The sequence below is a fragment of the Leiobunum rupestre genome, chromosome 1 (assembly GCF_980474605.1).
Source record: "Leiobunum rupestre chromosome 1, qqLeiRupe1.1.hap1, whole genome shotgun sequence".
NCBI lineage: Eukaryota > Metazoa > Arthropoda > Arachnida > Opiliones > Sclerosomatidae > Leiobunum > Leiobunum rupestre.
The window spans coordinates 23,774,691-23,835,638 of record NC_143384.1 but is presented as its reverse complement, the minus strand read 5'-3'; the positions used below and the strand labels follow the sequence as shown (position 1 = coordinate 23,835,638).

Genomic DNA, 60,948 nt, shown 5'->3' with positions numbered 1-60,948 from the left:
CGACACTTAAACACTTGTTTACATAACATTTAACTCCAAGTTTAACACTTATTTTAAAGGGAATATAACCTCAGGTATTTGGTGTGGAACACCAACGTTTGAAGCTCTGGCCGCTCTTGCCTTTGGCTTTAAAAATGTTTGGCGCCACTGTACAGGGAAACTTGAATTAAAGGGGTCTTCCATAAAGATTGCTTTGCAGGTTATATTCCCTTTAATGAACAACTATTCTAACTAATAACTATACTAGTTTACAAAATGTTCCAAACTTTGTTTAGTCTTAGCAGACGAAAGGAAAACACAAATATTGATAATTGGTTCCTAAAAACGATGTAGATGGCAGCAGCACCAAGAATGTATTGAAGTTACTAAGAATATTGGACTACAGGATTCTGATTCCCATCCTCGCAGCCTTTGTAGCTTAAATTCGTCTGCTTTCCCATTCAAGTTTGCTATGTGGTATGACTTTGAATGCCCCTTAAATGCAGACGAACTTTCTCCACAAAAGCTGTGGGGATCATTGAGTTGGGAATATTAATCAAAACGTCGGATTTCAGTATTTCGCGAAACAAGTTTTAAAAAATAAGAATACTGCCGTCTGCTCCCAAATGACGAGAAAACGTTATCATTCTACCCGTGGCGTCGTCTATCTCTCAATGGTTCGTTCAAATAAGACGCATTTTCCGGCAAAAATATTTTTTTCTCCAAAAATAATCGATGGCGCCTTCCTCGGTGTCTGCTAGGTATCAATTCCGTATTTTATGTTAGGCTTAGACGCCCCGAAATTTATCTAGACCTTTATATACATTTCTTATATCTATGGTGCCAACAACTTGCAGACGAAAATATTTTCTTAAGTTCAAAACTATTTCCGTTACCGTTAGATGTCTAGGGCCGCGTTCAGTAACAGCAAACGGTTGAACCGTTGAATGCGCATTCGCTACGAAATAAGCGACTGGAAGAGCCGGTTATTTTGTTGATAAACGCAAACGTTACGTCACAGCACGTGGGAAGGCTAGTTGCAGACGACACGATAGACGATATTTTATAAAATTTACAACAAACGTAAAAAAGCGTTCAACAGACGTGGCGTCACGATTGCAAACGGAGATCAACGGTTAAATAACGATTTCCCCTCCGTTTGGCGGCGTCACTGAACGCGGCCTATATTGTATCAAGACTGTATTTATTTATACTCAGGGAGAAGGAATATGTCGAGACTATCGACTTACACGTTGAGGCCCTAACCCCGTCACGCTAAGGGGGGGGGGGAGGGAAAAAGGAGGTGGTCTTATTTTTTGCGTCCTCGCAGCAGCGTTAATCGCGTCGAAAAACGTAATTTTTAAGAACCAATGAGATTGCAATATTATTTGATTTTATTAAAGCGGGGGAGCATACCGGGGGGCCCCAACGGGTGGAATTGGAGAAACGCTAAAAATAATCTCGACATATTCATTATCCCTGAGTATAAATAACTACATTCTTAAGTTCAATGGTTTAACGTTGCCAAGCCTACCTACACAGTCCACCCCATAATTTCCTCTCTATAATTTCCATAAGGTTTTGGGAGTAAGGTAGCGAAACGCGAACACTTTAACCAGTTAGATAGCCCTATAGCCCATTAAAAACTAAAATTTATGGCGAAAACCGCATCAAAAAATATTGAGCGGTTAATTTTTAATAAAATAAAGAAATTTCGGGAAATCGAAAAGCGCGCGTCCGCCGCGACACCTGGTGAGAAGTCGGTGAGACAGAAAAACAACGTAAAAGCGCGAGCTGCTGAAGACGCGAAAAAATTTTTTCACGCGCGGCGCGTTCCAGTTATAACAGACCTAAGCCTAAATTGCGCCATTTTAAAAGTTAGGATAGTTCGCAAATCGCTCATACGGGGTTAGGGGCGCTGGCGGCAGCCCCTAAGATGGCGGCGAAAATTCAAACCCAAACACCTGGCGTTATTTTGCGGTTCAACTTTTTGTGCCAAAAGCTATTTTTTCAAGACAAAAAAAGGTACGTGTTAGTATATTGTTAATCTTTTGATACGGAAATAAGGCCTTATTTGGAAAAGCTTGGCCGTTCCCCTTTAAATTAATTTTTAGACAAACCGAATTTTTCGAGTTACCTGGTTTTGGAAAAAACGTAGCGAAACGCGAACGACATTTTCTTGGAGGTAGATGGCGCCTGTATCAATTAGTACTAAATTCAAATATCACAATATAGCGCGTACGCGGCTTGTGGGGTCCCGCGAATTGGCCAGTAATCTCATATAAAATGCACCTGATTTCTGATTTTCGTAAAATATTCGGTGATTACCAGTGTTTTTCCATAATGTTTCGGTGATTTCCAGTGATTACTCGCAATTTCTCAGTGATTTCCCATGATTACCTATGATTTGTACACCTGATTACTTAAGTGACTACCCCTTCGGTTTTTGGGTTATTCTTCGCTGGGACTAAGTTCGTTACAATCCTAGGGGATTTGTGTGTATTAGTTTCCCGTACTGTGTCCACCGCCGCCGGTGTTTGCACGATTTCACGTGGTACGTTAGAGCATATGTAACATAATCACTCATAAGTATGCCATAAAAGCATTTTCGTTAATGAAACCTTGTTCACGGGATATGACGTAAATTACGTCACTACAACTCCGTGACGAAATACGCGTCATCAACTTTACTGATGGGAAACGGAAGTTAGTGAGAATTCCTCGCGCGTTTCTGGCTTTGCCCATGTCAAGTTTAGCTCGTGCCTCGCCACCACGTGATTTCATTTCTATGGTAACCTTTTCAATAGCGCAAGGATTATAAGCATTTTTGCATTTTTGGGTCCGCTCAATGTATGTTCCGCGTGAAACAAGGTCTCATTGAATTTTTTTCAATGGAAATATTATACAGAGGCATACCTATGAGTAATTATGTTACATATGGTTAGAGGTACAAAGACACATGATACGTCAATCAATTGCAAATATCGTGCCCTCGCCGCCATTGTTAATATTTGTGAGATCGGGGCCCCGGAAGTGGGACATTTGCCCGTTTTAGTGATTTTTAGTAATTTAATTTCTTACTAGAGTCGGTTGTATTTCTGGGTATGACATCCCGAAGTGTAACCCACCGATTTTGTTCAAACTCGGGGGATTGGTAGACCTTCATGTATCATTAAAAATCCTAAAGGGAATTTATTTAATGGGCAACCGTTTTGACATGGCAACGAAAAATGTTTTTGACCACACAAAATATTAAATTTTCCCATTGAAAATAACATGGGATTCTGACAGATTCCTAGGACCCCCCTGTGAAAAATGGGATTTTGACCTCAAATTGATCAAAAGTTGATCAATTTTGATGTTTTTTTTTGTCAATTTTTCTTTTTTTTTGGCATTTTCAAAATTTTGAAATTTTGAAATTTGTTAAAATTTTTCACAGGGGGGTCCTAGGAATCGGTCAGAATTCAATGTTATTTTCAATGGGAAAATTTCTATTTGTTGTTGTCAAAAACATTTTTCGTTGCCATGGCAAAACGGTTGCCCATTGTACAAATTCCCTTTAGGATTTTTCAAGTTACATGAAGGTCTACCAATCACCCGAGTTTGAACAAAATCGGTGGGTTACACTTCGGGATGTCTCCTTGTTAGGGTAATAGTTATAGATTTGTGAATATAATCATAAAGCGCCATTTCACACATTGAATAAGTCATGTTTGGTTTATTACATTTCAGGTAGATGTACAATTAGATTGCGGTTATTAAAATGACTTAGAAGAGCTGTCCTGCTTTCTCCCTGATGTGCGACTCGAGGAGGACCCGGTTGAAAACCCTGGTCAGGGGCTCATCTAGGTTGTACTTGAGAGTGCGCTCGAAGTACTTGGACATGTACGAGGTAATTTTAGACAGCAACCATCCAATGTGGGCTAATCCGGAAAGTTCGACTTCGGTTTCCTTCAACTGGACAATGGTCATCTCTTCGATCACCGATGGTTCCTGAAGAGATAAAATGAAACGTTAAGTACTGGTAATTTTGAGATTAGTTTTAGCACAAGTACCTCTCCGGTTTTGTCCTTGATAACGACCAACTGGGCTTCGAAAACGTTGGATTTCAAGTAGGCGACGCCCTTGAGGGTGGTCAAGGTTAAGGCGTGAGACCATTCCCAACGCGCTTTGATTGGTTCTTGGGCTTCCACGTTGATCTCGATTCTGATCTTGTCACCGTCGCACGACACGACCGCGGGACCCTTGCGCACCAAAGTGTTGAGACCCCACATTTGACCTTCCTTCAAGTCGGCGATCTTGCTGGAGTGGTCGTCCAAACGCATTGGGTTTTCCACGTTGTTCTCGACCGTGGACAATAGTTCATCCACTTGGGCGTCCACATCGGCGACACCGCAGTCCTCGTAGGCACCTACGCCCGAATTGGGAAGGATGATTATGGGCCTCTTTTCAAAATCACCGAAACGTAAATTTTAAGGTGACCGTGTAAATATTGGAACGTGTCATTCGCGACCAAAGACTATCGCTACGTCCCCTTTGGTTCGCCATGGAAACCTAGATAGCTATTAGTTTTTCCTCATCGTTAATCGTAAATTTGGCTTCATAAATAATGATACTTGCATCGTTTGCTTATATTTTGATAAGTTAATTTAAGAAAAAACGTTCTTATGACTTTTTAATTTGTCTGCAGCAAACGCTAGATCATAGTCGCAATCTCGGAGAAGCTAGCGCCGTTACCAGTAGAATAGTTGATTTTGCCGAACTTGTTCAAATGTTGCCCTGGAATAGTTCAGCCAATGCCTAAGAATGAGTTCATAAACTCTTTAGTGGGAGAGAACACGGATCCACAGCTGAAGCGGGGAGGCAACATTTCAACAAGATGGCCAAGGTTATTTTATAAAAAGAACTATACGGGATTTGAATAATTATAAATATCATATTGATTTTCAACCTCCAGGTGGCACTAACAAGGAGAGTACCCGAGGTGTTTATTGCCGATTTTGTTCAAAGTCGGACGTAATGTAGACCTATATGAAATATGAAATTTCCCAAAAGAAGACGTTGCACTACCCATTCGATTTGCTATGGCAACAGAAAATGTTTTTGATCACTTAAAACAATAAAATCTCCATTTAAAAAAGCATGGGATTTTCTCGGTTTCACAGGGTCCTAGCTACGAAAATTTTGAAAATCACGAAATGTGTAATTTGGACCACATTTGGGTAAATTTCATAAAGTTTGGGTAAATTGAAACATTTTTAGGGTAAATTTGTAACAAATTTTGGGTAAAATAAGGAAAAAATCTTATTTTCGTTGTAAGTGGTCAAAAACATTTTCAGTTGCCATGGCAAATCGAATAGGTAGTGCAACCGAGTGCAACGTCTCCTTTTGGGAAATTTCATATCTCATATAGGTCTACATTACGGCCGACTTTGAACTAAATCGGCAATAAACACCTCTGGTACTCTCCTTGTTAGCGTAAAAAATGTACACCTTTTGTTCCAGAACAAGCGAAAAGTATCCAGCTTCCATGCAACAGAATAACAAGAACTAAAGCATATAGGTTAAACCTTCTGATATCATCTTGGAAGATATCTTTACTCTCTTAGCGCTACAATAAATGCCCCGGAAAAGCATCTAGTGTTCTTGGTAACAAAATCTAATGAGGGAAAACTTACCATTGACGAAAACTCCTTGTCCGACCAGAGCCAAAACGAATGCTAGAGCGAGGGCCATGTTTCCTGCTTACCTTGCACTTTCCAAATGAATGACTGAAACTGTGGCTGGCTTCTTCGCGTAGTCTGCAAAAGACACCGAGGTTGGGAATGCTTAAATATGTTTTGGGATTTTGACGATAAGATAGAGGAAACATATTGCTTCATTATAATCTGACTAAGTCATTTTCCGGGAGATTAGCTCGTTCTTCTCGCGAATTTTTACACATGCGAATAAAAAATTAAAACGTCTACCGTAAAGAAATTTTAATGGGTTTGATTTTATGTATGTTTGACCAATAAGACATTTTTAGCTATTGCTTGGAGAGACGCAAATTGTTTCGGTGAGAGTTTTTTTTTCGTAATTGCGATTTCAAAAGACGTATTTATGACAAAACAATTTCATTGCCCGCGTAACGTGATAACCTGCAGTAGCGGCTACTGCCTATCTCGAATATCCTGGAAGGTCACAGATTTGATGCAATGGAGCCGCATTTTCATAAAATATACATAGGTACACCACGGACTGTACATTACAGTCCGTGGGTACAGCAAAACAAATTTTAAGAAAATCAAAATTTTAGGTTAATCTTTAAGTCAATTAAGATTTTTGAAAGATTGAAGACTACTGTGACTATAGCATTTGAAGCCTACCTTTAAGAACTTCCTAGTGCCACGATAATTTTCGTAGTTTTACACAGAAGGTTTTGAGAATATCAACGTAATATCCTTTAAAGTATATAGTCATACCTTCTGTACAGAATAATTGTGGAGGATTGTTAGTAGGAAGTGTTCGGACCTATTGTCAGTTGGCGGAAAGATACTGGCACTAATTTCCTGTAAATGGGTGGCGGGAAATTCGAATTTCAACTATTTTTTGTTGAATTCCTAAAGGTTCCTACGCGTGTTATATTAATCAATTTTAGAAATGTCTATTGCGTAAATAATAATAATAATCAGCTAGGCTAATACCCAAGGCACCACCTTAGGCCCAAGTCAAAGTGAACAAAAAATATTTAATGTAGATTATTTTTTAAGCTTCATTATAGCGTATTTTTAGTATTACGCTCCTAAACAATCATCAAATCGGGCGTTTATGTACAGTCCTGATCAAAAGTTTCTGGCCGTTTTTGTTTGGCAGTCCATTTGTTTCTATTTTAGGTAGAGAGCCGAGTGAGGGCTTCACGGAAAGAATACCCTCACGAAAATATTATGCCGGTTACGATAATGCGCTACCAGTAGTAGGGCACAACCCATACCGGAAATAGTAAAACCCCTCCGAAATGGCATCACGAAAAAATTAGTATAATTTGTCGTGTTTACGCTCGTTCGACGCGTTATCCTATTTAAAAACCAAATCTGGGTTCACTTTTCTAATCGGAATTGTGGTTGAAAAGTTATTGAAGAAATAGTGACGACGTAAAACACGAAAATTAACCCTAATTTGGTTTTCAAGTGAAACAAAAGCAAACGTGAAAGTAGTAATATTTGAAATAATATCGCGCGAGACCATTTATTAAAATTTATAATTATAATTTATTAAATAAATGGTCTCGCGCGATATTATTTCAATATAGAAACAAATTGACTGCCAAACAAAAACGGCCAGAAACGTTTGATCAGGACTGTACGTCAACGTGGTAATCTCGACATTACCCGTTCTATATTTACCCTGGAATCGCCAAATGTATTTTTTTTAGATATTACCCACTTTTAACACTAAACAGAAATTTTTACAACTGTTTTTAAATCTTACCTACGTTAATTTGATTAATGATAACTTTGAAATATAACTCAATATACTGTATTTTCAAATATTATATAACGCGCGCAGGTATACTTAGAAATTCAACCGTAAACAGGCCAAATTCTAAATTCCCGCTACCAATTTACAGGAAATTAATGCTAGTATCTTTCCGCTAAATGTACTAGATATTTTGCCTTTCTTAACCTGCAACTGAGTATAGTCATTTTTTAATGCTAAAGAAAATGAGTTATCGTGTTTATTTATTGTGCTCGTAAAAATGTAAACAATCGTATGTTTTTTAATTGTATTGTCAATGTTAATTGTAGTGTAATTGGTCTTGTACTCCTGAGATGTCTAATAAGAAATAAATTATAAGTAGATTTTTAAAATCTTCCCTTATTGACCACCTCTGCTACACAGGAAAAAGATAAAGTTCCTTTTTGACACGTTTGAACATTTGTTCTAGTGTTGTTAATTTTCCGGAAAAATAAAATGCGGAAAAATTTCCAGAAAATTTCCCGGAATATTTTCCGCAAATCGGAAAAATAAAAAATTGAAACATAAATTACTTTTTAAGGGTTTTTAATGTTTTTAACTTTTTATCGATGTAAAATGTCTAATATCAGTAAACATACTAAAAACATTATAGAGTTACATTGTTAATCAGTTTAAACTAGTCTAAAGGTTTAGTTTTACTTTTAGATTAGAAAAAATGAGGCGAAAATGCCGCTTTATTTAAATTTGCAAACAATGTATTAGACTAATCATGGAATGAAAACTTTTTTTTATTTTTTTCGGTCATTTTCCGGAAAATGTTCCGACTTACAACACTAATTTGTTCAGGCGGAATTAGGCCAAATTCTAGAGTTTGAGCTCCCCGATTTCATGGTTTTAAAACGAATGTTTAAAAAACCACTCAAAGGCCCATACATCGGCGGCTCCGACCTCCAGTCTCCAGTCCTCCGACCTCTGAGGCCGGAGACTCAATATTCCTATGGAGGCCGGAGGCCAGGAGACCGGAGACCCCTTAGTCGTTTCGGAGGCCGGAGGCCAGGAGACCGGAGACCCCTTAGTCGCTTCGGAAGCCGGAGGCCAGGAGACCGGAGACCCCTTAGTCGCTTCGGAGATTTTAGAACGGTGACCCTTAGCCGCGGCGTCGTCTGGCGCCTTATTCCTGAAACTACTGGAGTCGCTGCACCTAACTCAACTTCAACATACTTCGATCTAAATAATTTCAGAAATTTTTAAGATACGTCTACGAGAAAAATCACAAGTGTCCAACTCTATTAGCTTAACATATATATACCTGCGCAGGCTCCCGCTATTTTTCTAAGTCACGTTTGGACTGGACTCACTGGAGCGGAACAATAATACGGGGTTCAATAAGTCGTCATAGTTACTTTTTAAATAAATAGATAGGGAAAATATGATTTAACAAGTTGGCAAGCCAAAATATACCTCTCCTCGGTAGAATTGTCCCTAGTGGTATTAATTTCTCGTGATAACCCTTAAAGATATATCTCCGCAATTTAGAGTTATTTGTTAAAAATATTAACCCATTTCTATCCCGCCCGGTATAAAATTTTAATTATAATTAAAATAATTGAGACGAAACGACCAATTTTAATTTATTCAGAATATCATAAGTTAAGTAGTTACAACAGTACGTTAGACGTACTATAACAATGCACAATTGAATTAAACCCTTTTACAGAACAAGTTTATCAGTTAAATATAATACGACGCAAATTTTAATGAAAGAAATATCTACAGAGGCTTTTTGGAATTACTCGCTTACGAAATACTTGCCGCATCTTTAACGCTCATTTTATTTCAACACTCGCCCTTGATGAAGATACCGTAGATATCTGGTAGTGGACAACTCGTTCACTTCCTGTTGACGTTGTGACGCATACCACATGAAAAAGACCAATGCCGTCCAATTTCCAATATCATATAATGACTCGCACACCCAAGAAATCGTAGATATCCAAATATCCACACCAAATGTATTTACAAGAAGCAAAAACCTTACCATCAACAAAGCACAGAGAGCCACTTGACTAACCGCCAGCTTTTAAAGCAATTAACGTTAAATTATCTCCTTTGAATTAACAGAACTATATATAGGTCGTTAAGAAAGTGGACTACCCACAGGGTCTACCCTTTAACCCTCTAATCTCGGCTGACTGCGCTAAAACAAGATTTAACCTTTAAAAAATACCAGATTAGGCCTTCATAAATTCATTAATAAAAAAAGACTTTATTACCTATTATGCTTACGATGCCTGTCTTAATTTCAGTGAATCTAAGCAGCTATCGGTGGTTCTGTGGTAGAGCGCTCGACTGCCAAGCCGAATGGTCTGGGTTCGAAACCTGGGTGGCGCATTTGTTTTTAATCAATAGAGAAACGCTAAATTAGAATTTCTTCGATGCAATAATTTCAATTTCAATTCTATTTCAATTAAACCAAAATTTCGTACTCTATTAAATACGCTTCCGATAAAGCTGAAGGTCTAATTTTCAATAAGGCGTAACAAGTGTCGGTGGTTCTGTGGTAGAACGTCCGCCTGTCAATCAGGAGGTCTCGGGTTCAAATCCCGCCCGATACGATCGCAAATTGATACTAAGACGAATACCGTGTACAACTGGTGGAAACCCTGCCATTGAACGTTGAGAGGTAGCATTACACTCAGCACTCGGTCCGTCCCAAAGTCATTAAGAAGAAGTTGGAGAGAAAACGCCCATATAAACACAACAGACTCAACATGCACATCCATCAGAACACAAACACAACAAATTCAACACTCACAACCTACGCATAAACATTACAAAAACGTAATACACCAAACCGTCACGACGGTGAGTGAAAAAACACCATCCAAACCAAACCGCAAATGAATCCGTTAACGCTCACCGTCACACGGTGGTTTTGCCAACCCTTTGAGAAACTGCGTACGCAGTGATTACACTTTGCACCGAAAATGCGAACGCGTTCGCAGTCCTGACAGACAGACACACCCACAGACCCACCCACAGACCCACCCACAGACCCACAGACAGACACGGTCGTTGTATAACCCCTCCTAGGGGACTTTGTCCCCTCGGAGAGGTAAAAATTGGTACATATTCAAACGTCTTTTCAATTGCTGGGGCTATCGGTCGATCAAGGAGATCCACAGTTACCATAGAAAAACTGGAACATATTCTCTTTTATTTAGATATGCATAAACAGTATATATCTTTTGACTTTTAAATTGTTGTGATTGTACTTTGAAAAATTAAGACAGTAAAATACAGTTTTTTGAGACGATAGTTGAACATGTTAATTTTAGAAATTTAGACCATCATCCTTTAGTTAAGATCGCAAACCACATACTCCAATGGACCCTTAGTGATTAGAAACCAGATTTGGCCGTTAGGAATGGAGGACTGGAGACCGGAGACCAAACTTTCTAGTGGAGGTCTGGAGACCGGAGACCAAATCTTCCAGTGGATTCTGGAGGACTGGAGACCGTAGACCAAATCTTCCAGTGGAGGCTGGAGGACTGGAGACCGGAGACCAAATCTTCCAGTGGAGGCTGGAGGACCGGAGACCGTAGACCAAATCTTCCAGTGGAGGCTGGAGGACTGGAGACCGGAGACCAAATCTTCCAGTGGAGGCTGGAGGACCGGAGACCGGAGACCAAATTTTCCAGTGGAGGCTGGAGGTCTGGAAACCGGAGACCCAAAGTCTTGCCGACCTATGCAGGCCTAATTTGTATCATTTTGAAATAGTGTACCACATTTTATGGTTGACAAAGTTTCTCAAACATTTTTTGGAGGTCCGTTTAAATACTCCTCTGATAATTCTGTTGCCCTGCTCAAAGGGTTCCAATATTGCCTCTACTATGGCTTTTGACATTTTCGACGCTGCTTAGTGGTTTGTTGCGGAGGTCATGAGATCTTTTGTAAAGATTATATTTGATTTAATTTTGATTATAAGTGACCGTAAACGTTGAAATTATTAACCATAGCTAAAATGATAAAATTAGTAAAAAAACATTTAAAAAAATTTGCTGGCTTTCGGGTTCAGGATCCCTTTTCAAGCTACTGTCTTGATTGACTTACAAACAGTAGCGGCGCTAAGGTTTTTTCACAGGTGGGCTAATTATTTTGTGGCCCCTAAGAATTTTGTTTTCCTTACAACCATGGGGTGTAACTACACTCCATTTTACAAATTTAGTGACCCCTTATAAATTTTCCAGGAAGCGAGAAAAGCAAGGTCGTTTTCTTGGTGCGGCTCTCGTCGCGTTTACTGGACCCCCTATGGCCTTGTATCCGACCTGGAGGGGACATGTGCATGCCCGGGTTATTTCACTAAATTCCCTTTCTTTTCTTTCTATTGTCCATTCAACTTTCTCCCAATTTCCGTTCCCTTCCTCCCGAATCTATCTGTTTATGGTCTACTATCTTATTGAGTAAACAAATTGATTTTGAAATTTTTTTCCAGAAAAATTTTCTTGGCAATAAAACCAATTTCTAGAGATAAAGAAAATTCATACATTCAAATATGTGGCCCTTTTAATATAAATATGTGGTCCCTCTCAGAATTGCAGCTGGGCTAAAGCCCACTTCAGCCCACCCTTAGCGCCGCTACTGCTTACAAATTGGTACTGTCTTGATTGAGTTACAAATTTGTAACTCAATCAAGACAGTAGCTTGAAAATTTGTAACACAATCAAGACAGTTTAGGCTTCCCTTTGTTGTAAAAAGGACCATCTTAATAGTAATTTTTAAAGTCGATAGATGGCGGTGCGCTTATTGAAACTCGCTTTTTTGACGTCTTGTAAGAAATATCATTATGATAGTTAACTAATGAGTTTTATTATCGATTAAATAAAATTTTCTATGGATCATTGACAGTATAATTTAAGCAACTTTTTGGTTTCGTAATTCAATTTTGAGGATAGAATAGACAGGTTTCTAACAGGAAGAATATTATCTTTTTCTCGAAGACCCGATATTAAATTTATGGAAATTTACCAAAGGACAAAGTTCATCGTAAAAATTCTATTAATTTTCATCCACTATTTCAAAAATAAAATTGTGTTGCCCCAAAAACGAAGGAATTTTGGCCCAGAAAATGCTCATCATAAATCTATACGTGCAGAAACAAAATCGTAAAAAGCATGAGAAATTGATTACCGAATTCACCTGTTGTTATTCCACAAAAATAACCTTGAAATAGATTCTCGAACATTACAATTCTCACTAATTATTTTTCATACATATTTCGTTCGTACTGCCATAAGTAACATAATAGTTAGAAGTACGATATGCGACTGCGCTCGATTTTGAAAGTTGAGGCCTAGGCCACGTGAAATGTAAAACTCTTTCAATTACAAAATAACGCGAATTTTTTAAATATAATGAATGAATCAGAACGCAAAATTTATTATTTTATATTAATAATTTTTTAACATCAGATGTTTTGTGTAGATTTTATGAATACCAAGTTCATCTACATCTCCCATTGGCTGAATTCCAACTTCACCGACCAATAGAAAAAAACGAAACCTACCAAGACTTCTAGATTTCTGTGCTATTTATAAGTTAATTCTCCATCTAATTGCTATTAGAAAAATAAATGCGGAGTGTTAACTTCTGTTAAAATTAATTGTTAATTTAAATTACAAAAATTATATATTTTTAATAAGAATTCTAAGTACTATAATTTAGTAATTAATTAGTAACTTTTTAAAAAAGTTTTTTTTCATAAACTTTATAGTGTCGCCATCTACCTCAAACATTATTAAATAGGAAGGTGGCTCGGGTGGATTTCGCTCCTTTTTGCATATTTTCCTGTAGGCAATATGTGAATGCGTCTATACTTATGGATTATGAGATTAACACTTAATAATTAGCATAATTATCCACTTAACACTAAAAGCAACCAAGTAACAAAACTGCACAAAATAAAACTTAAAAATTAGTTTATTGAGATTTACGTAAAAAAATTTACAATATGGCGTTCTTTACACTGAATTTTATTCTTATTACGGAGGTTTAGATTGCATTCTCGAAACGCGTACGTGAGCGTTTGGATTTTGGTTTGAAATTAGCTTGATTTAGTTGGTCTAAAAAACCCTGAATGATCACTTAATTTCACATTTCCGCCACCAGGGCTGCGTTCAGTAATGATCAACGAAATATTATAATTATTATTTTCGTTGAGACCGTTGCTAATCGTGACGTCGGATCTCGATGAACGCTTTTTACGTTTGTCACGGCGTCTGCAACTAGCGACGTCACGTGACCGTTGAGCAACTAAAAAAACCTGCTCTTACAGTCAATGACTTCATAGAAACTACCACAGGTATAGAAGGCCCTGCCTTTGTACGTGCTTTACTAAGATGACACGGCCAAAAGGTTCTCCCTTCATTTCCGGTTATTTCTGGTCCAATCAAAAAAAAACTTTGGAAATGACGGCCAATTAGATTCAAGCGGAAATGAACGGAGAGCATTTGCCCGTACCGAGCCCGTAACACTTTTCATCGACTCATTCTATTCTTCTTGTAGTTTCTATGTTGACTTCGTTGCTCAACGGACGAACAACGTGACGTCATAACCGGAAACGCGAAAAAGTGTACAGTACGAATCTGGACTCAACGGTGAGTCTATTGAGAGTTACTGAACGCAGCCCAGGATTAACAGAAGTTAGGTCTAACTTATGCTAAAGGTGCCACACCAGCGTTTGAATGTTTGCCAAGTTCCCGCCCGAGCTCCGGAAATAGGGCTGGAAAAATCCCTGAATACGATTGGCCGGATCTGTTATTATGATGTACGATAAAGGAGGAACTATTTAATTTCCACCCAGACTTTTCAAACACAAAGTATCCCTTTAAAAAGAAGTCGTAGCGCGTGTTAGCAGACGAATTTTCTCCCTTTAAAAGACTGCCAACTTAAGTTACAAGCTATATCGAATTTTTGTTAAAAAAATAAATGAACGGCTGACTATTTCTACACGTACACGTTTATTAAAGAGTTCTAAGCCTCAGTAAAATATCACAAAAATGTTCACGCAAGTTTGGAGATTAAAAGTATGGAGAAAATTGTAGACCAAATAGCCGCTGTGACGGTTGGACTCGAGTTATTAGGGTCTTCCGTCTTGTCGTTGGGGTTGACCTTGGGCTGTTGGGGATATTTGGAACTCGTGTCACCTTCGTCGTCGCAGATCATGCCGTCGCATTTGTCGGTCAGTTCCGGTGGCAAATGCTTCTTTAGCAAGTGCTCCATGGTTTTGGCAGCTGGGTCTCCGCATGTTTGCCGTGTCGGGAATACCACGCAGCTAATAATATTCTCGATCGAGCTGAAATTAAATATTTCATAGTTTTAAAGGTTGAAGAAATTTAAATATAAATATTTTATAAAATAGTCTTAGTCGATAATTCAAAATAACGGTCAAAAACGCCGTCGATCAGTTCAGTAAAATATTTTCGGCGGCGTAATCGTCGGCCATTTTCGGGATGGAGATACAGGCTGAAAGGCAGGCAAGCCTGCCAGATTTCGATAGCCCGAAAACGGCCAACTATCTCAAATGTTTTCGTTTTCAAAACTTAACTTTTGCGGCGTAGCTATCGACTAAGACTATTAATTTAAAACCTATTGAATTATTTTTTTTTAATTAGTGATCTTCGTATCCCGAATTTTATTTGTTTATTATTTATTCTTTAATATTTGTAGTTATATATTAATATTTTAGTGATTATCATTTAAAACAGAAACTGAAATATTTTTATTGTTGTCCAAGTGCAGAGTTTTGTAATAGATAAAGGATAAACGGGAGGAATCCTCTAATAAATACTCAATCGCGACAACATATTCCCAAAACTAGTTTTTTTGAGGCCTGCAGCTTCGGTGATAAGTTTTCGAAGTAGGGCGTTTTGTCGCCCAAAGGGTGTGGTGTGTTTTTGAGGGCAAACCAGTTAACTATGAGCTCTTTTCTCTTTAAATTTCAATTGATAAGATTTAAAAGTAACACTATAACTCGTGGTAGGATGGCCGAGCGGTCTAAGGCGCTGGTTTAAGGCACCAGTCTCTTCGGAGGCGTGGGTTCGAATCCCACTTCTGCCAACAAATTTTTTAATTTCAATTAAAACTTTTAATTTCAAATGAATTTAAGAGGTTCTTATACTATTTATGCCATGGTAGGATGGCCGAGCGGTCTAAGGCGCTGGTTTAAGGCACCAGTCTCTTCGGAGGCGTGGGTTCGAATCCCACTTCTGCCAACAAATTTTTTTATTTCAATTAAAACTTTTAATTTCAAATGAATTTAAGAGGTTCTTATACTATTTATGCCATGATAGGATGGCCGAGCGGTCTAAGGCGCTGGTTTAAGGCACCAGTCTCTTCGGAGGCGTGGGTTCAAATCCCACTTCTGCCAACAAATTTTTTAATTTCAAATGAATTTAAGAGGTTCTTATACTACTTATGCCATGGTAGGATGGCCGAGCGGTCTAAGGCGCTGGTTTAAGGCACCAGTCTCTTCGGAGGCGTGGGTTCGAATCCCACTTCTGCCAACAAATTTTTTAATTTCAATTAAAACTTTTAATTTCAAATGAATTTAAGAGGTTCTTATACTATTTATGCCATGGTAGGATGGCCGAGCGGTCTAAGGCGCTGGTTTAAGGCACCAGTCTCTTCGGAGGCGTGGGTTCGAATCCCACTTCTGCCAACAAATTTTTTTATTTCAATTAAAACTTTTAATTTCAAATGAATTTAAGAGGTTCTTATACTACTTATGCCATGGTAGGATGGCCGAGCGGTCTAAGGCGCTGGTTTAAGGCACCAGTCTCTTCGGAGGCGTGGGTTCGAATCCCACTTCTGCCAACAAATTTTTTAATTTCAATTAAAACTTTTAATTTCAAATGAATTTAAGAGGTTCTTATACTATTAATGCCATGGTAGGATGGCCGAGCGGTCTAAGGCGCTGGTTTAAGGCACCAGTCTCTTCGGAGGCGTGGGTTCGAAGCCCACTTCTGCCAACAAATTTTTTAATTTCAATTAAAACTTTTAATTTCAAATGAATTTAAGAGGTTCTTATACTACTTATGCCATGGTAGGATGGCCGAGCGGTCTAAGGCGCTGGTTTAAGGCACCAGTCTCTTCGGAGGCGTGGGTTCGAATCCCACTTCTGCCAACAAATTTATTTTTACTTTCAATTTAATTATTAATGTGGCTACAGTCAATTTTAAACGAAGAATATGGGTGTTTTTTAAATTAATTTCCTAGATGTTTGTTTAGAAAAAGCCCATAAGTCAATAACTTCCAATCAAAACCTAACGACTAAGGTGAAATTATATCACGAAACTCAATTTTGAGTTCTGATATTTCGTTTTCAGGCTTAGGTATCGCAGTAATTTTCGCGGCCGAAACAGCTCGAGGTGGCGCCGCGGTGGCACTCTCTTTTGAGGTCTAGCGTCTGCTATTGTCAATGTTAGAGCAAAATGCATAAATCTGCGCTTAATAATTTCTGTGTTACCATGGACGAAAGACCATAAAATTATAACTAAATGCATCCAGGGCTGTCTTTAGCTTTGAGGTGCCCTTTCTCATATGGCTGGGTCTTTATTGAATACTTTACAATTAAATTATAAAAAATATAAAGGGCCAAACGGCGCCCATCCGAAGCGCGGTACCCTAGGGCTAACCGAACCCAATGGTTGAGATGGGCCTGAATTCATCTATCATAAACTTAAAATACGAGTACTGGATTTACTGAAGGTGGTGGGGGTCTATGTAAGGAAAGCATAAAAACGCCAAACTCGCGTGTCCCGAAGAAAAATCCATTGATTTCATCAGTGGGGGGGGGGGGGGGCTTCTGTTGGTGGGGGGCTGGGGGCCCATAGGTCAGTGCCTATTAGGCCTAGTCCTTAATCTGGTACTGCGAAACGCTAATAGTATCCGTTAATACGCTACCTAAAAAAGTGTGTAGCGATAGTTTTCTCTTACCCACGTCATTTTGCTCAAATGATTTTATTTCAAATAGTCCTCGAAATAATCTTATTCCAAATGCCATTAGTCCCCATTTCACACTTAGCCAAATCTGCACTCCGTTATAGAACGATAGGAGTTTTTCCAAATTATTACGCCGTGAGGCATTTAGTATAATCTTCTTTGAACGAATCATCTTGCATTATGCTACGAGGAACGCCCGCGGGTAAGGCGCAAGCGTACGAATTTTGTATAATTCAATAAGAGCTACTACAGTCTTTTTAATTAACAGCGCTAAAGCGACAAAACCAAACATGAAGTTCATTGATTCATCATCAAATGCCCTACTTTGTACTACCTTTTAACTTCCGACTTCGCCACAATATAGGAAGTTTTTTCACATTCTTAATTCTCATTGATTTCACAGGTTTGGGCTTTGTTTAGGGTTCAAATATGAACGAAAAATAAAGGGCCACACCCACTTTTGAATTTTACTGGTTTCCCGCGCGAGCTCCGGAAATACGGTTGGTAAGGCATCAGAATATGATTGTCACGAGGTATGGAAGGGAATGAGCTACTTATTTTTAGCCCGATTCCCGGTTGAAGTAGCTGTATTGGCAACTTGCCTTTTCAGTCAAGTTTATATAGAGCACAGAGCACCTACCCCAAGAAAGACTTGCATTAACCTCGAAATATGGTGTCTCAAAAGTAATGCAGTTTTTTTTTACAGGAAACAGAATATAGCGCGTGAAAATTCTTTATTTTACGAAATAAAAATAACCAAGTTGTGCATAGCCAGTTTCTACAATACATTTTTATTATAACGCGTGCTCGTCTTTGTACCTTTAAAACTTTATCAACTTGCCCTGAGATGGCGCAAAACATTCGAGACAAAAGAAAAATTACTACCAGCGATACATGTCCCTCTTGGGGTAGGTGATCCGTGCATAGAGCTATATCTGCTAAAGAACCGACTAAATCAAGTTTCTCACACAGGGCCTTACCAAAGGGGTCGAATTCTGGGAGGGGGGGGGGAGAAGCATCAAGTTTGAATTTTTGACAGCTCTATCCTAATTTTTCCGAGCCACTTGGCGAAATTATTGTTAAATTGTGGATAAAAAAAGATATCCACAAAATATGTACTGTCTATTAATAAATATGCATCTAACTCCATGTTTTATTGTTTTCCCAAAACAATTGAGGTTAAAAAGGAAAAAGCATGGGTGACGACGAGTCGTATTTAACCAAAACTTAGGAAGTCGGGAAACGTGGTAGGATGGCCGAGCGGTCTAAGGCGCTGGTTTAAGGCACCAGTCTCTTCGGAGGCGTGGGTTCGAATCCCACTTCTGCCAACAAAATTTTTAATCATGGATATATTTTATATTTTAAATAACATTTAAATTTTAATTTAACCATAATATTTAATTTGTGTTATTTTTAAGATTATAAGAAAATTAATACAACTGAATTCTTTTATTTGACCTAAAGTTTAATTTTCACGTCAAAAAAAGTTTAATGAAAAAGACAAAATTAAAATAAATAATTTAAATCCGAAGATTTCTTCTAAAGTTAAACCTCAAAATTTAAAAAAATATCCATAAAATTATATTAATAAACTAATCAATTAATAATGATACGTGAAAAACTACTTAAATTAACTTTTAAATTTATTTAGATTTTTTAATAAATTTGATTGTGAATTTAAAACATTTTTTATTTACTATTTGTTTCTCGCTTAATCGATAAACTACTATTTAAATGTTTATTAAGCAAAAAGTTGAAAATACAAATACCCATTGAATAAAAAAAACCTTTAATATGCAAATAGATCAACTTTTTAAGTCGAAATACTAGTACGTTTATAAAATAATTCTTTTATACGGTCATTTTTTTTGGGGCCTCATAAAGCACATTAAATTATTTTAATTGCGGATGCTGACGATAGGTGGCGCGTCTTAATTACTTTTGCTTTTTTTTTCGTCAATCGATATTATGGGAAATAGCCTAAAGGCGGGACTTTGACTTCACCTTTTCGCAGAAATTAAATTCAAATTTTCTCCGCGAAGCGAATTTGCCCCGGGCATTTTTAGTGGAAGACAGTAGATATCAAAATTCCTAAACGTTCTTAACTTAGGATTCCCAAAAATTCGTTTTGTGGTAACTTATGGTTTATTTTTAGGCCGTTAAACTTTGATAGAGTCGTCTACGTTGTCTAAAATGTCCTTAAACGCAATTTTAGTATTTAATAGGCGATATTGTGAAGTAACTTTATACTTTTGTTTTACTGATTAAAATTAATACGAATTAATAATAATTAATAGTTGAGGTGCACCTTTTTAATTTAAATGAACTACAATTACATTCCGATTAAGTGTTAATCAAAAAACTTAAATCTGATTAAATAAAAGTCTTAATTAAATAAATGAAATCTGAATTAATAAGTCTTAATTAAAAAACGTAAATCTGAAATAATAAGTCTTAATTAAAAAAAACTTAAATCTGAATTAATAAAAGTCTTAATTAAAAAAACTTAAATCTGAATTAATAAAAGTCTTAATTAAAAACATCCATGATTCTTCATAAATATTTAATTTTATAACCATGGTGGAAGTTCTATACTAAATTTACAAAATTATTGCACGACGGATACTTCATGAAGTATCCGTCGTGCAATAATTTTGTAAATTTAGTATCCATGATTCTGATTTATAGAATTGGGGAAGCAGACGATATTTTAATAGGGCTTCCATGCTTTTTTTCTCTAATTTATTTATTTAACACCAAACAATTTATGGCAACCGTGTTTTCAGTCATTGAAGAACAAAATTTGCCAAGCATCATTAATTTAGATGTAAAAGAAATATAAGGACATGGAAACCCTGTTAAAATATCGTCTGCTTCCCCAATTCTATTCATCAGCTTCCAAAACCCGCCACTAGGAGGAAATTGGAATATTGTCCATTATCATAAATTATTATCGTTGGAAATAGGTTTTACATATTCTTATATTACTATAACACTAGTATTATTTTATAAATTAATATAGAATTAATTATGGCTCACCAGCAGAATGTCTTGACACTTTCTTGCGTAGAGTTGTTTTCGGTAATCGCCACTAGATCTCCAACAATTTGTGGTATTCCCTTCAAACAATTGTCATATTTTTTCTCAAACTGTCGGTAGCAATCCAGTTTGGGCAAATATTCTGTATAGAAATAGAGTAACGAACATTTTATTTTAGAGGCGGTGATAGTTTTCAAAGCTGGCGCGCTTTTCTATATCGCGACTCAGGGTGTGGTCTCTTTCTTGACTTCTCATTTGTTGGGCCTTGCTTACAAGGGCTTGTGGCGCAACGGATAACGCGTCTGACTACGGATCAGAAGATTCCAGGTTCGAATCCTGGCAAGCTCGGACAATTATTTTGTTTTAAAATACTCAAACGATTTGTAAACATTTTAAAATATAAGATATTTTATGTTAATATTATTAATTTAATAACGGTTTATTTAGGGATTAACCGCTTTATTGAATAATTAATAAATGTATTTACAAACTCGCTTTTTTTAACTACAAATATTTTATCTCATTTCCATGATTTTTTCATAATAAATTTTAATAATTAATGATTAAAATTATTTAATATCACAGAGACAATAATTTTGAAATTAAAATATGGTTTCTTGTAAAGTATAAATTTTACGACATATCGTAGAATTAATTGCGTAATTTATTTTATTTATGGTAAAAAATATGGAGATATATTTTTATTTTTGTGAATAGAGTAAATAATATAATAACCAAGAATTATGTTCGCGTCTGATATTTGATACAACGAAATGCATGTTCCCTATCTAAAATTTCTTCAAAAGTGCCCATTGTCTCACATTTATATCAACTTTAAATTATAGCCTAGTTATAATATAGAATTTCAAAATTTGGAAAAAAAATATTTAGGTTTTTCCATTCTTTTATGGAGTAATGTATTAAATTTCACATAATAAACTTGAGGAAGTAGTAAGTCAGCACGCAAATTACTATGCCATTTTTGTTTTCGAATATTTCAAGGCTTAAAAATACTTATTTTTTATAAATTGATGAGTAACGATTGAAATGTCGTCACTATCTATGACAAACTAATGACTGATCCCAATTTCGTGGTAATATGGGTCGTCACAAATCATTAATGCGAATCTGAAACCAATAATATTTTTATTTATGTTTAGGAATAAGGACAATGTTGAGACAATTTTTAGCTCCCTCCCCCTAAACAAAATGAAATCATCCTCGTATATCATAGGTTTCATTGCCGGTGACGTTTTTCTAAAACTAGACCATAATACCCAAGTACCTTCTCAACATAGTCATTCTTACTAAAACTAGAGTCGTATTATAGATGTTTTAATTTATATTTTGGCGGACTTTTATGGAACTAAAACATTTGTTATCCCTTTAAAGTGGATTTTTTAACAGTTTTTTTAAGCCTACATTTGATATTTTTAGAAGACAAATTTGTAATACCATAATCTATAATATTGTTCCATAAATTTGTCACTTTGTGGAATATTTTACTGAGAGCTAGTAACGGAGTGCCGTCATCACAATTAGAAAATCTCCCCCTAGCGAGGCGCTCAGTGTCAAAGGCTACGTGTGACGCGTTCGCAAGCGGACGCAAAACGGCGACGAAGCCCGTAATGCAGTCTCGCTTATGTAAAAATATTATACACTTATGGTCATACATAAAATGTAAAATATTAGCCTTCATGAAATTATCGTACTATTTCCCTCATGCGAGGGTTTTCGTTGTAGTTTATTTATTTAACATCGAAAATATATGGCAATAATGGCAGCATTGTTTTGTCGTTGGAGAACAAGGTTGCCATCCTTCCAAAACCCGCCTATTGGAAGGGGTTATTTTCACATTTTACCACCAGATTTATCTAAAGCTATGGGCGTTAGCAGACAATTTTCCGATTTTGAATACACTACATTTAAGAGTGTGTCCTTATCTTTTTCTTTAAAATTGACAAGTTTAAAAAATAAGCCCATTTCCTCACGGGCTTGTGGCGCAACGGATAACGCGTCTGACTACGGATCAGAAGATTCCAGGTTCGAATCCTGGCAAGCTCGAGAATTACCTTTTTGCGCGAGCTAATATTCAAAAGGTTTTTCTATAGCCGCGAAAAACTGCTCGATTTATTCTCGTAATGATAAAATGTCTCTTAAGTAGTTCGCTTTCTCTCGCTAGATGTCACTACAGTCTCGACACTTATCATTGCGTTGCGGACACAAATTAAAAAGGCGGGCTTATAAATAAGAAAGGTATGTCTGTCTTACCATCTCGCAAGATCTTGCAGCTTTCAAACAAGGGTTTGGCAGAGGTAAAGTAATCATCCTTCGACAACGTAGAATGACAATTATCCACGTAATCTTCAATGCATTTTTTGGCTTCATCGATTCGGCTGTTAATTATATTTCAGTTAATAATTTAGTTATTTTTCATTAGCACGAAAATATTTTTAATTGGAATTATGCAAATCCGTTTCACTTACTCGCACGTGTTTTCTATTGTTTCTTTTTCTATAATTAAACTACTGAAGTTGAAGAAAGTAGTCAGTAGAGAATTACTACATTCTTGAACCATGTGTTCTTGACATATCTCTGTCTGGCCCTTTGTGACTGTAAACGAAACGTTTATATTGGGTTATTATAAATATTACTTAGCACTAATTAGTGTTAAGAACGTTAATTGCTGAAATTGTCTATCAACGTGAAATTAATTTTTTTTAAACTTTTAAGTTAATAATTTAAAAAAAAATCGAAACCGTCTAAGACCCTTTTTTTATTTATAAATAAAGTTTAATAAGTCAAAGTTGATTTTGGATATATTTTTAGTAGAAAAAGTAAATTATGATTTACTAAACAGAGTTTAAACCGAGGGGCTGATCACTCCGCGTAATCGGTGTACAGAGTCGTACTAATGCGATTACGCGTAATCTTTGAAGTCCCTGCCTTTGGCAGTGCTAATCTAAGCGTAATCCGGTGTACAGACTTTCAAAGAGTGGTTAGCCCCTCGGTTTAAACATAGTTTTATAGACCTCGTATGAAAAGGGTATTAACTACAAATTTAAAAAAATTTCAACCATAAGAGTTAAAAAAATTAAATATAAAAAATCAAAATTTCATACCGTTTAATTAAAAAAACCAAATTTCATAAAGTTTAATTTAAAATCTCTAAAACTATAAGCTGTTTAAACTAATAAATTTTAAACCGATTAAACAAAATTTTTAAGTTATAAATCATTTAAGCTAAAATGTTTAAAATTCAAACCGTTATGTCTTAACTTTTCAAACTTGAACTTCAAAATTATTAATCTTTTAAGCTAAAGTTTTAAGTTATAAATCGATTTGGCTTAAATTTTAAAACTTAAAACCGTTGAAGCTCAAAAAAATTTAAATTTTTAACTATTTAAGCTAAAATTTCAAAATTTAACCCGTTTAAGCTAAAAATTTAAAATATCTAAACTATTAAATTCTGCCAAGGCGTAGTAATTTTTAAAACAAACTACACGTTTATTGTAAAAAAGTGGACTTTACCATTATTTCCAATTTTTACACTACGTACACTATTTTACTATTTAACTGTAAACAAATTGTCAATAAAACAATACTCCTGGAGAAAAAATCAAATTAAAATCGTACCTTGTAAGAACGCCAAACATAATCCGATAAAAACTATTATATTCATTTTAGTTTAAATATCAATTTGGCACAGCGATGGAAAAGAGTTAGAAACTTCTAAATTTGAACGAAACGCCAACGGACTGCACCGCTCGATTTAAATGAAACGCCAACTGAGCGAACCTTTTCAGTGGCCGTCTGAAGAGATCTGTGTTTTTTGAGGAACTTTTGAGGCTCGTGAAAGAGTGAAAAACTTTAATGAGCAGGTGGCGGAAGGTAGGGGGGCAAGAGGGGACAGTTGTCAGGGTGGGACGAAAAAGGGGATGATGAAAATCAAGGTCTAGGTTTTTTGTCTTTGATTTGTGCCCCCCACTAACCCACCCCCCTCGTTTTTCTTCAAACCGGAAAAAAGTGCCATTTGAGTCAGTCTTCTGCAATTAACGTAAGTTACCTTATACGGAGGTTGAAGCTATAGTGGAGGGTACAATTTGTATTGAATAATCTGGGGATTTAGTTTCCAGGTGGTATTTGGTTTTGTTTTCGGTAGTGCGTCAAAGTTAGGACGAATTTTAACGCCCACATTTTACGTTAAAGTTCAGGGAAGGTTTCATGGGAAAATTTGATAGTAATTTGAATTTATTTTTTCGTTACGATAAGTTGCACTAGCTTTTTTATAGAATTATGTAATTGAGTTGACTTAATTGTAATTGTTGCTTAAGTGTGTCGTGTACCGAGCTGTGACGTCAAACGATTTACAAATTGCTTTCAGGGAAACAAAAGTTTAGTGGGCTCCATTTTAAAAGCTGTTATTGATACGAGATGGCGCCAATATTAGCTTTTTTGTTGAGAATTCAATAAATACTCCATGGGCAAACTACTAGTAGTTAGTAGTTTTCCCATGAATACTCACTGATTTGTTAAAAAAAAAACTTGTACACTATTTTTAGCGATATTTTATATGAACCTACATAATCATAAATTCTTGGAGTAGCTTTTGTTATGAAAAAATAATACAGGGTTGCCACAAAATTTTGAGATTCAAATTCCCTGACTATTCCCTGTTTTCCCTGACCAAATTTTTATTTTATATTTGACTTTTAGCAGAAGTTAATAAATTTTAATGAACTTATATATCAGTTAAAAGGTTATTGCAATGTTGAAAAAATTAGCCAAACTTTAAAGGAAATAAATGATAATCATAGAATTTGTCATAGATCTGGTCTAAAAAATAACCTTAAAAAAGTGCCAAGATAAAATAAATTTCCTGACTTTTCCCTGACTTTTTACAAATTCTAAAAATTCCCTGACATTTCCCTGACTTTTTAGGTCCATTCTTAAATTCAATGCCTTTTCTCTGATTTCCTTGTTTTCCCTGACGTGTGGCTACCCTGTAATATAAAATTACGTCTAATATCATGACGTCACCCGTTTTGAAAATAAAACGTCTGGGTTTTCATCGTAACTTTTATTCCAAGCCCCAAATAAACCAAGAATAATTGTGTTAAATTCTACTTAATAAAAAGTGTCAGAAATAGTTTCCCGTACTATTTCCACCGGAAATTCTTACGTTCGTAGGAGATATTACATTTAAAATTTTACCTAACTATAGTCACGTTTTAAGTATTTGGTGTATATAGAATTTCAGGGTATAATTTGAAATTGAGGAATACGTGCGAATGTGTTATCTTCCTTTAACTGCCGTTTCAAATTACGTATTTTTCGTCGCAAAAAAAATTGAATATTTTTTGCGATGTTGGAATTTGGAAGCCCAAAGTTCCGAGAAAAATGAAGAATTTTTCTCTCAACTGGAAATTAACTCAAGCGTAAACATTAACAAATTTTAACGAGTTACCGGTTAATTTAACGGTTATTTGGAAAAATGCTTTAATAATAGGCTTATTTGCCTTATTAGGTAGAATTTATTTGTTGGAGATTTTTGATGAAATTTTCGCCGCTAGGGGCGTGACCGAGCTAGAGGTCCTCTAACCAGACGGTGCATGATTATTACATTGGTGGTAGTCTAGACAAGTATTTATTCCATTAAGACGATTCCCGTCACTTAGGGAAATTCGAATCGTAGATTTTTAAAATTAATATGGATCTTTTCTAAATAGAACCGTTATTTAAAAAAAACAATTATCCTAAAATTTCGGAATTTTGAGAAATATGAAAGTGTACTGATTTCAACCATGAATTTTCAACTGCTCGTCTTTGTACCATTAAAACTGCCTATACTTGCCGTGAGATGGCGTGCCCTTAAAAAAGGCGCATCACGTTCGAGCCATAATCAAATTGAAATTACTACCAGCGATGCATGTTTCTTTTGGGGTAGGTGGTCTGTGGTTTAATTCAGTGATTATGTAAAAAGCAGAAAGTGACCACCCATCCTAGCTCGAGATGGTAGAAAGGGTAATGATAGAGTTTGATATTCATGGTTGAAATTAATACATTATTGATATAAAAAATCAAAATTATTCGCGACCGAAAACTATTGCTACGCCCCCTTTAGTTCGCCATTGAAACCTATATAGGTAGCGGCTAAAGTAGACGCTATTAGTTTTTCCTCATCGTTATTCGTAAATTTTACTTTTTAAATAATGCATTTTAACCTAGACTCGTTTCAGTCGTAAATTCTACATACCTTCACAATGAGCTCCAGAATACAAATTTAACCCAATTAGAAGAAAGTTTCCTAAAAAGTTCAATATTTTTGGCGCCCGAGCAGACGATGTGAGCGACCTCCACCAGTGGGCTGTGGTATGGTAAAACCAGCGTCCAAAATTTCACACAACATGGTTACGTGCATTAGCGCGAGCGAATCCCATAACTGAACTTTTTAAAAGCTAGATCTAAATGGTGAGTATCCAGTGGCGCACCCAGAAACTAATTATACGGGGGCCCCGGTGGCTTGAGAAAAGTAATAATTAAAAAAATTATATGTAAATCCGTATGTTCTGGAGCTCCCTGGGCCCCCAATTTCTAGTCGGAAGGCTATTTTGATTTCTATGCCTGGGTATTATGGCAATTCAATGCAGTTTTCTTTAAGCGGATCTGAATTCCAACTTGGATCAAGTAAATTTTACTAGTGATGTCATAATTAGGATTTTAAATACACATATAATATGTTTGTCGAATTTTTGTCTATTTTATCGTATGGGAAATCCCTTGAAACCAGATTCCACGAGGAATTTATAAAAAATCACGACCACAACCCCCTTTAAAGCTGAACATGTTTCTTTCAGGCATCTCTCCGGGAGCTTCCCCTTTTTCCGACGCCACTGCCAGGCGTGTTCGCCACTGGATACCGGCACCCCCGGATATCTGGGAAACCCCCCCCCGAAGAAAATTTTCTGAAAGAAACACTGAAGCTGAACTTTGATAATTTGATGGCCAGTTTTGACCAATGAAACTTACGCTCACGCTATTGTTTTCAACTAGGTCTCGAGTCATGTAGAGATTAACTAAATCTCAGACGACGAAAAGAAAGGTGTACACATTCTTTATTCTATGGTCAAACACAAAATTTGGCAAATCAAAACAATTCAAACTGGGTTTTAAGGTTTAGTGTGACTAGAGCCAATCACACTAGCCTTTAAAACACAGTTTAAGTTGGTTTAGTTGCAAAGTTTTAACCAACGAAATATAGTGAATCTCGCCATGAAACCTAGTTTTAACTGTGGCGTAAGTTTCGTTAGTTATAAGTGACAATAAAACGGTCAGGTGTGACCGTAGCAGTAGCTATGCTTCATACTTCTAAAATGTGGTATTCTATAGACTTCGAGCTTAGGAAATTTAGCGCCATCTGCCTTAATATCAGTCAACTAATTATGCGAAGAAATAGCATTCCGACTTATCAATTTCTATACTTTCGGTTGAAACCATAGATATATGAAATATTATAGATAGACAAATTTTTTTTATTCAAAGAAGAAATAGCTGATATGAGTCTGAGAAGACCGTGAGCCCGGCGAAGACACCATCTGATTAATCAGGGCGAGATATGTGTAACGGCCACGCCAACGGGGGGATACGTGGAGACAGGGTAGGGGATTGGTGGTCGTCCTCACACGGCCATCCACAAACTCTGCCTCCCGGACGCCTGGGATTACAGGAGTTAGCCACTACTCCCGGCATAGATCCACAATTCTTCGAGGGACTTATACGGAAGTGACAGCTAGCAGACAACGTTTATGTTCTGGATCAGGCTTGGAAATAAGTGGTGGTCACTGGGTCAAAGACCAGTTTATTAATTGCTCGGACCAGTTATTTTATTCAAAAGCTAGGGGTTCACTGGTCCAGTGTATTAATTCAAAATTATCTACCGTATTATTAACAAACTGGTCTACGTGATCACTTAAATAATTCAAGAGTTGGGAGTCACTGGCCAAATAGACCAGTTTAGAAATAAACCTTAGTTCCAAGCCTGTTCTGGATGGGCTAAGTTATAGCGCCATCCTTCCACCAAAAGCCAAAACTTCGAAATTCATTCTGCCCCCCCCCCCAGAGATAATTTTAAATGAGCAGACAGCTTTCATATATTCAATTTAAAGTTCAGTCGGTAGGTGGCGATACTTAAGACCAAAATTTAAACTACTCACGAAGCAAAGCTAAATTGGTGACCGAACTACCGGAGTAACCCGACCCATTAAGCTGACGACGGATTACTTCAGGATGGTAAAAATAGGCGTCTTAGTGGTCGATTCCACTTATTAAATAAAACAATTTTCCATCTAGATATCAGCATAAGTTAATGATACCTCTAAGTACACAAATGGCTATGCTGCCTATGGCGGAAATGCTTGTCCAAATCGACCTATGTATCTCCGTACTGCGTATCAAAGTAGCCTTAACATACACTTGGAACTGCCGAAGCTTACGTTTCTTTAATCCTGTTTGGTGCAAGGCTAGCTTGAACCATGGGCCAAATAATGATTTGGCCCATGTTTGAACTTCCCCAAAAGAGGTAAATTTCGATATTCCCTTAGAAAATTCGTTCCCCCCGCAGAGGCAGAAAAACGTTTTTTTTGCTATTGGTTTATTTCTCTCATGTGACTGAAATTATAACGAATGAACTCTATCCCTCTCCCTCTCCCCCTCCACCCCGCTAAGGCACGACTAGTAAAAGTAGCCCCTCCCAATATAGTTTCATTCTCGACCGCACAGCGGCGCTGGGTCAGAGATATTTTTCAAATCTTTCATTTTCGCGGGAATCGGAGGGACAAGATTTGACATCACATTTTCTGGACAAAGATTCCTCCTTGAAAGGGCTTATTTGTGTACTTAGAGGTATCATTAACTTATGATATCAGAAATAAGGTAAGCCTAAAGCATAGTTCAAAAAGCAAGTTGTATGTTAAAAAAATTTAATGGAATTCACAACAAATACATTCATTTTAAAAACACAAAAAAAGGTATTTAGGGCCTCATAAGACGTCTTTGAAAATCTCTTGTAAAAATTCTAGCTATGGCCCTTTCCACAATAACAACTATTTGATGTTTAAACCTATTAGCCATCTCTGTGGCTAACCTCGAAGCAAAGTTTGAAAAAATTCCCAACCCATAAATCTTAACATCAACCCCGTTAAACCGATCTACGTCCAAAGCCTTAATTCCAGGTGGTTTTCCATCAAATGGTACTCTTATATCCAACTTCAAGTCCATTCGGTTGACCCTAGTTTTGGCAATACCAGAAATGTAGCGTCCAGAAAGAATTAGCCTCTTGGTCCATCTGTACTCCCCAGTTATGATCTTGGAATTTGCAAGATTGATCCGCAAGTTCATGGATTCTTTCGTACAGGTTTGGGTTGTCTTCGCGGCCCTAACCAGAGAGTTGATGTGGAACACTTTACCATCATGGAGAGTGAGCAGAGAGTCAATACGAGGCAATGCCATAGACGCTGGTAATTCCCGAGCTACGCCTTTCATCATATCATCTACAATGTCATCTGGGCTAAAGAGAGCGCAGAATTCCAGATCTTCTTGGGTTTCTAAAAATATATAATTTTTTTAAACTTTTGGGATTAAATGGCTTCGATGAAATTTCTTCAGCAAGTGTATCAGAGTTATATACTTGGGGTGGGTGACAACTAGAAATGAGTGATGTAACTAAATATTGGATTTTCTTATCCGGCATGGGCATGTTAAATCAAGCCCATTGGTAAAATTCTAATTAATTATGGGTGGAAAATGTTGTTTTTCCCATTTTTCACAAAATTATAAATTTTATTAATTTGCAAGTATGACGTCCTTAATTAATTCTTACTACTGCCATTAAAAAAAAGGCCTACGTCATAAATTTTCTTATACATAAATATAGATTCAACTATCAGTCTTTAAAATATAAACCGTTTAATTTTAAATCTCTTAATCCTCTTAAATTTGAAAACGTTACTTACGACAGGATACAAGTCCAGCGTTGAAAACCACCAATAGGCATAACGTCGTCCACACAAACATAGTCTTATCCATAATTACGTCTTTACTCGTCGGAATCTCGTTTAAAAATAGTTCAAAATCTGGCTATAAATAAACTTTTGTAGCACTGACCAGACCCCAACAAAAATAGATTTCCAACTGAATGTGTAACCGGGATTTGGGGGCAGCTGCGTGTCGGGGTCTGGGCTTTTTCTCTGTCTCTTGGCTTTCCCTTTTCTTTTCTATTTATGGGTATGGCCCTAGTGCCCTCTTGACCCCCCTGAGAAACCCCTTTGTTAACCTGTCGAAAGATAAGGAATTGTACAGCCACTCAAAAGCCGAACCAACAGCGCAGGGTTTGTAGGGTTTTTCCATTGTAGACAAGTTAGCTCGTTCTTTCGTATTGAATTTGCGTCGGATTAACGGTTTCACGTTGGCAGTTGTAGGAAGGTCCGTTTTACCTTCGCTGTGTAGTTGTGGGAAAATCCACAAAAATGTGCCCAGTAGGTTAGTGCTGGAAAAATTTATTTCTTGGCTAAAAATTCCTCAACGTGGATTTATTTTTCAAGGAGTTAGTACTGTAAGGAGGACCACTTTTTCGATTTTGTGATAAGCGCTATCCTAATGGATTTCTAGATAAATTTACAGGGCTCCCAGAGTTCCTATAATTCCTATAAATTCCTATAATTTCAATATGCTAGTATAATTTCCTATTTTCTCAAAATTGTTCCTATAAATTCCTATTTTTTCGAAATTTTCTAGTTTTTCTATAGCTATATCCAGAAATTCCTATAATTTTAAAAATAATGTATTAGAAAATAGCCTTAACGTTTGAGAAATATTTGATTTCTAAATAGAGCTTAGCTCTGGCTTAGGTCCGGTGTTTCCGCAAACATCAACGGTTGGGCTCCCAGAGTTCCTATAAATTCCTATAATTTCCTATTTTATTCAAAATGGTTCGTATAAATTCCTATTTTTAGCTAAAATGTTCCTGTAAATTCCTATTGTGAGCTAAAATGTTCCTATAAATTCCTATTTTTTGGCTAAAAATGTTCCTATAAAATCCTTTATTTTCTCGGAAATTTCCTATAATTCCTACAATATTTAAAAAAAATCGCTTGGAGTCCTGAATTTAGTGTTTAGGTGATTTTAGAATATTGATTTTGTGACGTTATTTTTATTAAAGGGAGTGTGGTGGATCAACGAATTTAGTTTTCTGTTATCAGATTTAACTGAACCTAGAGATGATTGGCGTTAGCCTAGCTGATTATTATTACGCTAAAAATATGTGGTGGCGGGTGTTAGCAGACGATATTTTAATTTAGTTAAGACGTGGATAAACATAAGTTCGAGTGGTCGAACATAAGTCCAAAGGTGCACAGGATCCACTGGATTTCCCTGTTTTTACCTTGGATTTCAGGATATATTGTCGGAAATTCCTAATACTTTCGCCTAAAGTGGTACCTTGGGTATTCACATTGCTTATAACTATTTATTTTTTTAATTATAGAGTAGTATCGCTCTGTAGCTTTGGGCTATGGCTGCCATTTTGAGGGCAGTTTTTATCTATAGGAAAAAGCATGGGTGACGTCGACATACGTCACGGTGATATTACTCTATTATTTAGTTTGAATGGTCTCGCAAAAGTAGCGTTTAAAATTCCCGTGTTCGCAGTTGCCTTTTATTAGAAAATAACAGAGGTGGCGACATCTATAGTTAGTTTTTGTAAACGTAATTAACTATTGAATTTTCTTAATAACCTTTTCCCGCTAGGTTCGTGGCCTAGCTAGTGGTCCTAACACAACGAATTATTTCCTAATAAAATAAAAATACGCGTCGTCTGCATAGAGGGCCGCCAGCTCATGGATTAATCAATGGCCAGCTCGACCACGAACCTAGCGGGGAAAGTCTTAAATTAACTCATCATTAAGGAAATTAACTAACTTCATTCAATTATATAAACCGGCCATTTTAAAACCCGAAACAAATATATTATTTTAGAAGAAAACGAATTCGCTATCTAAAAGTTACAATTAAAAGCGTGTAACTCGTGTTCCTGTACATAGAGGGCGGCAGTGTCTTCACTAACTTTTCCCAAGTTGCGTGAAATTTTGTTTTTAATTTTCTAGTGATATATTTTTCATTTATGATTTTTTATACCATATAATTATTTTATATTTGATAAACCGTAGACAAATAAAAAAATATCCAAGACAACTATTCTCACCAGAACGCGTCTAAATTCAACGTAACCTTCGACTACTAGCGCCATCTTTTGAAACATTATAGCAAACGCTGTATTGCGTAACTTTGTGTACAATCTACGTAGCAGACCTTTTATGGAATTTTTAGACCGACGAATAATGCACGGAAAAACCAACCGGATATTGTACCAAATTCCGGTTCATACCCTTCGCGACCCCCAAATAGCTGTCCTGAAGAATATTCTATCTAGGAATATAATACTGCGTACCTGGAACACAGGGGCGTAGGAACCAGGGGGGCAGGGGGGGCAATGCCCCTCCCTAGAATTTTGCTGGGAGGGGCAACTAATGTTATTGCCCCCTCCAACTTTTTGGTCTGTTGAAATCTTCAAAAGGCTCAAATGCTCATTTTAAACGCATATAAAGCTTGTAGAACCACAACTGTGTTTAATTTTCAGTCTTTTCCTACCAATTCACATATAAGAAAAATTACACATGCACTCGGAGAAGCTACACTCCATTAAAAATTCAAAACCATTCTTTAGGCCCCTTTTCTTTGCTCTTTGCCCCCTCCAACTTCTAGAACGTTCCTACGCCCCTGCTGGAACATAAATTTGTATTCCCCCATCACGGACTCGCTGTTTTAACTTCGGCAACGCAAGAGCTATACAATTTCGGACATACGAGCATAGCGCCATCGTAAAAATAGGCGGAATGTTTTGTCTCTATAAATTTTGCCTACTTTTCATTCTATTCACAAGGATTCTTTGTACAAGTTGAAACACGAATATTCTACCTGGATTCTACGAAACTAATTTCGGAGACGTTTATTTAATTTGAAGACAAAATAAATCTTTAACACGATTTTAAAACCGGCACGCATTTCTAACCAAGTCCCAACGAACACGCGGACGAAATTTTTACTACGGTGTCCGCTAGGTGTCTCTAGTATCATATGTCCGAATTCCAAACATTGCCAGGCCTATGAATCCCATATTTCCCCTCCAGTATGTCCATCCTCCTAGATTCTATAATGGATAAACTAAGCCTCTTTAGCCTCGGTAGCTGCTAAAACGCAACATAATATCTAAATCAAAAATCCGACAAACCGTGTCGTATTTATTCCGACATTTACGCTCTAAATTTAGACATTTGGACCTTTTTTTCGCCTCTCTGAATTTCTCCATAAAAAGCTAAAGAAAAACGTGCTTATAATAGCGAACTTTTCTTGTCTCTATAAATATTAAATGAACCGTAAATTGTCACTATTCAATTTCGAGTTTTCTTTTCACAACCGAAATATATCGGCTTGTATTTTATTATTTTCATATAAAACCTCCGAAGATACCGGTACCTATTCGAAAGTTAATCTAATATTAGCATTTTTCGGAAACCCGATAACTCGATGGTACTGTTCAGCGTGACCTACAGAAAGGTCATTTCTTGATATTTCGCTACTAAATTTTTCTTCATTAGAGGTTTACGTAAAAATTTATAAAATTTATTGAAATATGTCGAATTTTCATCCCAGAATTGCATCATTTGGGGAAGTTTCGTATTAAAGTAATCTTATAAAGTGATGTTTGGGAAAAAAAAAGTGTATTTTTTTTTGCGTCGAAACTGTTAGAAATAAAATAAATAAAATTTAAATAAATAAAAATTTCTTAAAATGTTGTTTAAAAACTAAATTAGCCCCTAAATATTCTACTTTTCAACCAAAACAAATCTGAACTAAAATGTACTTCTTTTCAGCTGAATTAAATCTAAGCTTTTCAATCCAAATAAATCTTAACTAAAATGTACTACTTTTTAATCCAACAAATCTAAACTAAAATTTACTACTTTTTAATCCAACAAATCTAAACTAAAATTTACTACTTTTTAATCCAACAAATCTAAACTAAAATTTACTACTTTCTCACCCAATAAATCTATACCAAAACGAATCACAACTAATCTAAACTAAAATATACTACTTTTCAACCCAATAAATCTAAACTGAACTGAACAACTAAATTAAAGCCTCAAGAAATTTAAACTAAAACGAACAACGAAATTAAAGCCTCAAGAAATTTAAACTAAAACGAACAACGAAATTAAAGCCTCAAGAAATTTGAACTAAAATGAACAACTAAATTAAAGCCTCAAGAAATCTAAACTAAAACGAACAACGTAATTAAAGCCTCAAGAAATCTAAACTAAAACGAACAACGTAATTAAAGCCTCAAGAAATCTAAACTAAAACGAACAACGAAATTAAAGCCTCAAGAAATCTAAACTAAAACGAACAACGAAATTAAAGCCTCAAGAAATCTAAACTAAAACGAACAACGAAATTAAAGCCTCAATAAATCTAAACTAAAACGAACAACGAAATTAAAGCCTCAAGAAATCTAAACTGAACTGAACAACTAAATTAAAGCCTCAAGAAACCTAAACTAAAACGAATAACGAAATTAAAGCTTCAATAAATATTAAATAAAACCAACAACGTAATTAAAGCCTCAATAAATCTAAACTAAAACAAACAACAAAATTAAATTACGCCAAATAACACGAATTGAATGTAATAAAATCGATAAGAAATAGAATTCGTACTAACAAGGAGACGACCCGAGGTGTTACACACCGATTTCGTTCAAACTCGGGGGATTGTTAGACCTTCATGTAACTTGTAAAATCCTAAAGGGAATTTATTCAATGGGCAACGTTTTTGCCATGGCAACGAAAAATGTTTTTGACAACATAAAATGGAAATTTTTCCTATTTAAGCCATATCGGTTCATTTTCACCCATTTGGTTCAAATTGATCATTTGTGATCAATTTTGATTTTCTTCGTCAATTTTTAACAATTTTTATTATTATTTCGGTATTTTAAATTTTATTCAATTTTTTAAAATTTTTCTCAGGGGGGGGGGGATCCTTGGAATCGGTCTAAATCCCATGTTATTTTCAATGGGAAAATTTCCATTTTATGTTGTCAAAAACATTTTTCGTTGCCATGGCAAAACCGTTGCCCATTGAATAAATTCCCTTTAGGATTTTTGAAGTTACATGAAGGTCTACCAATACCCCGAGTTTGAACGAAATCGGTGTGTAACACCTCGGGTCGTCTCCTTGTAAGTTAAATTTGTTTTCTCAAACAAAATGTAAAACCTAAAACAATAAAAATTAACATAAAACCAATACAAAGTACGAAGTTGCCCAAACACTGTAATTAATAGAACTTTTACTCTCTTAAGCTATTAACAATAGCGTATTCAGCGTCTCAACACCGCCGTTAGTAGCCTTAGCCCAAAAAGTGCCGCAAACCCGCAATGAAATCAGTTTCACTGTCTATAGCCGAAGGCGTAATAACTCTCAATAAAAGAAAGAGATTTCTGTCGAGAAAGGTATCGCGCGCCACTCTGTGACCTGAATCGCAGTTAGCAGCCTGGCTGTTTGAAAAGAGTCAGACTACGTTAGTGGGTCAGCGGCGGCATAGCTAAGTCAGCTGTCCTCGCAGCCGGGTGGGATATGCCGCAGTCTTCGTGCTGATAATTACAATATATTTTTGCCTCTTTTCATTTTTCTACTAGTTTATTTACCGATAAATTTAATATTTTAATTTAATTGTTTTTTAAATATTTTAATTGAAATTTAATTTAATTGGTTTTTAATTTAAAAAAAAATGAATTGGTCATTTTGTGCTACGGTATTGGCTAGTTTCGGAGCGGCGTTGGTTGTCTGCAATAATAATTTGACCGAAGTTAGTTCTAAAGGTAACGTTCAATTTTGCTTTGTATTTATTGGAGTGTTTATTTTTAACTCCCGAATTAGACTTACTTAACCTAAGGCATATTTTTTTGTGTGGATTATATAGATAGTTTCATTTAAGAACTTACTTCCCCATGCTAAATTTACCAAATATATATATTTTGGGGGGTTTTGTTGATAGTTTTTATCTTTTGTGTTAATTAGACTGTTTCTATATATTATGTTTAATGTGCAACAAAACAGTTTACAAACCAGCAAGTTGTTACACAGCGTATCACAATACAAAGAATATTTAAACAGTTAATTCGTCATATATATATTATGTTTCTGTTACATCGTTATGGATATATATATATATATATATATATATATATATATCCATAACGATATATAAGAAATGATATTTTGATAGTTATATATATAAATATTATTAAAAAACATATTATATAAATATTATTAAAATATATATAATATAAATATTATTCAAAAATAAATATAAATATTATTCAAAAATATATAAAAATATTATTCAAAAATATATAAAAATATTATTCAAAAATATATTATATAAATATTATTCAAAAATATATAAAAATATTATTCAAAAATATATTATATAAATATGATTAAAAAATATATTTTATAAATATGATTAAAAAATATATTTTATAAATATGATTAAAAAATATATTTTATAAATATTGTTAAGAAATATATATAAATATTATTAAAAAATATATATAAATATTATTAAAAAATATATATAAATATTATTCAAAAATATATATAAATATTATTAAAAAATATATATAAATATTATTCAAAAATATATATAAATATTATTCAAAAATATATATAAATATTATTCAAAAATATATATAAATATTATTCAAAAATATATATAAATATTATTCAAAAATATATATAAATATTATTCAAAAATATATATAAATATTATTCAAAAATATATATAAATATTATTCAAAAATATATATAAATATTATTCAAAATATATATAAATATTATTCAAAATATATATAAATATTATTCAAAAATATATATAAATATTCAAAAATATATTATATAAATATTATTCAAAAATATATTATATAAATATTATTCAAAAATATGTTATATAAATATTATTCAAAAATATGTTATATAAATATTATTCAAAAATATATTATATAAATATTATTACAAAAAATAACTTAGATTACGTTAAACGCTTGAAATTATTCGATAAAAATATTTAGAACGCCACTGTACCGTTGCTGAAAACAATATTCTAAATATTCTAAAAACAAAAATTCAGTCACGCGAAATTCTGTGCTATCAATATTGGGAATATACTCAGAAAAAGTCAATGAAACGAGAAAATACATTTTAGTATTTCCAAAAATGAATCAGGTGAAATTCTACGATGCAAATATTAATTAGAAATATTAAATAATCACTGTAAATGTTTAACCTATTTTATTATTTCCAAAAATGAATTATGTTAAATTAAATTCGTTACAAATATCAAACATAAATATTAAATTATAGATGTAAATTAAAAATATTTTATTATTTCCTAAAATGAATTAAATTTAATTAAATTCGTTATAAATATTATACATAAATATTAAATTATAAATGTAAATTAAAAAAATATTTTATTATTTTCTAAAATGAAATAAATTTAATTTAATTCGTTATATTAAACATAAATATTAAATTATAAATGTAAATTTAAAAATATATTTCATTATTTCTTAAAATGAATTAAATTTAATTAAATTCGTTATAAATATTATACATAAATATTAAATTATAAATGTAAATTAAAAAATATTTTATTATTTTCTAAAATGAAATAAATTTAATTTAATTCGTTATATTAAACATAAATATTAAATTATAAATGTAAATTTAAAAAATATATTTTATTATTTCTTAAAATGAATTAAATTTAATTCAATTCGTCGTCAATATTAAATATAAATATTAAACTAGATGTAAATTAAAATATGTTTTATTATTTCCTAAAATGAATTAAATTTAATTAAATTCGTTACAAATATTAAATTATATATGTAAATTTTTAAAATAATATATTTTATTATTTCTTAAAATGAATTGAATTTAATTAAATTCGTTATAAATATTAAACATAAATATTAAATTATATAGATGTAAATTTTTAAAAAATATATTTTATTATTTGCTAAAATGAATTAAATTTAATTAAATTCGTTACAAATATTAAATTATATATGTAAATTTTTAAAATAATATATTTTATTATTTCTTAAAATGAATTAAATTTAATTAAATTCGTTATAAATATTAAACATAAATATTAAATTATATAGATGTAAATTTTAAAAAAATATATTTTATTATTTGCTAAAATGAAAATTATCACTATAAATAAAAAAAAATATTACGATATTAAATACTCATTTAATGACAGAACTCTAAGCAATTATATTTCGAACAGTATGACGTACTGAATATAGTTAAACTAATTATTCAGTCTTCCTTATTTCCTTTTCGATTTAATTTTAAAGGAAAACGTTCCAAATATTTATATTTTCAATGTTACAGTTTTCTTTTCGAAACTGCTGAGGAGGGGAGAAATATACCTTTAATGCTTAATTTAGTTCTAATTCTGTTCTCAATGAAGCCCGAACTAACACAGATACTTTGTCAGGCGTGCAGGGAATCTCAAGTTTAAGGAGACCCTAAAAGAAAGCGCTTTTTTTTCTGGTCGGCGCTAATAATTATTTTTACGTGATTATTTAACCTTTTTTTTCACCGGCTAATTTTAAACTCCGAAATTATCGCGGTTTCACGAAATTTTAACGCTTGTATGATTATATCACCGGCTTAAATTACTTTATTTTTGGATATTATTTCGTAAAGTGTTGTAATTTTAATAGGAAATTAATCAAATTGAGGAAATTAATAATATTTTGTGAATTTTTCGTCTGTATTGTTTATAGCACCAGGGTGTGGTAAAGTTTACGTTTAGTTACAGTGGTTATTTATAATTTTATTTTTAAATAGGTTGTTTTTTTGTAAATTTTAGTGTCCATATTTTGTAATGGTTTCAGTTGCAAATGATTTTTAAAATAATTATATTTGTAGAAAATGTTGACTCAAAATGTCAGAATTTTTAGTATATTAATAAACATGACTGCATGTGGCAATATTATTTTTTCCAATGTTACCCGTTACAAAAGTGTTTTTACTGTCATAAGTAAGATAATGTTTATTATGTTACTTATGTTATTATTATTATTATTAAAAATGGAAATTTAAGTATTTTCAAAAATAAAATTCTTAATAATTAAAACATTATTTTAAGTCTATTTCAATTAGGTACAAGACCCAAAAATCCTTCATTTTAAATAATAATCAATTAAGTTCATTTTAAATTAAATTAAACCATCAAACATTCTAAAGAGTTATCGAGTCAAAAATAGCTTAAAAATAAACCTTCAGGCTTGACAAAAAACCCCTTTTACCAAAGGTAAAAAAACTGAATTTAAAAAATAAAAGTTCTATTGTTAAAAATACAGCTATACAAGGATAATATTTATAAATTGGTAAATCCTTTTTATGTAAAGGTTTGAACTCTAAAAATATAAAATCTTCATAAATCAGCCAAACAAAATACCTAACGTAAAAATCCCCTAATTAGATTAAGTCTAATTAAGGTAATTTAAAAAAATATCCAATAATTTGCTATTAGCTAAAATTATTACGCAAAAACATTTAGACCCCTAAAAATATAATCGAATCACAAACAAATTACGTAACAGAAAAATAGCTTGATTAGATTAACGTTAAGTATATTAAAAATATTGAGCGAAAATTTCTAAATTATTCACTTCGTTATTTGGAGTTTGTAGGAAAGGAAAAGTTTAATTACAAATATCTATTCTAATCTGTAGCTAATTGCGCGACCAATTATTTCAGCAAAACTACAATGAATACCGTGTTATTACTCAAGATTCGAAGGTGCTTCTAGCAGAGTGTCGTTGTGCAGTTTGAAATATTTTGATAATATTTCATCAAAGTTTGGTTGTGAAAGTTCGCTTCTCCCAGTTTGGTATTTAGGTTTGCCCCAGTTACATAAAAGCGCGATTTGAGCCCATCTACCCGCGATTTCACCACGTGCGTTTCAGATCAGACTGGGCTTGTTTTCCCAAGTTCTTTTGAATTATTTATTGCGAGAATATTTTGGACTGTGTCGTATCTAAGGTACGAGATCCATACATTTACGAACAAATTTATGATGATACGGCTTAACGTTTTTCGATTAATTTTTAATTTAGAAAATTGTTTTCAATTTTTTAAAATTTATTTATTTATTTATTTATAAATTTATTTATTTATTTATAAATTTATTTATTTATTTATAAATTTATTTATTTATTTATTTATTTATTTATTATTAAATTTATTTATTTATTATTAAATTTATTTATTTATTATTAAATTTATTTATTTATTATTAAATTTATTTATTTATTATTAAATTTATTTATTTATTATTAAATTTATTTATTTATTATTAAATTTATTTATTTATTATTAAATTTATTTATTTATTATTAAATTTATTTATTTATTATTAAATTTATTTATTTATTATTAAATTTATTTATTTATTTATTTATTTATTTATCTGTGTTGGAAATATTTTCAAACGAGTTTTTACTCATTTTCCCGTCGGAGCAAGACGTACGTTTTAGGAAACCAATGAGATGTTGGACTGATTTGATTTGTTCGACGCTAAAAATCGTGTCAACACAATCATACTACTTAAGAATGAATAGAAACGCTTTTGCTTTGATACTGCGCTTATATCGGCAAGCTAAAATTTAAACTTATCTTATTTAGATTTAATTACCGCTCGTTATTTTTTTCTTGTCAAATAAACTATTTTTCATCTTCAAAATATACTTCATTTAAATGATGATTCATGATTTGTTTCACCGTTTTCACGCGTTAATTCATGAAGTTATTATGTTTAATGATATGATTCACGCGATAAATCATGAAGTTAAATTATGTTTAATGATATGATTCACGCGATAAATCATGAAGTTAAATTATGTTTAATGATATGATTCACGCGATAAATCATGAAGTTAAATTATGTTTAATGATATGATTCACGCGATAAATCATGAAGTTAAATTATGTTTAATGATATGATTCACGCGATAAATCATGAAGTTAAATTATGCTTAATGATATGATTCACGCGTTAAATTATGAAGTTAAATAATGTATCATGATTTTTTTTATTTTTCATAAAATATTCATTCTTTGATTCATGGTGTAAATTATCATAAATTATTCATTCTTTGATTCATGGTGTACATTATCATAAATTATTCATTATTTGATTCATGGTGTAAATTATCATAAATTATTCATTCTTTGATTCATGGTGTAAATTATCATAAATTATTCATTCTTTGATTCATGGTGTAAATTATCATAAATTATTCATTCTTTGATTCATGGTGTAAATTATCATAAATTATTTATTATTTGATTCATGATGTAAATTATCATAAATTATTCATTATTTGAGTCATGATATAAATTATTCATTATTTGAGTCATGATATAAATTATTCATTATTTGAGTCATGATATAAATTATTCATTATTTAAGTCATGATATAAATTATTCATTATTTGAGTCATGATATAAATTATTCCTTATTTTAGTGATGAAAATAAATCATGATATAAATTATTTATTATTTTAGTGATGAAAATAAATCATGATAAATTTTTCATTATTGAAGTGATGAAAATAAATCATGATAAATTATTCATTATTTGAGTGATGAAAATAAATCATGATAAATTTTTCATTATTGAAGTGATGAAAATAAATCATGATAAATTATTCATTATTTGAGTGATGAAAATAAATCATGATAAATTATTCATTATTTGAGTGATGAAAATAAATCATGATTGACTTTTCATTATTTTATAAATGAATATAAATCACGATTACATAATTAATACACGATTTAAAACCCCCAACTTAAGTTCCATTTAGTATAAAATTGAGGATTTCGTTAATTTAAATATATTTTTATTAATTTTGAATTAATTATTAACGTTTTAAGTCATTTACTAGAAAGCAATCAAGTAAAACTAAAAAGTAGCAAAAATAAAATACACCCTCGTGAAACACTTCAACTTGAATTTCTGGCCCAAAACGGCCTAACCTTTAAAATAATTTCGAAATAAACACTTATCAATGTAGACAAAATATTGGAAATAAGTTAAAACATTTCAAGTGACCAAACTTCGAGAGAAAGTTTTAAGAATCGAGACTGACCTACTTTGTAGAGACGAAAACCACGCTTTCCAAAAGGTGTAAAACCCAATTTTAAGATCCCCAACCAAATACTCGAATTTAATGTAAACATCACAAAATTGAAAGTCGAATATTTTGTACAGGGAAAAATATATTATATTTACCTTTTGGTCAGACGATTTTGGGGATTTTAGGTTGTCAATACTTCGAACATTTTTGGGGGTGGGATAAAAAATAATAGAGAAAAAAAATCCACAGGAAAAACACGTTTTTGAATAAATGCTTTTCGGTTTTGATTTTGTGGAGATTTTTAGCTGCGGGAGATTTACAATTTACAACTTATTATTTTTTTTAATAGTTATAAGGTTTTGTTGAATAACAATGTTGCCAAATAAAACGTTTGAGCCTAAGGAATAATTTTAAAATGTGTTTTTTGTTGGTTTTGTGGTGTGACGCGCGGTTTGGATTGGTATATATTTTGTTCGCGTTTCACGAACCGAGAGGCTAAACTCTGAAGTAAAACGCCTGGAGAAAACGCGAATATTTCTCAAAATAAGCTTAAGCCAGGTTTAACAGTAACTAAGGGTAATTGGCGTTATTTACGCTAAAAACCAGTCATAGCGAGTGTTAACAGACGGATTTTTTCATAAATATTATTATACGTTAATTAGTGGTTTCTAACGTAATTAGCGCCAGAAATACGAAAATTTGGGATTCAGTATAAATATGGAACTTTACACTCCCTTTAAATATGGTCTTCATATTTTTACAAATATGTAACAGTCGAATTTAACTTTTAATTATAGTTAAATAACTAATTTTTCTTCTGCCTGTCACCCTTTAAATTTGCTTTCCTTCCAAACAAATACCCTGGTGGTAGGCCAACAGCAGAACACGTTTGTCTACCACCAGGGTATTTGACTGGAAGGAAAGTAAATTTTAGAGGTCGGCGTTTTATCCATGGATAAAATAAATTCGGCGATATTTAAATAATATTTATTTAAATAACCAATATTTGAATAATAATTGTAAAATGTTTAAAAAATCGAAAGTGGATAAGCCTATTATTTAAACAAAACAAACAATTATATAAATAAAAGCCATTTTAATTCAAATAAATGCTTGGTTGCGTAAAAAACATAATTAAATAAGTTAAAATGATATTCTTTTTACCAACTTTTGTTAAATAAATCGGAAATTTTGTGGATAATGAATAAACAATTCCGAGAAAACCTAGGCCTTTAAAATATTATGCAGTTGTTATGGCAAACTGAAAATTGGCTTATATAAGGCTTCGATAAATTTAACACTCCCTTTAAGTATTGTCTAAAAAATTTCACGAATACAAACGTGTAGATACCCATTCATTTTAAAGCTTAATAATAATAATCAGCTAGACTAATACCCAAGGCACCACCTTAGGCCCGAGTCCTCTAGCGATTTAAATTTTTAGGATATATCGCGGTTGCTATGGCAACCAGAAAATAGGCTTATATAAGGGTAAGAAAAAAAATTAAAAAATTGAGAGTAAATTCACTTTCTTTTGAAATTGCACGTTGAGCAAATGTGCTTTAGAAAAATTCCGACGTTTTTCAACTCTTTTACTTCCTTGCTTCGGCTCAAGACTGTTTCGATTTCTCAAACCGGTTATATCTTTTGGCAGCGAACAGACTTCCCTCCTTGGAATAAAGCATCGTATAATATTAATATAATAATAATCAGGATTTTTTTTAAAGGGGAACCCACTTTCGATGCTGGGCTATTTATTTTCGATTGAAATCTTCTCCGAAAGGCGTGTTTGAATCAAATGCTGAAAGTCTATAATTTCCAAGTTTTAGTTGGAACGAGTATCTTTTGATGCGGCCATTTTTTCTTATTGAAAATGGGTTTTCAACGTTGCGATATTTCGTAGTTGTCTGATTTAAATCACTTGATTCTTTATTTTTTTTTAAATAAAATAAAACTGATTTAAAAGGAGTTTAAAGTTATTTTTTTTTGCATTTTATACCCTAACATTATGTACCATTATTTACCGCACAATTTACCACCTGTTAAAGACAGTATAAAGTTACTTTTTGTATGTTATACCCTAACATTATGTACCATTATTTACCACACAATTTACCACCTGTTAAAGACAGTATAAAGTTACTTTTTGTATTTTATACCCTAACATTATGTACCATTATTTACCACACAATTTACCACCTGTTAAAGACAGTATAAAGTTACTTTTTGTATTTTATACCCTAACATTATGTACCATTATTTACCACACAATTTTCCGACTGTGAACCGCAGTATAAAGTAACTTTTGAACTCTATTACCTGACGTTATGTTCCTTTATTTACCAATCAATTAATTTACCACCTGTTAAAAACAGTATAAAGGTATATTTTGAAAGTACTTTCTATAGAAAATTTGAAATTCCGTTTAAAAGAATTAACAATGATAAATAGTAATTAAATTTAACTAACATTAATTTAAATCTTAATTTACGATACTCATAGAAGAAAAATCTATAAAGCAAAAAAGCAATGCCAATATGTTTAAAAAATTCAAAAACCATTGAAAATTACCGAATTAAATCAAATTAAAATATTTTTATAATTAAGTTAAATTATTTTTTTAATATCAGAAAAATTATAAATATTTGATAATATTTCAGAGTACAAATTACTGTTAGGAGTGACTAAAAACTTTCTCAAACAATTTAAAATTTTAATTATTTTCACCGATAACATAGTTCCGATTGTAAACATCGCAATTAAAATGAAATAATATTTAAATACATTAACGGTTTACAAAATGCCATATAATTGTCCTTATGCCATACGTTACCGAAATTTCTTCCGTAATAAATTCGAAATTGCCGCTCGAGGCTATTGGTATTAGCACCTTTACGGCCACGTAAAAGTAATTACCGTATTGGTTACGATTTTAATCAAGGTTTTTAAAGGAATTAACTAAACCCTCCTCTACAAGGTCCACACGAAATTGCGATACTCACCTATCATAGAGTATTAGGTAAATTCTAGACGGTTATGTATTGATTTCCTAATGTCAGGTGAATATCTAGTTTCCCGATTGGAAATGTCAACTTCGTTCCAACGTCGAAGGTGTAATCGACAGAAAAAATTGCCAGTTATACAATTTCTAGTTTATCCATTTGGGCAAAACTTGAATTGTCAGACACATATTCCGTTTTAATTATAAAGCTTGTTTTTAATCTCGATGTCATTATTCAGGAATTTGATCTGTCTTATCTAATTGAGGGAATTGTAATTATGCAAAATCTATTTTATCTCGGATTGGTTTGAATAGTTTAAAAGGGTTTGGTTTTCGTCTCAATAATGGATTTAATTTACAATTTAATGAAAAATAAAGAAAATTTATTTTTTTTGTTATGAAACCGATGTAATAAATCTTTAATTGAAAAAAAAAGCAATTTGATTAAAGGGAAACCCTATGAATGTTTAGTTACATTTTCTGCCACCAGATGGGGTGAGGACTCTCTCAGCATAGCGCTGGATTGCGTAGAGTAATGCTCATATAAATTATCTCTACCAGAGGCGAGTAAGATCCTGTACGTTTCAAAACATATACTTTTAATTAATTAATATTTCGGCCAAAAAATATGCAAATTAAAAAATTAAATTAAATCCATAAGGCACTTAAAACAATTTTTAAAATATGTTTTATAAAATAATTAAGGGTCTAAATTGGCAATGTGTTAAACGACTTCCATTCTCATAAAACAGTTATTTAAAAACTGTCAAAATGAATGGTTTTGATTTGGCTCGAGTTTACGTTTGTTTTAACAATAACTAGACAGTTAAAAAATTGCTAGAAACCAATTCTAGAATACAAATCCTAGTTTTACTTTAAAAAAAACTATTCTACCAAAAAACCAAACGCAACAAAACAGGTAAAAAAATGGCATGAATCGTGATCAGTGTTAAGCATCGAAATAATTATAGTAAAGTAAATGTACTTGCTCCTCCCGTCATCACTTATAAAATAACACTATCTATCGAATTGGGGGTAATAAGTTAAACGTTCGGGAGATGATAAATTAAACGTTCGGGAGGTAATAAGCTAAACCTTCGGGAGTTAACAAGCTAAAATTTCAGGTGGTAACAAGCTAAAATTTCAGGTGGTAACAAGCTAAAATTTCAGGTGGTAACAAGCTAAACTTTCGGGAGTTAATAGGGAAAAAATTTTAGGTGGTAATAAGCTAAAGGTTTTTGAGGTAATAAGCGAAACGTTGATGGTAACAAGTTAAACAAGGTTTTTTAGGTGATAAGCTAGAGGTTTTGTGGGGTGATAAGCTAGAGGTTTTGTGGGGTGATAAGCTAGAGGTTTTGTGGGGTGATAAGCTAGAGGTTTTAGGGGTGATAAGCTAGAGGTTTTGTGGGGTAATAAGTTAGAGGTTTGGGGGTAATAATTTAAACGTTTTGGGGGTAATAAGTTAAATGTTTAGGGGTTAATAAGTTAAACGTTTTTGGGTAATAAGTTAAATGTTTTGGGGTTAGTAAGTTAATCGGTTTGGGGTAATAAGTTAAATGTTTTGGGGTAATAAGTTAAATGTTTTGGGGTTAATAAGTTAATCGGTTTGGGGTGATAAGCTAGAGGTTTTGTGGGGTGATAAGTTAGAGGTTTTTGAGGTGATTAGCTAGAGGTGTTTGGGGTGATTAGCTATAGGTTTTTGGGGTAATAAGTTAAATGTTTTGGGAGTAATAAGTTAAACGTTTTGGGGTAATAAGTTAAACATTTTGGGAGTAATAAGTTAAACCATTTAAAGATGATTAATGACACTTTTGGAGGGTGATTAATTAAACGTTTTGGGGGAACAATAAAAGATAAACGTTAAATAAATCCCATAATTAATATTAATGCCGTACACGTTAACGTTTCGAAGTAGATCCTTAACTTCGCTAATTTCGTATTCCCTGATTAGGCCTAACAAAGTACCGATCAACATTAATTAAAAGTACATCGTCAAAAAAAACCTGCGAAAAAGACCTGAACTTAATGAACTTCCTTTTAAGACGTCTTCGTATAAAACGGAATGAAGACCTTAGAAATTGGTCGCGCTACTCGCTAGCCTAGTTAGACCGATCTACGCCATAGTTGACACAATTTGGGGCAAAAAAAAAACATTTTTTGTTGGTGACAAAAAATAAAAACTGACTAAGCTCGTTCGGAATATATTCAATTTTTTCTTTTAATATTAATTCGAAAATTTTTTTTTACAAGGATTTTATGAAATCTCTCCAAATTTAAAAAAAAAACCCGCTCCGAGTGCTAATAAATGTTGCGGTTTTTCGGGCCAATAAGAAGAAATTTCTTAGCTTTTTCCAAAGCGGATCCGAATTTTCAAACTAGTAATTTCGATTCTAAAATGTATGTAATTTTGGGTATATAAATATATATATATATATATATATATATATATATATATATATATATATATATTATTTATCTACAACTTTATTTGGAAGTTTGATGAAATATTTACAAATTTAAAAAATACCGTACCAGTGAATCTTTACAATTTATTTAAAAAAAACTCTGGGATAATTTTGAAATAACCGCACGTATGTTAAGAGATGTAAATTAATGTCATATTAATGTGTACGTGTTATATTTTCAACTGACCAATTTTAAAGAAAGGTAAACCAGATCGACTTCAAAATGTTCGAATTGTGGAGTTGCTAATCCTTACTCTTATTTGTCAGTGATGATAATAAGTTGTTGATAAATTAGGGCGACGAATGGTTAGTCTAGTGCTTTAAACCAAAATAAGATCAATCTGATTTGTGATTCGACGATAACTGATTGTCTTAAGTCAGCTCGATTTGGATACATTTGTTCGAATTTCATTCGTCCGAACGGTGGTACAAATGTCCGAATGATCATTTGTCCGAACGCCGGAAAACAGGATCGTATGTCCGAAAATGTATTTCATTTGCCCGAAAAATTTATCACAACTTTTGTTGGTGATTTAGTCGTTCAATTTATGTTAACTTTACTGGCGAATTTCATTTGTTCGAATAATCGTTTGTCCGTTTTTTCGAACATTAGGAATTGGTTTTTTTTAATATTGTTAATATAAGAAAATAGTAACATTAACGTGAACCTAACCTAACCTAAAATATCCACAACATTCAACGCAATTCCCACTAAAAAAATTCGGACAAAAAAAACAGCAATAAGAAATACTAATTTAGCGACAGAATTCGGACAAGTGATGCTACCGATTCGGACGAATGAAACAAACAAGTTGTCCAATTCGAACAATTGAAACATTTGTTATTTCGGCGGTTCGGACGATTGAAATTCGAAAAAATGTACCTACCCGTCAGCTCAGATATCGGATTCCGATTTTGATGTCATTATCTGCGCAGATCGGATTCCTTTTCAGTTTTAAAGTGATAAATGTTTTTTTTTTAAATATAACAGATCGGCTATCCGAGAATCTATGGCACTATCGGATGAGATCTAGGATACGGTTGTAAATCGACCTTGACCTCTACATTTTTTGAAAGAAACTTAGTATTATTTTATCTATATACCTGCAGTAGTTAAAAAAATATAAGAACTAGGGCTGCCACAAGTCAAGGGAATATAAAAATGGCCTGAAAGGTCAGGAAATTTTAATCTGAAAATTTTGTGGCAACCCCGAAAACAGTTGTCTGTTCAATGCACAGTTTGTAAAAGTCAGCGAATTAGTCACTTGGCACTTTTTGAAGGTAATTTTACTCTAGATGTATGACCAATTATGTTCATTTATTTCCTTGAAAATTTAGCAAATTTTTTCAACATTGCAATAACCTTTTTACTGAAATATAAGTCCATTAAAATGATAAGAGTAAAATATAAAACAAACATTTTGGCCTAAAAAGGCAGGGAAAATCTCTTAAAACGGTCAGGGAATTTTAATCTGAAATTTTGTGGCAACCCTGAAAACAGTTGTCTGTTCAGATATTTTTTCAATGCACAGATAACAAGTTAAGAATGTCTATCAGTTATCACTAACGGATATTTAAAAATTACCGGATCAGATCAGATCTAATTTCTTATCTGATATTGAAATAAGCTTAAAAAAGTTTTAAGCAATTGTTAGTTCTTATATAGCGAATTTTTCTTATATATTCTAAAATTGAAAAATGAAAACCAAAAATTGAGGCATTTCTTGTTGATCAAGGCTAGATGATTTAAATAAATTTGATTTAGAACATTACATAAATAAATATTTCAATTTATTATTTATTTAAAAAACATTGATCGTATTGCATTTCAATGGATGTATATAAATAGTGGCAAAATATAGCTTTTTAAACAATTCCAATATAAAGCCAATCTGAGCAAACTTAAATATTAAAAAGTAACTAGAATTGTTTTATAGTGTACAAATAATCGTTGTAGAGTTTTTACTTGATCCATCATATTACACTAGTTATCAGAGTATTGATCCAGAATAACTAGAATTAATTAGGAATACATTTAATTTTAGAATTAGTTACCCATGAATGCAAAGTACACATAAATTAAATTGAAAAAAATTAATTGTTAAAAAAATAATAAATTCGATTAAATAGCATAAAATAAAATTACAATTTTAAATAAAAAGATTTAAAAAATAAAAAAAGTTTGTATTGAATTTAAAATCCGACCATACGATTTACAATAAAATAATTTTATTTTATTTAAAATCAGAAAGTTCAATTTGAATTGAAAATTAATTTGATTTAAAATGAAAAAATTAAATTAAAATCGATTTATTTGATTTTTATTAAAGAAATTTTCCATTTTTCAAAAACGTGATATTTAGCGAAATTGAAAAGTTCTTTTGTAGGGGGCTCTCCAACTAACACATAACTCCCGAAGTGTTAAAAAAACCGCAGTCAATTACATAATTTGCATTCTATTAATATAAAGCTCTAAATACCGAACAAAAGAATATGTTAAAAGCGTTCTTAAAAAGCAGATACTCGAAACAACACCCCACTTAATCACTTAAAATAACAGGAAAACGCTACTTTCGAGCCATCTAACAACCGGAAGATCCCAAATTGATCCGGAAACTACTTGAAATAAAAACCAAGCCTCTTCCAAAGTTACGAAAAAGGTCAAAAACTCTAAAAATAATCTCGGGTAACAATACTTTTCCCCCCTCTTTGAAAACAAACACCGTCCAAAAAAATCGAAACGACAAACACTTTCGTTAAAAACAAAATCCTTTTTTTACACACGACAGCCAAACTGGCCCATATATTTAATAATAATAATTAAATTTAACAGACATTAAAAGTGTTCCGAAAACATTGTAGTTTTCTTTGGCGGCGGCGAGCGCGTGGCGTTCGTAGTAATTCGCTGCGAGCGTTTAAATTGAAAACTTCAAAAGTGCGGAAGTCCGCGAATCTGACCTACTGAGTAACTTTTATTAAAACGAGTCGCGGGTGTTTCGCGAATTCCATACGGCAAACGTCTGAACGTTAATTTGTCCAAGGAGGGGTTGTTTCGCGGTTTCTAAGTCGCGGCGAACGTTTTGGTGAAAGTTAGGGTAACAGAAATTGGGTCTTGAAAAAACTCGAAAAAGTGTGGATTATTTTACGTCCCGCTAAGTAGGGCTGCGGAGGGCTTGGTCCACTTACGAGTTGTCAGTGTGGTTTTTATTAATTTCTTTCTTTCTGATATTTTAATTGGAAGTTTTTATCGGAAGTCGCGGAGCTTTTAATTGCGCGTGTCATCTAGGAAATGTTAATTACAAATAATGATTCGGATAATTAGTACTATAGAGTGTTACTTATAGTGGCCACCAGAAATCGTTAATATTGGCTAAAAGTTATTTTATATTGAATATTATTAGTCGTTAAAAAATAATTAACTAAATTTTTAATTAAAATTTTGTTTTGTTTTGAAAAACGAGTTAGTTAATTACATTTAATATCTCGGGGGGAAAAAACTAAAAATACACTAGAAATTAAGAGGCAATTTTATAAATTAAATTAAATGGTGGAAATTTAATTTAAAAGTATTAATTTTTCATTATTATTTAAAGGGAATATAACCTCAAGTCTTTTAAAGGGTTTTTTTATGTTTTTTTTATGTTAACAATTTAGGCGGGAAATCACTAACCAGCGCCCAAAATATCTGAAGCCATATGATGGAGCGGGAAATGGTCGAAGTGTTGGTGTTCCACACCAAAAACCCTGAGGTTATATTCCCTTTAATGGATTTATTAATTTTGATGATGAAATGTGGGAATATTACTTTCAAAACTACCTATTGCGTGTTTTTTGCCTTAAATAGTTATTTATTTAATTGAAATAATTAGTAAAGATATACATTTTTTCAAATAAAGCATTTCCCTTCAATTATTAAAATCCATATTTTATTTAAATTCCAGCCTTAAGCTGTTTTTGCTTACAGACGATGTATCAAATGTTAATAATCTTAAAAATCGTTCTTGATATAAGAGGAAAGATCAATGTTTATAATTTTTTCAATTATTTTTATTTAAAACTAATTTTATGAGAAATTAAGAAAACAAATTATTTAAATTTTTCATTTTCCTATTTACGAAATATTTTGCAATTCAACGAATACATCTGTCGACAACTAGTAACTGGACCAAAATCCTCCATCCTAGCATGACTGCGTTACAATACGAGGTCAAATTAACAACAAAATAAGGCCATCTCAGAAAGTGAAAAAGAAAATACGCCATCACTTCCTCCAATTGTCCACAATTTGAAATGAAAACCATCCCCGTGTTCCCCGCAACTCCACGAGAAATAAAAACCCTGCCAAACTTCCTACGTTCAACCTACCCGTAGACGTACGCGTCAGGTATTCCCACCAATGACGAAATCATCTTAATCTGACCATCTTAAAAAAAGCAACACTTCCGGAAAATAAAAACCGAAAATGGTGTAATCTTAATAAGGGGGCGTGGTCGAAAACTAACCCCACCTAGTGGCGCCCTCTCCCAAATACCCCCCTGTCAAATAAATCTCCATTTAAACCAGAACAATCAGTACTTTAATTGAGACAGAGGCGACAATTTTTCCTACTTAACATAATTAATATAATCACATCCGGAAGTGAAAGGCTTAATCTTCGCAATTTCAAATTGATAACTGCCATCGCTCAAGGAGCTAGGTCATTTCTTATCTGATTAATATTGGAAGCTATTGTGCGAGTCTTCTTAAGCTGGTGGGTGGGATTTTCGTAGCTCGGGGGAAACATTCCGCACGAGGAAGTAGTTATGTCAACAGGATTATCTTTATTTGAGTATTTTGAATACTAAGCGTAGATGACAACATGGTTGGTATTGTTTTTTAAGTTTATTTTCCAAGGGGGGGTAAATTGTTTACTTAGGTGATTTGTCAAACCGGAAGTATTTTTTGTTTGTAAGGGGGGTGGTTGTAATAATGAAGGGGCCTATTCTGTTAGCACGTAATGAGGATACGCGGTGAAATACAAATTATAGCAGAAAATGACTATGTTAGTTTGATAATTATTTTTTTAATTTTTTTTAACTTCTTGTAGCATTTATAAGTAAAAAAAATGGTTAGAAAAATATTTGTTGCTTTTACGTATTGAATTATAAATGTTGTTCGAAATGACTTTGGAAAAATGCAATATAAATTAAAGAAAAAATACACGGTATAATATGGAAATAATACGAGAAAAATTATCGAAATAATTTAAGAAATGTTATCGGAATAATATAAGACAAATTATCGGAATAATATAAGAAAAACTATCGGAATAATATAAGAAAAATTATCGGAATATTACAAGAAAAATTATCGGACAAATATAAGAAAAATTGTCGAAATAAAACAAGAAAAATTGTCGAAATAATGCAAGAAAATTACGATAAACATTATCGGAATAACACAAGAAATATTTCGGAAATTATAACACGGGTTACTACCCGCTATCAACGTAACTAACGTCGCTTACCTTAGCTTTTGTTAAATTTGTTGGTTAAATGAACCACCGTTATTAGGGAACTTTCTACTACCTTTAGCTTCGCAACCTTTCTTTCAATTTTCACCAACCAACCTTTTATCATTAACTACGCCTCTTTCAATTTTAACCAATCAAATCTTTACTTTTACAACGTCTTTTTCAATTTTAACCAATCAAATCTTTACTTTTACAACGTCTTTTTCAATTTAAACCAATCAAATCTTTACTTTTACAAGGTCTTTTTTAATTTAAACCAATCAAATCTTTACTTTTACAACGTCTTTTTCAATTTAAACCAATCAAATCTTTACTTTTACAACGTCTTTTTCAATTTAAACCAATCAAATCTTTACTTTTACAACGTCTTTTTCAATTTAAACCAATCAAATCTTTACTTTTACAACGTCTTTTTTAATTTAAACCAATAAAATCTTTACTTTTACTACGCCTCTTTCAATTTGAACCAATCAAATCTTTACTTTTACAACGTCTTTTTCAATTTAAACCAATCAAATCTTTACTTTTACAACGTCTTTTTTAATTTAAACCAATCAAATCTTTACTTTTACTACGCCTCTTTCAATTTGAACCAATCAAACCTTTTACCTTCAGAACGCCCCTTTTAATTTTAACTAATCAAACCGTTATCATTACAACGTATCAATTTTAAAACCATTATTTCAATCATTGGTATTTTGTTCCAGTCTTCAACCAATCGCAACAAGAGAACTCCCGGGATGACCTTTCACCTCAACAACACTCGCTGGAGGACGCCCAAAGCAGCCTGCACGCCTTCCTGATCCGCAAAGCCGAGGACGTGCGAGACGTGGTACGTCACGGCTACGTCAAATCGCAACTACCAATCCTGGATCCGTACAGACTCGACTCGATCAAGCTGTTGATGCGCGAATCGGAAGGATTCCTCAACCTCACCCTGAAGAAAACCGTCATCACCGGTCTGGGCGAGTTCGGCGTCAAAGACGTCGCCAGCAACATCGAAGCCGGCCAAGCTAGTGTCCTCCTTAGCTACCCTCAAATCAAAATCACCGGCGTCTACAAACTGAAGGGCTACCTCAACCCGCCATTTAATCAGAAGGTCAGTGACGAGGGCATTTTCGAGGCCGTGGTCCAGCGTGGAGGATCTACTTGGTCCACCTACCTCAGTCCGCTGAACGAAGAAGAAGTACGCGTCAGTCAAACGGACGTCAGCACGTTTTTCGACGACGTCAGTCACGAGTTTAAAAGCTTCAACAAGAAGAACGTCGTGACGTCACCCGAGTTGTTGGACACGGCGGCGGCTGCCGTGATGGACAAGGCGCAGAAGATTATCGAAAATGGCTTGTCGACCGCGTTCGGAGTGTCACTAACGAAGAGTTCGTGGACGCCACCACCCAAGGCGGATCTGTTCCATCATAGCCATAGTTCGTCGTCCAAAAGCATCTCCAAGCGACAAGTACCGTGTAATAACGGAGAAGAAATTGACGAGTACGTCAAGACCTTGTTGAGTTTCGCCGGTCGTATCGTCCGAATCATGGAACCCATTGGTTTCCCCAACATCACCGCCTACATCGACAACAATCTCATTGTCTTCTTGTACAACGGACGAGCCAGAGGCGTCTCGACGATCAGCAGCCGCAAAAACCCCTACGTCTTCTGCCCCAACGACACCATCACTTTGGGCATGGTGGTGGGCTTCACCGAACTGACCATCCAGGCCAATTACCGGGTACTCCAGGACTACCAGACGCTGCTCTTCAACGGGGAAGCCGAGATCAAGGTGACGGACCCGGTGGCCTTCGTCCAATTGACGCAAGTGACCCTACCGGACACGACGCAGCAGACGTTGGATCGGCTCAAGGTTTGGAGCATCGGCAAGATCCAGGTGTTGCTCAAGGGGCTTGGCAATCTGACCAAGGCCATCTCCATGATGTTGACGGACACTTTGAACCGGGATCCGGGTCCCATGGTCAGAATGCTCGAGACCCAGGTGGTCGCCATGGTCCGGCAGCAATTGGCTAACATTAGCGTCCCGATTTTCTCCTTAATTTAAAGGAATTGTTTGGGATACTTTAGAGAACTGAAATTGATGGCTAATTTTTGGTGTGGTTTGAAACGTCGAAATACAGTGATCAAACCTTCGATAACGTTAAGTGTCGCGCATTTTTCCGTGACCATAGGAAGCGTTGTCGGGATACTTAAACCTTCCAATTAAAGACTCTACTTAACGCGTTCGTTAGTCGAATAGAACTTGATTCATCGAATATAGCTGGAGCGCCATCTATGGCTTATTTTGATAATGAGTTAGGATGGCAAATTGCCCCCGGTGTTTTTGACGTCCTCGTTGATGTCATGTTTTCACGTGCTACAATATGACCAGTTTTGATAACTATAATATAGGTCAATATAACAAACTGAAACGTCAAATTCTGTGACGTTCGTTCTTACGTCATTTTCGGTAATATTATCAAGACATTTTTGTTTGTGCAGTTTAAGCGTGAAAATTGTTGGTTTGGATTAATTTTAGGATGTTTAAATTGAATTCTAAGTAGGTTTGTTCATGTGTGTAATTGTTTTTTTTTTTTGGAAATTGGTGTTTTAGTTAAAACCACAAATGCACGTGGTTATAAAGTTAAACACTTCATTTTTCGAAATATCCTAATGTCACGTTAATAAGTCTGTACGTGGATTTTTCTAACTGCTTATTATTAAGTTATCTGTTAAAAGTAATATTTGATCCTATTTCATTCGTATTCCGTTAACAATAGAGTATATTTCGAAATTGTTTACAGGGAAACAATCGTGTAATAGCTAAGCCATTAGAGGTTCAATTTTTACGCTTTTATTTCCACTAGATGGCGTCAGCTGAAACGTTTAGGCGGGAAGTAAATAAATATTGTTTTAAAAAAAAATAAACTTGTAACACTATTTTAAGCGATCTTTTATGTAAAAACTATTAACAAAAGTTCGATTCAGAAAAAATAGTCGACTAAAAATAAATGTTGAAATTTTATTTTATATTTTCCACAATTTTTAAATAAATTAAAATTTATACATTTTAGACTGCTGACGCCATCTAGTAAGATTTAGTGTATTTAAAAACCGACCCCTAATGGCTTGACCATTCACCATGTTCATCCTTAACAAATGTATATGGCTCTGTTTGTATAAAAATTATGCAAAATAGTTAAAAACATTATTTCCCTCCTTTTCAACTGCACAAGTCCCCATCATGTATTTTTGATAAAACATTGTAATAATTTACAAAACCATTTTTTGTACAATTTTTGTTCCGCAATTTTTTCGTGTTATATTTTGGAATTATTACTTTTTTGTACAGCATTGACGATAAAAATCAGTTAAACGTTATTAAAAAGCAGGCGTATTTTATTTCACGGTTTATTTAAGACGTCAGAATCAACTTTCTTATTGACAAGTTACTAACAATGTAAAAAAAAGGAAAATTCGCCAAATATATTAAAAACTTGTAAGTTTGGGTGGGGTTCAACCGTTTTATATTGTTCGTTTAAATACGGTGTCAGTTGATATTTGCGCGCCTTATAAACGGGTATTATCTTTAATCCTTGTTTCTAGTGTCAGGTAAAGATACACTCCAGCTATTTTTAGGTTAAGTTAAGACCTATTTGAACCTCACGTTCTAAACGTGTTACTTGCAATTCCAATTGAGGATTGGTATGTATTAGTTTCACGCACAGTGTAGTCCGCCGCCGCCGCCGTATTCAATAGAACTCTTCAAAGATTAGGGTGAATATATCAACTGCTACTCCATTCGATAGGAAATTACTTGACCTCAATATCGCAGTTTTCATTTTGGCGATTGGGGCCCCGGAAGTTTGTTACTGGCCCATTTTTTCCATTTGTACTTATTATACGTAATTATACAATCAGTGGCGTATTTACCCATTAGGCTTAGAGCTTCTTTGGACCCATCAAACCCTAAGCATCCCCCTCCCCTTGTGACGCATGGGCCCCTGCTCTTACACTAGACCTTAAAACCCAGTTTAGGTCGGTTTGAATGGTTTGAGTCTATTTGATCGATTCCCAAATGATCGAACGGCTCCCATTTGATCGAATGGCATTTGATCGAACGAAATTTGATCGAAAGCTACTGTAGGGTAAAACTACTAGTTTTTGGGAGTAAATCGAACGTGGTCAGACCCCTCGTATACAACGGTGCATACGCGCCTACGGTGCGCGTACATCAACCTAACCTAACCTAACCTTGGAGGAATAAAACAAGTATACAGGAGTTGCGGAGAGCTGCGAAATCGGTTTCGTCAGTGACCGTGAACTCGTGCGAGACGGAGGGGTTCAAACGCGACTAGCGCCAACTGCATACGGAATTTTGCAACTATTATCGTTTTATATCATTGTTTTCGCGTCGTCTGGTTTGTTTTATTCCTCCAAACAAATACGAGTCATTTTGGAAAAAAGCGCAAAGAATTTAGAAATGTTTCAAAACAAACCAGACGACGTGAAAACAATGCTGTAAAATGATAATAGTTGCAAAATTCCGTATGCAGTTGGCGCTAGTCGCGTTTGAACCCCTCCGTCTCGCGCGAGTTCACGGTCACTGACGTAACCGATTTCGCAGCTCTCCGCAACTCCTGTATACTTGTTTTATTCCTCCAAGACCTAACCTAACCTGACCCTATTTATATATATCAAAAACAACGGGCTGTTATCGTCGATGTCATAACAAATTCCATCATATAGTGTATAAAGTAAAAATCTCTTCATCTTTGTGGCTTAATACAGTTAAAGCAATGAATTATTCCTTCTGCACTTAAGCAATGAATTATTCCTTCTGCACTTAAGCAATGAATTATTCCATCATTATTCCTTCTGCACTTCATATTGACATTCGGTAAAATAAAAACAAACAAACTGGTACTATAAATACTTTTGAATTCGATCAAATAGTATTCGATCATTTGAAGGTTCGATCTTATGAAACAAATGACAAATGGGATTCGATCAAATGGAATTTCGATCAATTGCAACGTATAATGATCGACTGTCGATCACATATTTTTCGATCAAATGGACCAACACCGTTTGAATGATAGTTTTGACCGCCGACGATAATTCTTGGTTCACACGTGTTAAATCGCTTCACCCCGGTTCGCTTATAGCCAAGGCTTAAGGTCATTTCAAATTATGACCAGAATTTTGAAAATACTATAATGTATCCCAAAACAATTATTGAATCATGTTTACTATACATACAGTAATATTATTTGACATTATTTAGAATTTTATTCCCATTATTTGGAAAATACGACCAATCTCACTTCCCGCCTTGTCGTTTTGAAAGAGATTCTAAGCGAACCGACTTGGACCAGTTGCTTCCCGAACCAACACGAAGAGATTTCTTTGAAAACTACTTAGGGGTAAGTGTGAGCATGGCTTTTGTGGGCCCTTGGGCACTGTTTCGAAACTGATTAAGGTTGGACTAGGATTTTTGGACTTGAAGGCCAAGTAAGTGGGTATTTTAATGAATCTAAAAGTTAAACCTAAAAGATTTTCGACAATTTTAATGTTTGAGCCCTATTTTGGTAACATTTTGGGGGTCCTTTTAAAATTTCAAGGTATTTCAGGCGCCACCACTGCGTTGGATGCATTGTAGTGTTGTAAGTCGGAAAATATTCCGTATTTTTCCGACAAAAATAAAAAAAGTTTTCATTCCATGATTAGTCTAATACATTTTGGCAAATTTAAATAAAGCGGCATTTTCGCCTAATTTTTTCGAATCTGAAAGTAAAACTAAACCTCTAGACTAGTTAAAACTGATTAACAATGTAACACTATTAATGTTTTGTAGTACGTTTACTGATATTAGACATTTTTATATCGATAAAAAGTTAAAAATATTAAAAACCCTTAAAAAGTAATTTATGTTTCAATTTTTTATTTTTCCGATTTGCGGAAAATTTTCTGGAAATTTTTACGCATTTTATTTTTTCGGAAAATTAACAACACTAGTTTATAGTGATTTAAAAAGGTTCAAAATTTAACTTTAATATTCCATATATAAATTTAGCACATCGGTGAGATTGTGTGAACTCAAATGTCCGGGACATCTTGTTTCTTTTTACTATATCCTATTCCTTACGTCAAACAGCTATTTTTCGGCCGATTGTAATCAGTATTTTCCAGTAAGGTAGGGTTTATCCGAAGTTTATCGTGATATTTCGGGGTTATTTTAAAATAGGGATTGGCTATTTATACCTGTTTTTAGGTAGTTTTCAATAAACCCCATTCGATCTTAGAGAGGTTAAGAATTCGACTTTGAGAACGGGAACGTCAGCCCTTCACTTCTTGGGTGCTGTTGGTAGTTTTTGGGTGACGTAATCGTCTCTATAGTGGAAGGAAGGATTGTGGTAGACGTGCCTTTTAGTCATGTCATGGTCGTCATCTTAACCAAATTGATCGTGAGTCGTGAGACCTTCCCATAGGATTAAAAATTGTAATGTACAAATTGTTTTTAACGTTTTTTAATTTAAATGTTTAAATATGGCGCAAAAAAATTGGTGTTGGAATCCTTAAATCCAAAATAGTTAATTTTACGCCCCTTCATATGAAAATCTGAAAGGACATCACACTTCTTCTATGGGATTTGGCTTTCGACCGATTTTTTTCAAATTTAAACATGTTGTTTACCTTGATCAAAGGAGCAAAATTGTCCATTGCCATTTTTTCCTAGCTCCTAAAGTTTGGCCAGTAGCAGCGGTCAAAAGTGGACGAAACTTAGTGTAGTCTATTTGTTAAAAGAAGTCTCGGCCCATCGGTTAGCGCTCTATGTTTGCACGTCGCTAGTCCGGGCTCACTATCAATAGAGTTTTCTTGCCGAAATTCCGGGTGCTTCCCAAAACCGAGCGTCGTATTTGGTTTCGTTCTGTTCGTACGACTTTCTGATCGCACGATGAACGAACTCAGTAGATAAATAGTTAAGTATTGAGTCTTAACTGTCGTGTGACCGTGACTTTAACCGAGTATGTGCTGTATCGATAAATAAGTGTTTGATCTGTTGTTGAGTGACTGTTTCTTACCTATGAGCGAGTGTTGAATGTGGGATTCAACGAAACGGTTAATCATATATATTCTGATTTCTTTAGTATTTCTT

The 60,948-nt window shown here is 33.7% G+C and overlaps 4 protein-coding genes and 11 non-coding genes across 16 annotated transcripts; 12 read left to right on the top strand and 3 right to left on the bottom strand.

Annotated features, from left to right (window-relative positions):
- Positions 1-3,668: 3,668 nt before the first annotated feature.
- On the bottom strand, positions 3,669-5,816 carry LOC149961915 (uncharacterized). The gene is made up of 3 exons (XM_090177236.1): positions 5,658-5,816; positions 4,035-4,390; positions 3,669-3,972 (listed from the first exon to the last, which is right to left on the bottom strand). The coding sequence occupies exons 1-3, from the start codon at positions 5,713-5,715 to the stop codon at positions 3,748-3,750; spliced, it is 639 nt and encodes a 212-aa protein (XP_090033362.1). The 5' UTR covers positions 5,716-5,816; the 3' UTR covers positions 3,669-3,747.
- Positions 5,817-13,398: 7,582 nt separating this feature from the next.
- Positions 13,399-24,319, bottom strand: LOC149961903 (uncharacterized). Its single transcript, XM_090177221.1, has 5 exons — positions 24,115-24,319; positions 22,965-23,091; positions 22,750-22,874; positions 20,479-20,620; positions 13,399-14,791 (listed from the first exon to the last, which is right to left on the bottom strand). Exons 1-5 carry the CDS (start codon positions 24,158-24,160, stop codon positions 14,500-14,502), a joined length of 732 nt encoding a protein of 243 aa, XP_090033347.1. The 5' UTR covers positions 24,161-24,319; the 3' UTR covers positions 13,399-14,499.
- On the top strand, positions 15,474-15,555 carry TRNAL-AAG (transfer RNA leucine (anticodon AAG)). The gene has a single exon. It is a non-coding gene; the product is annotated as a tRNA-Leu (tRNA).
- TRNAL-AAG (transfer RNA leucine (anticodon AAG)) lies at positions 15,629-15,710 on the top strand. The gene has a single exon. It is a non-coding gene; the product is annotated as a tRNA-Leu (tRNA).
- Positions 15,784-15,865, top strand: TRNAL-AAG (transfer RNA leucine (anticodon AAG)). Its single transcript has one exon. It is a non-coding gene; the product is annotated as a tRNA-Leu (tRNA).
- TRNAL-AAG (transfer RNA leucine (anticodon AAG)) lies at positions 15,920-16,001 on the top strand. Its single transcript has one exon. It is a non-coding gene; the product is annotated as a tRNA-Leu (tRNA).
- Positions 16,075-16,156, top strand: TRNAL-AAG (transfer RNA leucine (anticodon AAG)). Its single transcript has one exon. It is a non-coding gene; the product is annotated as a tRNA-Leu (tRNA).
- Positions 16,230-16,311, top strand: TRNAL-AAG (transfer RNA leucine (anticodon AAG)). Its single transcript has one exon. It is a non-coding gene; the product is annotated as a tRNA-Leu (tRNA).
- Positions 16,385-16,466, top strand: TRNAL-AAG (transfer RNA leucine (anticodon AAG)). Its single transcript has one exon. It is a non-coding gene; the product is annotated as a tRNA-Leu (tRNA).
- Positions 16,540-16,621, top strand: TRNAL-AAG (transfer RNA leucine (anticodon AAG)). Its single transcript has one exon. It is a non-coding gene; the product is annotated as a tRNA-Leu (tRNA).
- Positions 18,686-18,767, top strand: TRNAL-AAG (transfer RNA leucine (anticodon AAG)). Its single transcript has one exon. It is a non-coding gene; the product is annotated as a tRNA-Leu (tRNA).
- TRNAR-ACG (transfer RNA arginine (anticodon ACG)) lies at positions 20,754-20,826 on the top strand. The gene has a single exon. It is a non-coding gene; the product is annotated as a tRNA-Arg (tRNA).
- TRNAR-ACG (transfer RNA arginine (anticodon ACG)) lies at positions 22,470-22,542 on the top strand. Its single transcript has one exon. It is a non-coding gene; the product is annotated as a tRNA-Arg (tRNA).
- Positions 24,320-29,439: 5,120 nt separating the features above from the next.
- On the bottom strand, positions 29,440-30,712 carry LOC149961902 (uncharacterized). Its single transcript, XM_090172165.1, has 2 exons — positions 30,489-30,712; positions 29,440-30,080 (listed from the first exon to the last, which is right to left on the bottom strand). The coding sequence occupies exons 1-2, from the start codon at positions 30,559-30,561 to the stop codon at positions 29,509-29,511; spliced, it is 645 nt and encodes a 214-aa protein (XP_090028291.1). The 5' UTR covers positions 30,562-30,712; the 3' UTR covers positions 29,440-29,508.
- Positions 30,713-30,911: 199 nt separating this feature from the next.
- Positions 30,912-55,886, top strand: LOC149961901 (uncharacterized). 2 transcript variants are annotated; one of them, XM_090172061.1, is made up of 2 exons: positions 30,912-31,014; positions 54,509-55,886. In XM_090172061.1, exons 1-2 carry the CDS (start codon positions 31,002-31,004, stop codon positions 55,852-55,854), a joined length of 1,359 nt encoding a protein of 452 aa, XP_090028187.1. In that variant the 5' UTR covers positions 30,912-31,001; the 3' UTR covers positions 55,855-55,886. The 2 variants fall into 2 exon arrangements, with proteins under 2 accessions (XP_090028187.1, XP_090028107.1); XM_090171981.1 differs by lacking the exon at positions 30,912-31,014 and adding an exon at positions 36,290-36,473.
- The last annotated feature ends 5,062 nt before the right edge of the window (positions 55,887-60,948 follow it).

Bases quoted from the DNA above. Each gene is read 5' to 3' on its own strand.
- LOC149961915 (XM_090177236.1), bottom strand. From the start codon at position 5,715: ATGGCCCTCGCTCTAGCATTCGTTTTGGCTCTGGTCGGACAAGGAGTT. The intron at 4,391-5,657 runs GTAAGTTTTCCC...ATTCGGGCGTAG, and splicing joins ACAAGGAGTTTTCGTCAATG to GTGCCTACGAGGACTGCGGT. The intron at 3,973-4,034 runs GTACTTGTGCTA...TTATCTCTTCAG, and splicing joins TCAAGGACAAAACCGGAGAG to GAACCATCGGTGATCGAAGA.
- LOC149961903 (XM_090177221.1), bottom strand. From the start codon at position 24,160: ATGAATATAATAGTTTTTATCGGATTATGTTTGGCGTTCTTACAAG. The intron at 20,621-22,749 runs GTAAGACAGACA...ATTTCTATACAG, and splicing joins CTGCAAGATCTTGCGAGATG to AATATTTGCCCAAACTGGAT. The intron at 14,792-20,478 runs GTGAGCCATAAT...ATTTAATTTCAG, and splicing joins AGTGTCAAGACATTCTGCTG to CTCGATCGAGAATATTATTA.
- LOC149961902 (XM_090172165.1), bottom strand. From the start codon at position 30,561: ATGGATAAGACTATGTTTGTGTGGACGACGTTATGCCTATTGGTGGTT. The intron at 30,081-30,488 runs GTAAGTAACGTT...ATATATTTTTAG, and splicing joins CGCTGGACTTGTATCCTGTC to AAACCCAAGAAGATCTGGAA.
- LOC149961901 (XM_090171981.1), top strand. From the start codon at position 36,383: ATGAATTGGTCATTTTGTGCTACGGTATTGGCTAGTTTCGGAGCGGCG. The intron at 36,474-54,508 runs GTAACGTTCAAT...ATTTTGTTCCAG, and splicing joins GACCGAAGTTAGTTCTAAAG to TCTTCAACCAATCGCAACAA.